The 51,701-nt window shown below is 38.7% G+C and overlaps 1 protein-coding gene and 1 pseudogene across 1 annotated transcript; both read right to left on the bottom strand.

Annotated features, from left to right (window-relative positions):
* Positions 1–11,850: 11,850 nt before the first annotated feature.
* LOC131538765 (macrophage mannose receptor 1-like) lies at positions 11,851–14,126 on the bottom strand. Its single transcript, XM_058772872.1, has 5 exons — positions 14,078–14,126; positions 13,847–13,885; positions 13,398–13,754; positions 12,668–13,021; positions 11,851–12,511 (listed from the first exon to the last, which is right to left on the bottom strand). The coding sequence occupies exons 2-5, from the start codon at positions 13,881–13,883 to the stop codon at positions 12,150–12,152; spliced, it is 1,110 nt and encodes a 369-aa protein (XP_058628855.1). The 5' UTR covers positions 13,884–13,885; positions 14,078–14,126; the 3' UTR covers positions 11,851–12,149.
* Positions 14,127–28,864: 14,738 nt separating this feature from the next.
* LOC131538465 (uncharacterized) lies at positions 28,865–42,336 on the bottom strand (annotated as a pseudogene).
* Positions 42,337–51,701: the final 9,365 nt, after the last annotated feature.

The raw sequence follows: 51,701 nt of genomic DNA, 5'->3' as shown, positions 1-51,701 counted from the left end.
CTATTTCGAGTCATCGGGTTTGAGTCGTTCGTTCTTTTGTCACGTGACCACTTGCCGGATCAGTAAAATACTATAAAGTAAAACTGTATTTTTTGTATGTTGGATCATATTTATCAAAATATGTGTAATAAGCATTTTCCTAGAAATAAAAATGGTCTGTTCATTTCTGTCACTATGTTTGAATAGTACATTGAGTTTAATTTATTGACATGGAATTCATATAGAAACATTTTTAATACAATGGTTACAAATATACATCAAAATAATTATATATCCTAGTACAAATTCTTCAGGACAGTGATGTACGCTGAAAACTTGCGAGTGGAATAATACTCAGGTGGTAGATATTATGTCACATCATCTGTTTTTTTAGTAATTAACCCTCTGGGGTCGACAAACGCATATATGCGTTTTGAGGCAGATTTTCCTGATAAGGCCGAAATGAGCTTGAATTACTCTGTCGTTTTTGATCGTACAGATAAGAGCAATACAGCATTCGAATCTGTAAGTGGTCTACTTTTATTTGTATACACTCATAATGACAACTAAACTTTGTGCTTCTGAAGAATAAAGAAAACAAACAGGGTGCGCTCTCTGTCTTCTCCGTCTCCGCGAACTGTTTTTAGAAACGCGTCACTAAAATGAACTGTAACTCAGCAAATACTTCACACAGAAACATGAGAAATATATCTATAGAAAGTTTGAAGTGTCTACTTTGAAATGAAGCAAGTCTTATTCGTTTCTGGAAGAAGATGCGCTGAGTAAAGGCAGGATTTCCCTCGAAAGAAGAACACGATTTCATCCAACAGAAGAGATGAGTAAGTAATGTTTCTTTTTTACATTAGTTACCGTGTTATTGTGACATAAACTTGAACAGATTTACTAACAATTAGCTGGGTTTTCCCCCAAATGACAACATGATGAATGCTACGCCTCTAAGAATGTTTAGACCATGTTTATTATTAATACTCTGTTCACAAATAGATTTTAATAGCGTGCTAAACAATAATAATTAGTTTCTCAGATATAAAATATAATTTTTTATAGTACAAAGTACATCCTTTTATTGTACAAAGCATGCTTGAGTCTGTGGCTACATAATCATATCATAGGCTACTATAAAATCATACATACTAGACTGTATGACTACAAAATCATAGTTGGGTTTTTTCCCAAACTATAATTCCTGACTACAATGTTTGAAATCGTGTAAAACATTTTGAAAATGAGGGGCAATTCATTGTATTTAAATTTCTTACAGCGCGATGATGTTTTCATGCTCTATATAAAACAATAAAAGTAATATGAGTGTACACTGTAACATGATGAATGCTACGAGTCTAAGTATGTTTAGTACATGTTTATTATTAATAGCCTACTCTGTTCAGAAATAGATTTGAATAACGTGCTAAACAATAATAATTAGTTTCTCAGATATAAGATTTTTCTCTTTTTTATGATAGTGATATATATGATATATATGATATATATGATATATATGATATATATGATATATATGATATATATGATATATATGATATATATGATATATATGATATATATGATATATATGATATATATGATATATATACAGATGTTCCTGATATTAACATGCTCACAAATGTTTTTTTTGTTTGTATTTTATTGAATCAGATACCAGCACCAGATGTATCCTGATGTCTCTTCAAACTGTTTTCCTCTGAGAGCACTGCACCACCATCAGATGTTCAACTACACTGATATTCTATGTCAAAACAAGCTCCTTCTCTACTGATTGTTTTTTTTTCTTCTTGAATCCATGGAAAGAAGTAGAAACACTTAAATAACACACGTAAATATCAGGTATGATTTACTTGTTTCACTTGTTGAACAGAATCTGCTGCAGGAATGACTCAAAGTCTGTTCACATCTCTGTGGTTAGATCAGTGTGCACAATAATGTGTCTTTGACCTTCATTATGTATGTTTTGATTATACTGTGTTGTAAATAAAATACAAATAATTTAAAAAACCCTTTTTTTCAATCTCCTCACATTCTCTCTTACCTGCCTCAAAGTCACAGTCACACTGATGGGCCATTAGGGGCCATTAGGGGAGGGCCCTTTGTCTCTCAGGTGAGACTCACTTAATATTCATGGCCATTGCCACTCCCTCGCATATAGACCCTCGATCACAAAACATGTCTTGAAAATTTTAAATCAATATATTGTTTTCTGTGAATGAGTAAGCAGAATGATTTTCACATAATTTTGAAGTAAATATTCTAGCCTACAAGACTGATTACTCAAAAGTCTTGTTCAGGACTATTTAGTGTGGGTTTTATGGCCTTATTTCAGCTACATTTTTTTTCCCAAAACTTAAAAAAAAAAGCATTATATTTTTTTTCTAAAAAATGCAAACATGTACATCCATCTTGGTCACATATTATTGTAGCACAGTTTGTGCTGAATACAAAAAAAATTACATGTTGGTCAATAGTATGTTTTAAGTAGCTGAAATAAGCACAAATATCAGGGCATGTCAAAACATCTCAAGGGCCCCAAAATGACCTCAGACCCCAGAGGGTTAAAACCAAATGCGGTCATCAGTGATTGCATAATCAAAGGCAGAGACATGTTTGTGTGCATTTTATTTTGTGGTTTCAATGGAACAAACAGACTGCTCAAACAAAAAAGTGTTACTTTCATCCCCAATCTCTCGTAGGAGACGAGAAGCGCTGATTGGGTCACGGTAGATTGCCGTTTAAAACCACCAATCACTGCGTACTTTTCTCGTGACATAAGAGCATTTGAAATTGACGAACTGCGCGAACAGTTGTTGAAGAAATTGGTGTAAAATGTGCGTGGTCGAGATCGTCTTATCTGACGGAGCTAAGTGAGTATGGACTCGGAATCTTTCACATTCAAAACCGCGCCGGAATCAGACACAGAGGAATCAGACACTGGAGCATGTTTTACTCGCTGGTAAGTTACAGTGCATGGACCAAACAACAAACCTGTACCCTGGTCAGCAGAACTCTCCCTTCCACAATAATTACTGGACTGTTTTCAGTTTACTTATTTCTTTTTTTTTTTTATCCTTTACGTATTTAAATAAACAAAAATCAGTTTCAATCGAGGATGGCACGATTCTTTTTTTAATCTTTATACCTTTCACATGCATATTGATATAGGCTAGACATCTTTCAGTGTTTGGGCTGGATCTTACTTTCTTAGAATTATATGACAGGTGCATTGATTTTGGGTGTAATGCTGCTTTTGAATAACAACAAGATTTGTTTTCATCCAGAACCCAAACTGCCTGCTTGAAGATGAACATTGATGAAGCAATAAAATGTCTCCTTTTACAACAAAGGTACTGTAATCCATTTCTACTTTCTTGGTAACCTTAATATTGGTAACACTTTATTTTAGAGTTCAACTCTCACTTTTAACTAGTTGCTGATTAGCTTGCATATTACTATATTATAAGCAGATATTAATGGCTTATTCTGCATGACCTTATTTGACATCCTACCCAATACCTAAATTTAAATGCTACAAAAACTACCTTACCAACTATTAATAAGCAGTAAATTAGGAGTTAATTAAGGCAAAAGTTGTAGTTAATAGAGAATACGTTCCCTATACTGTAGTGCAGTGGTTTTCAAACCTGTCCTGGAGGACCTCCGGCGCTGCACATTTTCTCCCTTATCAGACACACCCGATTTAGTTCTTACAGTCCTACTAACAAGATGATGAGTTGAATCAGCTGTGTTTGATGACGGAGACATACAAAATGTGCAGGGAAGGGGGTCCTCCAGGACAGATTTGAAAACTCCTGCTGTAGTGTTACTGTAATATTGTGTTCTATGCATATGAATACTGTACATTTGCTACTTAAGTGTTCATCTGATTATGTCTTTTGAACTTAAGGTAATAATCGTTCAGCAATTCAAAATGGGTTAATGGGAAATCGTAGCTTCATAAAATTATGATTGAATCACTGATGTCACGTGGGCCGTTTTAACGACGTCCTTGCTATGTTTCTGTGCCTTGACCGTGGTGGTAGTACCGTTGCTGTCTATGGAGGGTCAGAGAGCTCTCGGATTTCATCGGTGGCCATGGGTTAAAATGATTCTTTTGATTTTATTACATTAATCATTTGTTCCTCATTTTATTGTTCTTCATTTATGTAATTATATGTTTTTATATTACATATTGCTTATTATATCATTTCTATTGTTGTTTAATCTTATGATAGTGGGGTTTCATAACATAATAACACTTGTTGGATTTGTACTGATTAAATGAAGTCTGAGCATTGAAACACATGCAACTAAGATACTCAATAAACCACCTCGGCTCATTTTTACCATCACTTTGTTTTCTGCTTTCTGCTCTTAGCTTTCTTGGTCAAATTCTCAGGCTGATAATACAGCTTTGGTTACCAGACTTGCTGTTGATAGATTTTACTGGTTTGGATACCAGACACCAGACAAAATGGATATTTTCTGGTAGGATTTGACATCTGAGGTTGGAAATCTTCTATAGAAGTCTAACAGTAACACGAATATATTATTTTGGTGTTGGCGCTCTGGGAACTCCACTGTGTGAGCCGGTGTCTGAAGTACTAAACATCTGATTGGCTGAACACACTGATGCATTGACATAGTGAAGTGCTTCACCAAGTCCATAAATAGATGGTGAAATATACGCCGACAGTAGGGCTGGACGGTAAGATGGAACATATCGTTGCCACGGTATTAATTGTCTACTGTTAAAGATTTTGCTATATCATTTATTTTGCGGTATGCAAATATATTCATGTAGTAGAGTGCTACTTAAAAAGTTATACACACCTAAGAGTGATAAAGAAACATGCATGAATGAGAAAATAAAGAGTGGGGCGTGATGTCCCAGACAAACCATCATTTTGACTGAGATTTAATGTTTAAAGTTTAATTTATGTTGAATAAAAGTTGACATTTTCATGAAAGTCTACAGTCAAAATGGGTGACGACACTACCATTGAAAAATATTGATTTGTAGTTGAAGACCATGGGTGCTTCTCATGTCCTTAAGTGAGCAAGCTCAAGAGCATTATACGACTTTGCTCAAAGGACAACATAAATTCTGCTCCCCTTTCAAATATGTCAATTAATTTTAAATCTTGAGTTTAAATGAATCGAAAATGTCATATATTTTACTAGTTTTTTTTGAGATTTATAAAGAATATTGTAATTAATCAAGTTCCAAAAACATTAGATAGGAATCGAAGTAATGCTCGAGTGTGGAGGGATATTTCTATTTTTAGATTCATCTTCCTTCAATCTCCTCCATCCTCATTTTTTAATATTCTTTCATTCTTGCATCATAGGATGGAACTACTGTAGGATACAAGGAAAGGAAACAAAGGAGGGAGTTGAGGATGCACATTAGTTTTATTGAGAAGTACCCATGTTTAAGAGAAAAGCACAGATACATCCAATCCAATCTTGTTTGTTGAACTGCCTGACATTCTCTTGCACAATTTCAATCATCTACTGTTCCTTTTTTTATATGTATTGGCTAGTTTTTGTGTATGCTTGAAATTGTACTGTTACTGACCTTAATGAATTACATTAATTTATATTAAAATGTTTGCATAAACCCATTTTGTTTCTACCCATTAAAAAAGTACATCATGATTTTGTCTTTGGTCTTGATTAACAAAATTCCAACAACATTTTGCTGATCTACTGAAGCCCATGAGTATGAATAATAAACTTTATATAGCTTGTGTTTCTGTTACTCTTTGCATTTGTTTCAAGGCTTTCAGTAGGAGGAGTTAAAGAGCAGTTGAGGCAAAAATGGGCATTCAAGGATACTTTTTTGAATATGTGTCTATTTGGTGAGTCACTACTCTCAACCATACCATGTTGGTGGAGCTGCACATAAAACGGCTGCATCTGTTCCTTCGGTACCTCCAGAAACAAATTCATTTAGTACTTTTTTGCTTCTATATGAATGTCTTGTTTTTCCATGGCATGGAATTAAGTGCTTTCAGTTGACTGAATTAAAAGTAAAAAAAGACTGTTAAAAAAAACAAATAAATTGTGACTGAACTTCTCATTGATTTAATGTTAATTACATTTCAGTTCTCCTTTCAATGTTGTCAAAAGAAGTATTGTAGAATCAACATTGTAGTGTTGTAACATGGCTGACGAGACGTGAGACGTGCGGATCCATTTGCAAGCTTTTATTAGGCAGAGACGTGGTCGTACAGGCAGGGTCGAAACAATGGCAAACAGGTATGGCAGAGACAAGACAAAGAGTAATCCTAGGGCAAGCAAAGGTCGACGATCGGCGAACAGTATCCAGTGGGCAAGGCAGAGAGATAATCCAGGGAACACGGGCTATAATCCAACAGGGGTGCAAACAGTGTCCAAACGGCAAGGAAAGGGTTAATCCAGGGAACACAGGCTAGAACATACACGGGAAAACACAATCCAAAACAGACAGGGGAAAAACTAGGAAAACTAACTGGGGCTCTGTAAGTTGCTACGGCTAGGGGAGCAGTAAACACAAACAATACTCGGCGACGAGGGAGAGAAAGTCCATGGCTTAAGTAGGGAGTGTGATCAGTGTGTGCGTGGGATCAGGTGTGCATGTGATTGGTGACAGCTGTGATCAGTGTTGGATGATGGGAAATGAAGTCCATGTGTGGTGTGAAAATCCATGTGGTGAGCGGGTGACCTCTAGTGGTGAATGAAAGGAAGTGCAGACCAGATTCGTGACAAATGTAATGTTGATCAAATGATTTTTTTTTAAATGTCAACATTGGAAATGTTGATTAACAGGTACTTAAGCATCTGCTGTATACAAACATCTGATAGACATCTCTATGATATCAGTTTTACATATGTTCTAAATCATAAACAGCTTAAAAACATTTTCAAAACATCTATTTGACATCTTATAGGAAACATCCTACAGATGTATTGCATATGAGCAAACACTACAAAATCTTGCTGACATCAAATAGACGTCTCTGTGATGTATGTGTGCTATTAGAGTTTAGGTCCTTTCTCTTCACAACAAATCCTGTAAAGTTAATAGAATTTAGGTTAGGCTATATTTACATTTACATTTATTCATTTAGCAGACGCTTTTATCCAAAGTGGCTTACAAATGAGGACAATAGAAGCAAACAAAATCAACAAAAGGGCAATGATATACAAGTGCTATAACTAGTCTTAGTTAGCTTATTGCAGTACACATAGCAAGGTTTCTTTTTTTTAATTATATAATAAATAAAAAGAAAACGGAATAGAAAAAGAATAGAGCAAGCTGGTGTTAGAGGCCTTTTTTGCTTTTGTTAATTGTATAATAAATGAAAAGAAAACAAATAGATATAATACAAAAAGATTAGAAAATCTAGTGTTAGTATTTTTTTAAAGAATAGAATTAGAAAAGAGAGAGCTAGAGTTAGAGGGTCAAATAAAGATGGAAGAGGTGTGTTTTTAGCCGATTCTAGAAGATGGCTAAGGACTCAGCTGCTGGGATTGAGTTGTGCAAGTCATTCCACCAGGAGGGAACAGTTCATTTAAAAGTCTGTGAAAGTGATTTTGTGCCTCTTTGGCATAGCACAATAAAGCGACGTTCACTTGCAGAAGTGTAAAGAAGTGTAACTTTCTATATGTTTTTTTTTATTGTTGTTTTTTATTACACTTTTTCTAGTATATGAGTGTATAGAAGTGACAGGAAGCTAAGTGGGAGAGAGAGGGGGGTCAGGATTGGGAAAGGTCCTCGAGCCGAGATTCAAACTCGGGACACCCATAGCACAATGGCACGATATGTCGGCACACTGCCAACAAAGCTATCAGCGCAGACATAATGAACAGGCTGCGAGGTAGCAAAAATATGTTGTGTGTGTGAGTCGCCGGCGCAATCACTGCATTCCCTGATAGCACATGTACATCTAGGAGAAGTCTATTTGACGTCTGCATTTACATCTGCAAGACGTATTTTTTTAGAGTGTCTTCTCATCTGCAATACGTCTATTGGACGTCTCCTTTTAGATGTCAAATAGATGTCTATTAGATGTCTTTAAGATGTTTATGATTTATAATGCATGTAAAACTGACATCTGAAAGACGTCTGTTAGATGTTTTGTAGACAGCAGATGCTTTCCAGATCAAGAGATCTTTAACAGACATCTTGCAGACGTACATGTGCTATCTGGGGTTTTTTCCCAATGCTGGTTGGTCATACAGATAGAAGAAAGACATCTTTCAAAACTGTAAAGCTTTTGCAAAATAATTAGGCATAGGCCATGCTACTTGAATTTGTGATTGGTTGACTGCAAAATTAAAATATTAAACAGAATGATAAAATAACATTAACTGGTTAATGGCCATTTCAAATAAGCGTTTCTGTTCAGAACTATTACATTTGATTTTGATTCTGTTTCTGGTTATGTTCCTCGCAAAATTTCTTTCGTTTCTAGTTTCTTGAAATGGTTCACTGCAAAAAATGCTTTTCTTACTTAGATTTTTTTGTCTTGTTTTCAGCCAAAAAATCAACAATGATTTTCTAGACAAGTAAAAATGGTCTTGTTTTCAGAAAAAAATTGGCAAAATTAAGTGAGCTTTTGCTTGAAACAAGCAAAATAATCTGCCGATGGGGTAAGAAAAATAATCTTGTTTTCTGTTTGAAATAAGAATATAGTAGCAGCGCGAACCAACCCCGTGACGTCACACATGGTGGTACTGCAAGATGGCGGCACCCTTGCTCCAAAAACTATAACAAAACATCCTTTTTTCTTTAAATGGTTTGTAATATATTTTTTAATTAATGTGGAAATCCCTTTACTAAATAATGAAAACTTGACTGACTGTTTCACTTCCACTTTAAGCCTTAAATGTTAAATGGTGCAATAAGCTAGAATGTCTTTATTTAAATAGAAAAAAAAAAAATCTTATTGAGCTGCACAATCAAAAAGAAAAAAAATTACATAACTGATCAAAACACTGAACAGGCATAAGAAACAGAACATCAACGAATTGTAGTGGTTCAGCTAAAGGTCAACAGTTTTGTGTTCCCACAGCTTGGTTAGTTTTTGTTTATTGCAATCCCCAATAGGTCCCTGGTAAAGAAATTTCTGGATCACTGCATCTGTAAGAAGTTAGCAAAAGTTAGGTTTTTATAATATAATTAAAATAAATTTATTAGTAGATTAGATTTACTAGTCCCAGAATTATGTTTAAACTTAAACATATCATATTAAAAATCTAATTGTCTGAACCCTGTAGGTACAGTGGGTATGGAAAGTATTTAGACCCCCTTAAATTTTTCACTCTTTGTTATATTGCAGCCATTTGCTAAAATCATTTAAGTTCTTTTTTTTTCCTCATTAATGTACACACAGCACCCCATATTGACAGAAAAACACAGAATTGTTGACATTTTTGCAGATTTATTAAAAAAGAAAACCTGAAATATCACATGGTCCTAAGTATTCAGACCCTTTGCTCAGTATTCAGTAGAAGCACCCTTTTGATCTAATACAGCCATGAGTCTTTTTGGGAAAGATGCAACAAGTTTTTCACACCTGGATTTGGGGATCCTCTGCCATTCCTCCTTGCAGATCCTCTCCAGTTCTGTCAGGTTGGATGGTAAACGTTGGTGGACAGCCATTTTTAGGTCTCTCCAGAGATGCTCAATTGGGTTTAAGTCAGGGCTCTGGCTGGGCCATTCAAGAACAGTCACGGAGTTGTTGTGAAGCCACTCCTTCGTTATTTTAGCTGTGTGCTTAGGGTCATTGCCTTGTTGGAAGGTAAACCTTCGGCCCAGTCTGAGGTCCTGAGCACTCTGGAGAAGGTTTTCGTCCAGGATATCCCTGTACTTGGCCGCATTCATCTTTCCCTCGATTGCAACCAGTCGCCCTGTCCCTGCAGCTGAAAAACACCCCCACAGCATGATGCTGCCACCACCATGCTTCACTGTTGGGACTGTATTGGACAGGTGATGAGCAGTGCCTGGTTTTCTCCACAAATACCGCTTAGAATTAAGGCCAAAAAGTTCTATCTTGGTCTCATCAGACCAGAGAATCTTATTTCTCACCATCTTGGAGTCCTCCATGCGAGCTTTCATGTGTCTTGCACTGAGGAGAGGCTTCCGTCGGGCCACTCTGCCATAAAGCCCCGACTGGTGGAGGGCTGCAGTGATGGTTGACTTTCTACAACTTTCTCCCATCTCCCGACTGCATCTTTGGAGCTCAGCCACAGTGATCTTTGGGTTCTTCTTTACCTCTCTCACCAAGGCTCTTCTCCCCCGATAGCTCAGTTTGGCCGGACGGCCAGCTCTAGGAAGGGTTCTGGTCATCCCAAACGTCTTCCACTTAAGGATTATGGAGGCCACTGTGCTCTTAGGAACCTTAAGTGCAGCAGAATTTTTTTTGTAACCTTGGCCAGATCTGTGCCTTGCCACAATTCTGTCTCTGAGCTCTTCAGGCAGTTCCTTTGACCTCATGATTCTCATTTGCTCTGACATGCACTGTGAGCTGTAAGGTCTTATATAGACAGGTGTGTGGCTTTCCTAATCAAGTCCAATCAGTATAATCAAACACAGCTGGACTCAAATGAAGGTGTAGAACCATCTCAAGGATGATCAGAAGAAATGGACAGCACCTGAGTTAAATATATGAGTGTCACAGCAAAGGTTCTGAATACTTAGGACCATTTCAGTTTTTCTTTTTTAATAAATCTGCAAATATGTCAACAATTCTGTGTTTTTCTGTCAATATGGGGTGCTGTGTTTACATTAATGAGGGAAAAAAATGAACTTAAATGATTTTAGCAAATGGCTGCAATATAACAAAGAGTGAAAAATTTAAGGGGGTCTGAATACTTTCCGTACCCACTGTATTTCAGGAACTGCTCATCATTCAAAAGCAACTTTTTAACTTTGGTAGTGTTAGGTGTGACAATAAATTAAACTTGAAAATTCTGTCATTAATTACTCACCCTCATGTCGTTCCAAACCTGTAAGACCTTCGTTCATCTTCGGAATGCAGATTAAGATATTTTTGATGCATTCTGAGAGCTCTCTGACGCTCCATAGACAACAAGGATCCTACCACGATCAAGGCACAGAAACATAGCAAGGAGATCGTTAAAATAATCCATGTGACATCAGTGGTTCAACCGTAATTTTATGAAGCTACGAGAATACTTTTTATGCTCTAAGAAAACAAAAATAATGACTTTATTCAACAATTCGTCTCCTCTGTCTCACCCTATAGCATAATTTTGGAGACTATCACATAAGTAAATAACGTATGATGTTCTGTGTCAGCACCACCATATGTGGATACACTGTTTATGTAAACAACGTATCTGTGTACATACCTTGTTTACGTATGTGATACTCTCCAAAATGGCACCTGACATAGTGACACCTTGTCATATCTGCCTGTTATATGTTGTGTTTTACATAATATACAAATGGGTAGGTTTAGGGTGGGGTGGGGTTGTGTTACATGCTCAAACATGTGTAAATTGTGTAATTAAAAAAATAAATGTAAATATTATATTTCTGCAGTGGCAGAAAGAAAAATGTGGCACGAAAGTTACTCCCTGTTGAAATGCATTAGATTGAAAATTGTGCTGAGTGACATGAAAAAAAGGGAAATTCGTGTTAAGCTCAAACACCCACAGGAGGCACTACAAAAAAAACATGCAATATCATGTTATGTAAGCAAAAACATCCTAACTATCAAACTAATAAATCAAGAATCAAATTTAACTTTTACACATTTGTTACATATAATTCACAGTTCGGTGTGATGTTGAGGGGAAATCAGGAAATAGGAGACAATACTGGCTGTAGATGAGTTTATTTGAGTTGATGTACTGCTGTTTCATGTGTTTGTGTTCAAAAGATTTGATTAGTGTAAAACATACAGAGTCGTAACCACGCTAGATATACAAAGAGGTTCATAAAAGACACAAATCATAATACAGGAATAAAACAGACTTCTGGCCACTTTTAAAACCTAAATAAGGAGATTCACTCAGGACTTACTAAACATAACAAAGGTAAAAGTAACACATGATAGTACAGACATTCATCAGAATTACACAGTGGAGATGGAATTTAGCGTAAAAAACATTAGTGTTCCTCACTCTCAATTTCTGCTGCAGATGAAGTTGAGTTTGTGAGATTCAGGAAGGCTGATCCAGCGCTGATCTCCTCCAGACTGAACTGCTCCTTTTCTCTTCTCGAGGCTGCAGTTTTCCGGAGTCGTTCCGTTCCCTGGAACCCAGTTCTGATAGCACATTATATCTCCACTCACCCAGAGCCACATGTTCATGCTGCAGTAGTTGTGTAAACCCAACCACACCGCCGCAGTAGACGCCCGTTTAACCACGTTCATCACACGACGCTGAATCTCTTCTGAATGAACCGAGACCAGATCCACATGATTCTGTCTGCAGTATCTCAGAGCTTCATACCACGTCAGATTCTCTCTGATCACAATCAGTTTATCTGGAAACCAAACAAACCACAAGCTGAAGCTAGAGAGAGACTGATCACAAACAACATACAGAACAAATGCTGTGCATGGATCTGTCATGTCAGACATGAACTTTAGGAGATCTGTAGGTGATGGATGGATTGTGTGTTTTGTGAGGATCTACTCACCTTCATGACACACAAAAGTTAATTGAGAGGTGCAAGGGAGGTCATGCCATCGCCCTTGAGCATCCGGATAAATCCCTGTACAGTTTTGATTGCCTCCATAATTATTAGGTTGACCAATGTTCCAGTCTCTGAACGAGGAGTTATTCTGATCTGACCACTGCCATGAGTCTCTGAATCTGAACAGACCGATCCAGACTTCTGATCCAGATAACTGTCTATCACTAATGAACTGCTGAACCTGTTGACTCTCATTCTGGATCCTCACACTGGCCAGATCAGAGTGATTCTGTCTGCAGTAACTCTGAGCGTCTCTCCAATTCATCGTCTGATTGACAAAGACGAGTCCTGCGTTCGCTTTAAGAAAAACAAATGAGAAAAAGATTCATGAATCAGTTATTCATTATTCTTACGCTGCTTTGTGGTTTGGATGTGAACTGGAGCAGCAGTGGAAACATCATTTTACAACTTGATATATTGAATAAATCACAATGTTCAAGATATTTAAAATTATACCATGATACACAGAAACTCAATGTCAACTCTGTTCTGTGAGGTTTATTATAAAAGAGCTTCACTATTGAATCACTACATTACGAGGGTTTATGTTGTAATGGACTATCATTCCTACATGGATCAGACTCAAATTAATCTATATATGAAAAACAAAGCCCTTGTAGGTTTGTATTGAGATATTTAAGACTGAAAATAACACTGAAAATATCAAACTCACTGTTGTTGCAGATGAAATGTCGGCTATTACTACATGGATAATCATGCCATTTTCCATTTAACATCATAGCACAATAATCAGTGCCATCTGGTTGTCCAGGTGCCCAGTTCAGATAGAGCACAGGTTCACCTGAAGACCACAGCCATTCATCACGACCAGTCTTCTTCAGCCCAATCCAGACATACTGAACACTTCCATCATTCACACTCTTGTTCAGCTCGTTCATGTCGTTCATGTTGTCAACGGTGGCCAGATCTGTGTAATTCTCTCTGCAGTATCTCTGAGCTTCAGTCCAGTTCTTCCTCTCGTTTATAAAGTGATACTGATGCTGAACACATTCAGATACAGAGCAGAGAGCTGTGAAAGAGAGGGTTTGATTTAATGATTTTCATAACAGGATCAAACCTGATGAAACTAGAAACCATAAATAAAACCCCAAACACACTCACCAATGAGAAGAAGAATGAAAAATAGAGTTTGGTCCATTTCTGAGGAAATAAAATACAGAAACTCAGATTTCAAATATTCACGGATTAATTTATTCACAGACTTTCATTTTGATTTCAGCAATAATTAAAATTCCATCTTAACAGGAACATAAACGCACATACAATGATTAAGACAATATTAACATGCCAAAGTCTAATTATAGTTAAAGATTGAACACGAGTTGTTCTTACTTCAGAGATCGTGTGTTTCTGTCCCGAGTCTGATGTTTCTGTCTGCAGCTTCAAACTGTGTGATTATTATATCTGCTCTCATCCCTCATTCAGCATTACATCATTTGTTTATTACTCTGAACAAAAGCCCTTTTCGTTTTTCTTCCTCATTCATGTATTTTTCTGTTGTAATTCTCTGGAAGTGTGTTAATTTGAATGTGGTAGAGACCTAAGGGTATGTTTGTTTCTGTATGCACACAATATAATGACACATGCAAATAAAAGACAAAGGCAACACCACATTCAACCCTTTATTTATAGAAATCATAGACACAGAGAATGTGTATGAATATTTCACCATGTACACAGCTGATGTTGCTTCCTCTTCATATGATGCCAACTCAAAACTTAAAAGTTAAAATCCTGGTGTTATGGTGTTGTAGAGTAAAGTGTTAATGTTATGGTGCTGAATTAACACGGATGGTGTAAAAGGGATACTCTGACTGGTGAAACTACTGAGAGTCTGACCTCATTAAGACTGGAAAGTGCGATTTTACATCCGGGACATTTACGTGGTGCAACCAGCTAAAACTGTTCTCGAAGACGGCATTTTCTTTGACTCGCCATGCGGAGCAGCGAGGCCAGTGTTTCTTTACTTAACCAGCTAAAACAGTTATCTCATAATTAAAATATTACTGTCACCCAGTCCTAGAAAGTGCCCAGTGTAATGTACTGAGGCAGGGGTTTTCAAACTTTGTGGAGCCAGAGATACCTGACAGGGGAGAAAATTTTCCAAGGACCCCTTTTTAATTATAAGTTAGTGTGGGAGGGATAATAGTGCAACTTGTAGAACTGAAAATATATGGCATATTATTTTATGATGTCACAGACCCCAGTTTGAAAACCCCTGTACTAAGTTATTATAAACAGTAAAGTGATTCTCTGCACAGATGTTTTAAAGGGGTCATATGATGTTTTTTTAAAGATTATTATTTTGTGTATTTGGTGTAACAGAATATGTTGACATGCTTCAATGTTCAAAAAACACATTATTTTTCAAATACTGTACATTATTGTAGGTCCTCTATGCCCCGCCTCTCTCAAACTTGTCATTTTCTACAAAGTCCCTCCTTCCAACAAGCGCATTCTGCTCTGATTGGCCAACTGGCACATTGCATTGTGATTGGCCAAACACCGCAAGCACTCGTCGGAAATGTAACGCCTCTTTCCATAATTGCGAGCTTTCAAAATAATGTAAAGACAGTTAACCTTTTCACACGTGAGTTTAAATATTCTAGCTGAGCCCCCGGCGTGAGTTTTTTCAGGCGACCGTTATTTTAGAATGTATAACCTTATTGTTTCCATGGCGACGCATCATGCTTGTCATGTGACACACCACAGCCACAATGGCGCATATATCACACATGGATTGCTTTTATTTAGTTTTTTTTTTTTTTCGTTTTTTATTATTAATATTCACAAACATACTCGCTATATTATGAAATATCTGATATTCTGATTCTGAAATATGTGCAAGTAAATGTATTTGGTTGTTTAAACACTTCTATAATGATCGTGTTAGTTGATCTATACCGGGTGATGGGTGCCGCCATGTTTGTTCGCGCTGAATCCGAGCTGTGGGATTTAAAACACGTAAATTCATCCTCTTCTCCCGAAACACGTTAAAGTAAGTCTCCAGTAAACTGGGAGAAGAGCAGAGTAAACTTTAAAGTTATCTACACAATCTGTATATGAAATCAATAAAACATGTCGTCGTATTATATGTGTAAGGATCATTATTGCTGCTTCCATAGACATCAGCGCATATTTTACAAACTATAAATGTATGGTTTTGCTAGTACTTATGTGTATTTAAATGTCTGAAACCTAAAATAAGCGTTATATGGTTGAAAACACTGAATAAGTGATAATATGACAAGCGCTCCTTCGTCTGATATGGCTCTGTGCCAGAAAGCAGATTTGAATTCAGCAGTTGATAACGTGACGCACCGGTGTGATCGTACGCGTTAATGTCCTTAGTTTTACCATCAGTTCAAGCCCGAGAGGGGAACAGAGTCGTGTGACAGACACAGTGATGAAGCTCATATGTATTTGCACACAAGCTGCGGTTAAGACAGCTGACTCCACTGTGATGTGACCCCCTCTCTCTCTCTCTCACACACACAAACGACGCATTTGAACAGTCAAATACTTAAACTAATAACAAAACATACTTACAGTCGCTGATTCAGAAGCGCCAGATTGTCATAGCAAAGTCAGAGTTACCTCCTCTCCTAGGTTCACAAAACTGTCGTCCATAAAATGCGTTGCTGTTCTGTTGTAAGTAATCTTAATTATTCTTAATTGCATCTACTTTCAGAAGGCCAAATAAAGTGCTTTTGCTTTCGCCTAGAAACACAGTATTTATTTATGGATTCTCATCAGCAACATTTTTGTGTTAATGTGTTACTACAAGAGAGGAAACATCTGTGTTGTGTTGTTTTATTTTGTTTTTTTATTCAATTTCATCTTTATAAAAAAATTTAATAAACATTAATGTAGTTATCATTTGATCATTTAATCATGTATTCATTTTGGTCACACTTTATTTTAACCCCTTCAGACCTGATTTCTTTCTGCTGAGCAAAAAAAAAAATTCCCAGTTGATTTTTACTCCCTTCCAGCATAGAAATAAAGGGGGAAAAAAACATTTTTGATAACTCATGTTTTTATTGGTATTTTTTCATGTCCATTACAATGGACGCCATGACGTAAAATGCCATGAAATCTTAGATTAAAAAAGGCCATGTTTTTAACATAGGAGGTTGGCTGATTGAATGGGTTGGATGATTGTTTGCAATGTAACCCCAAGAAATCAGTTTTGCATTCAGTTATCACGGAACTTCCAAACGCATTGTTAACTTTTAACATTGTAAGCTAATAAGAGATCACACAATTACTAACAAATGGAAAATAACAAAAATACATCTGCTGGATATTCCCATATATTCTCTCATTTGCGATGAGCAGCCTTGAAGCAGTTTCTGTGTGGCACAAAGCAAAGGTGGATGTTGCATTTGTCACAGAATACATGTGTTTTCCCTGTGCAGTATGGCCTCTTGCATCTAGTGGCCTCTGTCTTCTCATCATAATTCGGCATGTGGTCAACCATATCATACTGCACTTCAGGTAGAGGCCTTGCATCCTGAACTCGTGGTCTGTGGGCATGCGGTTGTGGTTCTGGAGACATACTGGGTCTTCCACGTTTTGCTGCCACTGGTTTATGGACACTCACCAGACACTGGGCCACATTCATCTTGAAATGAAGGAGATCCAGGGTGTCTTTTGTCTGGAGATTGGCTCTCTTGGCATCCAGCCTGTACTCTAACCAACTGTTGACCACAGCTAGATCAAAAGCATGTGTAATTATTCTCAGGGTCCACTTTCTTGACCGAATTTCTGTGCGGTACAGACTAACACGTTGATTGAGCAGGTCAACACCTCCGGACAGGACACCTTCAAAAATCTTCCCTGCTTTTTATCCCACCGCTGCACTTCATCCATTGTGCCGACACCAACAAAGTTGGAGGCCATGACGACTGATCTGCTGTCAAACCATTTGACCAGTGCGACCTTACCATCACGGCTTACAGCTTCATCGCAGCTTCCTCGCGGCATTTTTGCCATCATTTTGTCAGACTGTAGAGGAGGGTTGGCAAAGCGACAGACCCTTGCTGTTCCAGCGGCATGAATTTTCTTCTCAGCCAACAGCTCCAGAAGATTGTACGTCGTGAAATAATTGTCAAAATACAACTTGTGGCTGGCCTCTGTAATGCGCTGGCTGAGATGGTACACCACTCCAGCTCCAAGTCCTTAACCTGCTTTGACACTTCCATTGTAGCTCCTTGGTTCAGCAGTAAATCATAGGCCATGCCACTTTTCCCACACAGGAAGTATATTTTCACCCCCCAAGGGTGTGGCTTGCCTTTTACGCACTGCTTGACAGAGAGAGATCACAAAATGGCACCATTTGTTCATCAACACAAAGGTTTTCCTCTATTGGAAGCTCCAAGCATCTTCTGCGCATGGCATCATAGAGAGGACGTACCTTATAAAACACATCATTGTTCTCTGCCGGCCTCTCCAAATTGTTGACCAAATACAAATGTGACCGAAGCTGGAAGAATCTGTCACGGCACATGGTGTTTCGAAAAATACCAATGTCCATCCCGGCTTCCCAGTACATGGAGACTCTTGGCATTTTCATCACGCCCATAGCAAGGTGAAGACCAATGAGGGTTCTGATTTCCCCTGAGCTGGTGGGTTTGAAACCTAGTGTGCCACTTTGCATGGCATAGATGTTGGTGCTGTCAGACATCAGATCGAAGAGCGCATGTGGTACATACTGTTAGAAGTATTCGTATGGGCTCATGGGATGTCTGTCATAAATCAGATGATTCTGAAAGGAAGTATCGATGATTGTGGTGAATGGCCTATGGTGCCACTTAATCTCATGCTTCCTGGTTATTGTCATCTGCTCCGGATCATCTTCCTCTCTGTTCACTGTAATCTCCTCCTGATCCTCTGTCACTACACTTTTTTCTACCTCAACCTCAGCTGCCACCTCAAGTTCTTCAAGCATGCATGCATCTCCACTGTCCCTTTTCTCTGTCCCTCGTTCTATCCAATAACAAAACAATCACATTTATAACTCTTTTTCCATGTTCTCACTTGTGACCTCATATGCATTTTCTGCAATTTACATATTATATAAAGGCACACAACTTTGTACTATACTCTCAACATCTACTGTACACTTACTCGCGTTTTCATCTGCCTAATTTCCTGAATCCAAGCAGTCAAGATTGGATAACTCTCCATTTACAAGGTGTTCAAGGAAGTCTATGACTTTATACTCTAAAGGAAGATTGTGTGAAAAACAGGTTATATACATAAAATAAATCAATTGTGAAGTCATAGCTTAGCTATGAAATGCTTATAGGTATTTTGTTTCTTTGCATGAACTAACTGAGTGCTGGCTAATATCTCTTGACTCTTGATGTCCATTGGGATGGACATTAAACTTTGAAAAAAATCCTATAACTTAATGAAATTAAATATTTTCAAAATAACTTGAAATATTAACACTTGAAATTGTTAAAATTATGCTGAGACAAAATGTATTAGGCTAGCATGAACATAAATTAACATTTTTTATGGAAAATAGGCACTTACTCCTCCCTCTCTCGAGCTTCAGAGCCATGCTTGTCTTGTCTGATGTCTGAAGCTCTCTCAGATCAAGTCGAAAGTAATTTCTCCATTGTGATTGGATAATCAGGAACCAATCAGTAATAAGCATTATCCAAACAATGAAATCAGAGATTTTTTTATTGGTTTAGACCCAGAAATATGTAATGTCCATTCCAGTGGACGCCAGGTCTGATTAAGGTCCAATTCTGGCTATTAACAAACCATTAACGATGACTTTTGCCTCAATAAACTCCTAATTTGCTGCTTATTAATAGTTAGTAAGATAGTTGTTACGTTTATGTATTGGGTATTAGTGAGAATTGGTCTCTAAACTAAAGTGTTACCTTCATTTTATTACATTAATCATTTGTTCCTCATTTTATTATTCTTCATTTAGGTAATTTTATGTTTTTATATTACATATTGCTGTTTAATCTTATGATAGTTGGGTTTCATAACATAATAACACTTGTTGGATTTGTACTGATTAAATTAAGTCTGAGCATTGAAACACATGCAACTAAGATATTCAATAAACCAACTCTGCTAATTTTTTTCATCACTTTGTTTTCTGCTTTCTGCTCTTTGCTTTCTTGGTCAAATTCTCAGGCTGATAATACAGCTTTGGTTACCAGACTTGCTGTTGATAGATTTTACTGGTTTGGATACCAGACAAAATGGATATTTTCTGGTAGGATTTGACATCTGAGGTTGGAAATCTTCTATAGAAGTCTAACAGTAACACGAATATATTATTTTGGAGTTGGCGCTCTGGGAACTCCACTGTGTGAGCCGGTGTCTGAAGTACATGTCTAAACATGCCAATCTGATTGGCTGAACATACTGATGTATTGACAGTGTATTACTTCACCAAGTCCATAAATAGATGGTGAAGTATGGCTGGGCGGTAAGATGGAATATATCGTTGCCACGGTATTAAGTGTCTATTGTTAAAGATTTTGCTATATCATTTATTTTGCGGTATGCATGGGCAGGACAGGAAACGAGGCTATAAACAAAATAAACTAAACATAGACTTAGAAAACACGAAGGGCTCCGCAATGTCACTACCACTAGGAGAGCGATAAACGCTAGAAAATACTGGAACTAAACAAACACAGAATGGCTTGGTAAAGCAGCTATCACTAGGAGAGTGATGTAGCAAATTAGCTTAAAAAAAGGGAATTTTTTATAATTAATTATAACTGGTTATAATTAATAATAAATATTTAGATTAGATCTTAGAATTAACTGTAGCAGAATCGATATTATTTGATCTGTCCGTCCACCGAGCAGACAATATAATTATTTATCAATTCTAGGAAGATTATTTTCCTGGCCAAGGAACAATAGCCTTCCTACTTATACAGTGCTAGCAGTAGTTTAGCATGTAGCAAGGAGCACTCATTCAGCGACTTTGAAATGTGAGCGGAACACAGAGACAATCAATTGTGAATATATGGGATTTAATAAACGAAACTATAACTAACATACAACTAACTTAAGCAAAACACATACAGAATGAAGGAAAGTAAGGAAGAGAGAGAGAAAAGACTGGCAGTATGTCACATCAATTAACCACAACCTAAATGAGAATCATCAAAGAATCACAATTGACCTTATGCACGGTTACTTCCTGGTTGTAGATAAGCCAGCTCAGTCATTTCCGGTCAAGTGTCCTGTGCCGTAAGAGGAGCGTCCTTTACTCGGTTTCTCTACATAATCCATTCACAATTAGGAGAAAAGTTTTGTTTGTCTAAGATGACCAAACGTCCACGTATTCCGTTTCAGGAATGACAAAATGCGAATGTTAAACTTACGCGAGGGAATCCGTTAAATCATGCCGCGATCATTGCTATGATTGAGAGCGGCAACGGAATGAATCACCTGACGAGCCGATGTCAAAATAAAGCTGTGCAGTGATTCAGACTAACAAAGCTACAGGTCTGTGTTGGATAAAACTTAAACGATGTAGTTATTTAAATTAAATCTAAACATTTCAAAATACTGAATGCATTATTTATTTGTTATACCAACTCATTTAATTTGTATTTGACTATATAGGTATTTAAATAATTCAGCATTATAGTCTGTGACTTGGTGACTTCCTGCAGTTGCTATACTTTATACTTCAGCGTAGCATTTGGACCAATCAGACACAATCTTTCATTTGATTTAACAAATTAAATTAGTTATTAGATTAACAAATAATCACAGACCCCTCACCCAATACACATCCTTGGGTGCCCCTATGTCTGTGGACGCCTCCAGGCCCCCCTGGTGCCATGGCAACCCATCAGATAACACTAGTTTTACTGCTCAAAGGAATGCAAATGGTCGAGCAACACTCACTTCATATTCCCTTTAGGAAAAAGACATTATGCCATAAAATGGACTCTTCTCTAATTAATTCATAGAAAAACCTTTCTTTGAATGAGCACACATATCATTAGGACATTGTGTATATTATTACTGTTTTTGTATATGTTTTTGTGTATTGTATACCGTTTTATGCATGCTTATAATAGATCACTAGTTAATATCATTTTAACGGTAACATGTCTGGTCTCTATCAATTCGTCTTCGGATGATCTAAGTGAGAGTGAATATTACATGTTGATACCTATGCAACATATTAATGTCCTAAGAATCTTTAATGGTTTGTATAACAACTATTAATCCAACCCCTTTGCAAATTAACATGCTCTCAGACAAAGAGTCATAAACCCCCCCAGTATTTCCAAACTCCCGCTTGGAAATTCAGCCTTTCTCATTGGTCAAGCCCATCTTTTATTATTAGTTAATAAAAGTTGTGTGCACAAATTACATGAGTTTCTGGTTCTGCCTTGCAAATTAATGTCCCTTTACGATTCTGACCCTCGCTACATACTCTAATGCATTAATACTTAAGAAAGTATTTTCTGTGGCCATGAAAATATCCTTTCTTAGAGTTGATTTGAACTTGTACTGAATGGTCGCTGGACAACCATATCAGTTGATGGCAATTTAATTCTGCTACAGTTATCACTGTCAGCCGATACAAATAATTGTAATTAATTGTAATTATTTATATACAATTCCCTTTTAAGCTAATTTGCTACATCAGTGCGATAAAGTACTAAATTTGTTATAATATTTATTTTATAATAAATCAAAAGACGTGAAAAACTACGTTGAAATGGCAGCTGCAGCCAATGAGTGATCCTATACTGCCATCTCTTGGTTATAACGGTAATTTCATTTTCATCTTAAAAAGTCTATTTTTTGCCGAGACACGTTTTTAGCATATTTCTTCATGTCGTCTTCATGAATGAAAACTGAACCTTTAATAATGGGAATTTTACCACACAGAGTTGAGAAATAATAAATGCCTTAAAATTTTATAAGATTTTAAAAATGTGTTCATGGCTTTGAAGGTAAGATATTGATTATCGAGAATACCATTAAGACGTTGTTTAAGAGATTAGCCTAACTGCCTAAACAGTTACGATAGTGTTTGTTTGTCAGCATTTAAATGCACAGTTATACTTACGTGGGTACTTTCCTGGGATTACCAGACTCTGCATATAAAATTATATGTTTTTTAATAACATGAAACTGTATGTTAATTCCGCAATCATTATTTACAGTGTTGCATTTATTTAGTTTCTCAGTTTCTAATAAGAATGAGGCAGGAGATATTTTTGTGAGTCTCTACCTATATATAGCACATATAAAATGAGCTTCACCGGAAGATTACGAGCTGGCTTATCTTTATCCGGAAGTTCTAAATAGCGCTCCGTGCATATGGTCAATTCACCTTAAAAGGGGTTCAAACTCATCTAAATAGTTGTAAATGGTTACTTGCATTGGTATTGTTGCAGAATAAGAGTCCTGATGTGGTAGACACAAGGTTCTTGATGATTTCTTATGTGAGTGAGCTGTAATCATTTGTAAGGTTTTATCCTTCATTTTATAAATTTTAGCTTTAGGGAACCAAATCGTAGAAATTCGGTTTTGATCTGATTAATTGATATTAATCAAAATGTTATAATTTATACCTTATTAACAACTCGTCCCGCGAGTATTAATACAGTATAATTCAGCAATGCTTCTTATTGTTGATAAGAATACAGAATTGATTGGGAAATTTGCCTGAGCAACAGGTAACACGATCTATGGCAAATAATTTAAGATTTGAAAATCAAGGCACCAGACTATTCATTAAAAAATTAATCGAGCGTTTATTTACTATTCTAGGGTACAATACAAAACGAAACACATACACACACATACACACATTATGGCAAGATCAAAGCAGTTTGAAGGAGGTTAACTATTCTCTTTTCTTGAGAAATAAGGACGACCTTGGGGACGTCACAAACGGAAGACTCAGTTATTGTTATCTTTTAACGATTCATTCAATTCAACCAGCTTCAGCGAATAAGAGATTTGTTTGTTTACTTATCGTGAGTTGAAATTGAAGGCGGTACTTCTTGAGGGTTTACTGGAGGGAAACCCAGGACTTTTCCTGCTGACGTTTTGTTGTCGCGTGACGTCACTCGGGATTCCTCCTTTGGATTTGATGGCTTCCTGGCAGCGCGCGAATAGCGAGTTTGAAGTTCTTACAAATTCAAGTAGCAAACACTACATGCTACTTGAATTTGTGATTGGTTGACTGCAAAATTAAAATATTAAACAGAATGATAAAATAACATTAACTGGTTAATGGCCATTTCAAATAAACGTTTCAGTTCAGAACTATTAAATTTGATTTTGATTCTGTTTCTGGTTATGTTCCTCGCAAAATTTCTTTCGTTTCTAGTTTCTTGAACTGGTTCACTGCAAAAAATGCTTTTCTTACTTAGATTTTTTGTCTTGTTTTCAGCCCAAATATCAAAAAATTGTCAACAATTTTTAACAAGTAAAAATTGTCTTGTTTTCAAAAAACATGTCAAAATTAAGTGAGTTTTTGCTTGAAACAAGCAAAATAATCTGCCAATGGGGTAAGCAAAATAATCTTGTTTATATAATATATAGTAGCAGTGCGAACCAACCCCGTAACGTCACACGTGGTGGTACTGCAAGATGGTGGCGCCCTTACTCCAAAAGCTATAACAAAACATCCTTTTTTCTTTAAAATGGTTTACTAAACAATGAAAACTTTAGTAAAACTTTACTAAATGTTTCACTTAATGAATGTAAACAACGTATGCTGTCCTGTGTCAGCACCACCATATGCGGATACACTGTTTACGTTGTTTATGGCTTTGATCTGAATGTAAACAACTTATCTGCGTACATACCTTGTTTACGTATGTGATACTCTCCAAAATGGCACTATAGGGTGACACGGAGGAGACGAATTGTTGAATAAATCATTATTTTTGTTTTCTTAGAGCATAAAAAGTATTCTCGTAGCTTCGACAGAGAGCCTGAGCCTGCCGTGACACGAGAGCCAGTGCATAGACGCGCGACTGAGCTGATCATCGCCCTGGAGCTTGAGCCTCTAGAGAAGTCTGACCAGGTGTGTGAGCTGGCAACATCGCCCGTCCCCCAAGGGAGTACTGGTGGAGATTGAGGGCTTTGAGGGAAGCCCCTCCCACACTCCCAATACTGAGGGTGAGCTGCAGCTGGTCCCTGGATATTACTATGAGTAACTCATGGACATTTTTCAAATGGACTTAACCTGTTAACCCGCACCAGGACGCCGGCACACTGAACGCTCTCTGTTTGCACATGTCATTGTTTACGAATAGATTAAATGAAACGTGACATTTAGTTTTGACAAACTATATAACATTCTGAAGGTCTAAGCCTAAAGCATCGACGACAGATCGCTGTTTTTCGATGGATAGCTTGTAAGGAATGTATTTGCTAAATTTGTGTAAGCAGTACACATCAAAACATCAAACATCCATAATAAAAATGCAGTACATACCAGCTTCATCGTAATATTGAGTCACAAATGCATCCACTGCTGTAAATCCCGGTTTAGTTAGAGGTAAGGGTCCACGGAACAACATCCCATCGGGCACTTTTAGTCCAACGAAACAAAAACGTTGTAATATAGATGGATATTCCTTTGTTTACATTTCACTTCTTCAGGAGAGTTATTGTTTGTCCCTTAACCCTCTGGGGTCGACAAACGCATATATGTGTTTTGAGGCAGATTTTTACACCACTGTTGTATCGTCAGCAAACTTAATAATATAATTGTCCTGATGGTGTGCGACACAGTCATGGGTAAGTAATGTGAACAGTAGTGAACTGAGGACACATCCCTGAGGTGCTCCGGTGTTCAGAATGAAAGAATGAGATGTGTTCTCATGTATCCTCACTGCTTGGGTTCTATTTGTCAAAAAATCCAGGACCCAGTTACACATTGTGGCATTGAGTCCAAGTGCATGAAGTTTACTGATGAGGGTCTGTGGCAAGATTGTATTAAAAGCAGAACTGAAGTCCACAGAAAGCATCCTGACATATCTGTTCTTGTCTTCCAAATGCGAAAGAGCCAAATGGATGACATGCGATATGGCATCTGCAGTAGAACGATTTTGTCTGTAAGCAAACTGTAAAGGGTCTAGTGTAGGTGGAATAATTGTCTTGATGTAAGCCATCACCAACCGTTCGAAACACTTCATGATAATTGACATGAGTGCGACAGGTCGATTGTCGTCAAGGCAAGTAACTTTTTGGTACAGGAATGATGATGGAAGTTCTGAGGCATCCTGGAACTACAGATTGGGCCAACGATATATTAACCCTCTGGGGTCGACAAACGCATATATGCGTTTTGAGGCAGATTTTCCTGATAAGGCCGAAATGAGCTTGAATTACTCTGCCATTTTTGATCGTACAGATAAGAGCAATACACCATTCGAATCTGTAAGGGGTCTACTTTTATTTGTATACACTCATAATAACAACTAAACATTGTGCTTTTGAAGAATAAAGAAAATATACAGGATGCGTTCTCCGTCTCCGCGAACTGCTTTTTGAAACACGTCACTAAAATGTAACTCAGCAAATACTTCACACAGAGACATGAGAAATATATCTATAGAAAGCTTGACATGTCTGCTGTTAAATGAAGCCAGTCATACTGAAACCAAGGACATGTCCAGTTTTTCCGTCTGGTCTCATTATCTCTAATTAGGTCACGCCCACGCGCTGCTCGCGCTTTTGTTATTACAAATCTCCACGCGAGCCACGCGGCATGCAAACGCCCACACCACCGTAAACAAAGCAGCAACGCGTTCATCTCGGATACTTTTCAGTTTTGGAAGAACACGCTGAGAGGAAAAAAAGTTATATTTACCTCAGAAACGTGCTGAAAAGAAAAAGAGTTGTATTTACCCCCAGAAGACGCGCTGAGAGGAAAAAGCTTTGTTTACCTCACAAACCGAACGCGAGCGCCACTGGAGCTGGTGGAGGAGGAGATACTTTATATCGAGTAAGTAATGTTTCTTATTGGCATTCGATAATGTGTTGTTGTGACAAAGTTGAAGGCATTTACTAGGTGAACTTTTCCCAAACTATAACTCCAGAATAAAATGTGTAAAATCGAGTGCAACATTTTGAAATATGATTGCATTTAAATGTTGCACGACGTGAGGATAGTTATATGTTCTATAAACGATATAAAAGTAATGTCTAAGAAAGTTTAGACCAATCTTTACTGTGAATTAGCCTACTCTGTTTGCAAATACCTGCTCAAACATGTTTATAATAAGCTTAACAATAATTTAGTTTCTCAGTTATAAAATGTTGTTTTTGTATTGTATGATAATACATGCAAAGCATGTGTGCAGCTGTTATAAAATCACGTGGGCAATATTGGTGATTGCTAATGTAATAATATAGTTGCTCCTGATAAGACTATCAACATGCTCACTAATTTATTTATTAATTTTAGTGGGGGGGGGGGGGGTTGCTTTATTTTGAATGGTAACAATATGTAGGCCTATATATTATAATAAATATAATGTACTGTTTTTGCTGTACTTTGTATCAAATAAATGAGCTGAAGACACTTCTTAAAAAAAAAAAAACACATTACAAATCTTACCGTTTAAATAATTTGACTGGTAGTGTATGTATTGTCACCATGCTTGCTTTGTCTTTGTCCGTTCATTGTGTTGCTCACGTCTGTTTTATGTTTTCTCATGCAGTTTCTGCTGTCCCCTGTTTTCCTGGGTTCCAGTTTCCTGCCACTTTTTGGATATTTTGGATATTGCACCCACGATGTCCGGACTCTTCTGTTGTTTATTTGTTTGTTTGTTCCTAATAAACTGTTTAACTGCACTCGCAAGTGAATCTCAAGTTATTTTATGTGATAGTTATATGTATACACATTTCTTTTTTCCTCACATTCTTTCTTGTAACTCTTCTCTCTCAGTCACACACCTGACTCAATGGCTCATTATGGAGCTCATTATGCGGGCCTTTGTCTTCTCAGGTGTGAGTCACAGCATTATCCAGGATAGTTCACGTCCTCTCGCATAGAGCCTTTCCACTCAAAAAGTGACTTAGAAAATTTAAATCAATATATTGTTTTCTCTGAATGAGTGAGATATTCAGATAATTTTGAAGCAAATATTATAGGCTACAAGATCCAGTTCTCAAAAGTCTTGTGAACAAATGTTCTGTATGTGTTTTATGGCCTTGTTTCAGTTACTTTAAAATTTTAGTTTTTATCTAACCACGCATAAACGTTGTTTTCTCAAAAACACAATCACGTACGTACATGCTGCTCACATATTATTGTAGCCCAGTTTGTGCTGAATACAGTGTTTTTAGACTTTTAATGTTTACAAGCAACTGAAAAAAGCACAAATGTCAGGGCATATCAAAACTTCTCCGGGGCCCAAAAACACCCTCAGACCCCAGAGGGTTAAGGTTGGTGGGGTGCTGGACGTCGCTTGGAGTGGAACATTGCGCCGGTATTTTGGAAAGAGAAAGCAGCTTCTATGGAAGCAGGTACTGCTGCGGTATCTGTAAAGAGAATGCGGCTTCTGAGGAAGCGGGTTCTGCTGCAGAAAAGGAAAAATAGAGATGAGTGGGAAGTAGAGATACGCGCTCCAGCTGGAGCAGGCACTGCTGCGGCAGTGGGAAGTAGAGATACAGGATCCAGCAGGAGCAGGCACTGCTGCGGCAGTGGGCAGTAGAGATACAGGCTCCAGCAGGAGCAGGCACTGCTGCGGCAGTGGGAAGTAGAGATGAGTGGAAAGTAGGGATACAGGGTCCTGCGGGAGTGAGCACTTCTGTGGAATCTGAAAAGAGAATGAGGCTTCTGCGGAAGCAGGCACTGCTGCGGCAGTGGGAAGTTGAGATACATGCTCCTGTGGGAGCAGGCACTGCTGCGGCAGTGGGAAGTAGAGATACATGCTCCTGTGGGAGCAGGCACTGCTGCGGCAGTGGGAAGTAGAGATACATGCTCCTGCGGGAGCGGGCACTGCTGCGGCAGTGGAAAGTAGAGATACAGGCTCCTGCGGGAGTGGGTACTGCTGCGGCAGTGGGGAAAAATAAGGCTCCTGCTGAGATGGTTGATGTGAAGATGAGCCGCTGCGGGTGGATTTGGTGGTGTTAAAAAGGATGGCTATGGTGAGTCTGAAGTTCAAGTGAACGAGGCGCTAAAGGGGTTGGCTGATGAGGGTTCGTTGAGCTTCTCTGATGTGGAAGCGGTCTGAACGAATGTAAGCCTCTGACGTCCAGCGGCCGAGTGCCTGGATCTGAGGCTGGGAGAGGCCTTTTTGGGTGGCTGTGGTTGCTGCGCCTATACGGAAGGAGTGGCTGGAGTAATGATCTGCTGGGATACCGGATAGCAGTAGAATGGACTTGAGGTGTTTTTGGAAACAGAAACGTGTGGCGGGACGATCAGAGTCGTCCACGAAAAGCGGGTCAGATGGGAGTTTGGCCTGCGGGCTCCTGTAATGCAGGTAGGCTAAGAGGGTTTGGTAAGGATGGATTGGTGACTGGAGATTGAAGATGTAAATGACGTGGCCTCTTCTTGCTTGGTCTGTCTTGTTTGCTCAATGAAATAAGAGATTGCTTGGTGTCTAGCACTGATAGGTCTGAAAAGGTTGGGTGGATTTTTGAAGTTGGATGTGATGGTGAGTTCCGAGCATCTGAGGAAACCGAAGAAGGCCAATATGAGCATGGTGTCGAGCGTGCGGGCGGTGTGCATAGAATGGTAGCCTCTGCGGAGGGTGGAAATGCATTTGGTTAAGATCTCTAGAGTTATTGGCTGTCTAGCGTCTGGGCGGTTGGGTTGGGCTCTTTGGATGCCTTTAATGAGCATGAATGTCTGAGAGCTTGCTATTTCTGAGGAGGGTGAGCTGAACATGAGCTTGTGGAAAAATTGGACTCCGCTAAGGTAGCCTTTGATGGAGCTAGCCTGGAGGTTTTTGTTGGCGTTAAGATGGGAGATGAACGAGGTGATGGTGAGCAGGGAAAAATCAGGAAAAGGCAGGTTGAAGGAATTGTGAAAAATTTTAAAACTGTTCCAAGCAGCGAAGTAGGATTGAATGGTCCTAGGGGAGACGGCCTGGAGGATAGAACTGAGGGAGGCATCTAGGAGGTTTCTTAGTGGGTGGTTTACGGGAATATCAGCTCTGAATAGGGAGGTACTGGTGTTGGGAGTGGGTCGGCATCCGGCGCCAAAAGCCTGAATTTCTGGAAAGCAAACCGAGAGAGAGAGTCAGCTGTTTGACTTTTGATGTTTTGCATTTAGAATGAATTGGACGCATGCTGAAATCCAAATGAGACGTCTTAAAAGGGGCATTAATGCAGGGTAATGAGACCGGCCTTTATTTATGCAATGCACGACCGCTTCATTATCGCAATGCACTAAGATGCTGGTGGTGGACCATTCTTTCCCCCACAGAGCCGCTGCGGCGACAAGAGGATATACAGGTGCTGGTCATATAATTAGAATATCATAAATTTTTTTATTTATTTCACTAATTCCATTCAAAAAGTGAAACTTGTATATTATATTCATTTATTACACACAGACTGATATATTTCAAATGTTTATTTCTTTTAACCCTTTAAGACCTGCCATAGAACAATTCCGCCAGAGTATATCTTAGTATTTTTACATGCTGTGCTGTCATTCTTTTGAGTATTTTTAAATGCCATATATCAATACAATCCTTACACCTCCAATTTGAAGGCTGTGTATGTAAGAAATCCATAATTACTAGATAAATAGCTCAAAAGTGCAATAAACCAACAAAAATATGAAAATCTTTTTTTTTTTTCAACATATTTTACTAAATTCAGAAATATCACAAATGTCAAACCTCAAACTTGCCAATGTAAAAAACTTGCATAAAACACTTTGAAACTACATACAATTGATTTGGACTGATTACATAAATTCGTTTGTGAGATACACTCATTTTTATAAACGTGCATTGTGAAGTCAAACTGATAATATATTGCTTTTGAGAGCAACTACAAAAGACAATGTAAAATAATCAGTTACACTACTCTAAAATCTGTAATTTATCATAACTAAAAATGCAGAAAGGCTGTGATAAAACTTGTGACAATTCCTGACTAGAATAATGCAGAGGGGTATGTGGCATGCTTCACAGATGAATGGAGTGCATTTGAAGTTGTGGGGTAAAAAAATATAACATTTTGCTTTTGAGAGCAATGTTGATTGAAAAATAAATACATAAAGAACATCTCAGTTATTCTTGTGTAAAAACAAAACAAAACAAATACATAAAACAAAAATAAACCCCACTAGAAACAGATTCTGGAGCAGATGAGCAGTCGGAGAGTTCCTCGTCGTCGCACGCGAGTAACGTTAGAAGCTCCAAAACCTCCGCGTGCATGTACTTATGTTTTCATGCAGTCGTAACATTATGCACGCGAGTGTGTGATTGTGCTTGCATTTGTAACGGTGCATTTGTGTGCATGTGTGAAAAAGAAAAAAAGCAACAGATTGCAATGATAAATAAATAAGAGTGATGAATAGAACGCAGCCGCCGCAGCAGTAGTATATACGTACAGCACATGAAAGTCAAATGTCGCGGCTTGTGACGTCACCACATGGGACACACCTTGGGGTCATAGTGCACAGAACGTGATTACGTCATAGTAGACGTAGGAAAAGGTTTGTAGCAACCTCAGATCTATAGAACATGTGTGCAAAGACGTGCAATGTTTTTTTTTAGTGTATTTTGTTGTATACGCATTTTATGCAATTTGTGCAGACTTGTTAGAGGGTGAAAACAACGCAACAGGAGCATGTTGTAGACTTGATCTGACTGTGTAACGTCTCTGATTTTGAATGCAAAAAGAATTATTGCGCTACCCAGAGACACGCAAACCGGAGCACGGGCGCTCCCGTCAGTTTTAAAGGGTTAATTTTGATGATTATAACTGACAACTAAGGAAAATCCCAAATTCAGTATCTCAGAAAATTTGGATATTATGAAAAGGTTCAATATTGAAGACACCTGGTGCCACACTCTAATCAGCTAATTAACTCAAAACACCTACAAAGGCCTTTAAATGGTCTCTCAGTCTAGTTCTGTAGGCTACACAATCATGGGGAAGACTGCTGACTTGACAGTTGTCCAAAAGTCGACCATTGACACGTTGCACAAGGAGGGCAAGACACAAAAGGTCATTGCAAAAGAGGCTGGCTGTTCACAGAGCTGTGTCCAAGCACATTAATAGAGAGGCGAAGGGAAGGAAAAGATGTGCTAGAAAAAAGTGTACAAGCAATAGGGATAACCGCACCCTGGAGAGGATTGTGAAACAAAAGCCATTCAAAAATGTGGGGGAGATTCACAAAGAGTGGATTGCAGCTGGAGTCAGTGCTTCAAGAACCACTACGCACAGACTTATGCAAGATATGGGTTTCAGCTGTCGCATTCCTTGTGTCAAGCCACTCTTGAACAACAGACAGCGTCAGAAGCGTCTCGCTTCTGGACTGGACTGCTGCTGAGTGGTCCAAAGTTACTTTATGTTCTCTGATGAAAGTAAATTTTGCATTTCCTTTGGAAATCAGGGTCCCAGAGTCTGGAGGAAGAGAGGAGAGGCACACAATCCACGTTGCTTGAGGTCCAATGTAAAGTTTCCACAGTCAGTGATGGTTTGGGGTGCCATGTCATCTGCTGGTGTTGGTCCCACTGTATTTTCTGAGGTCCAAGGTCAACGCAGCCGTATACCAGGAAGTTTTAAAGCACTTCATGCTTCCTGCTGCTGACCAACTTTATGGAGATGCAGATTTCATTTTCCAACAGAACTTGGCACCTGCACACAGTGCCAAAGCAACCAGTATCTGGTTTAAGGACCATGGTATCCCTGTTCTTAATTGGCCATCAAACTCGCCTGACCTTAACCCCATAGAAAATCTATGGGGTATTGTGAAGAGGAAGATGCAAAATGCCAGACCCAACAATGCAGAAGAGCTGAAGGCCACTATCAGAGCAACCTGGGCTCTCATAACACCTGAGCAGTGCCACAGACTGATCGACTCCATGCCATGCCACGCCACATTGCTGCAGTAATTCAGGCAAAAGGAGCCCCAACTAAGTATTGAGTGCTGTACATGTTCATACTTTTCATGTTCATACTTTTCAGTTGGCCAAGATTTCTAAAAATCCTTTCTTTGTATTGGTCTTAAGTAATATTCTGAGATACTGAATTTGGGATTTTCCTTAGTTGTCAGTTATAATCATCAAAATTAAAAGAAATAAACATTTGAAATATATCAGTCTGTGTGTAATGAATGAATATAATATACAAGTTTCACTTTTTTTAAATGGAATTAGTGAAATAAATCAACTTTTTGATGATATTCTAATTATATGACCAGCACCTGTAATTCGAACAGTGCTGAGGATGAGAGAGACTGTGGCAAATCTGACAGCTGGGGAGGCCACATAGATACAAACCAGCGGCCTTGGAAAAATCCCATTAAACCGCAGGAGGGGGCGGCGTCCGTAAATAATCGGATGTCGTCGGGGCGGGAAACCATGCTGTTATAGAAGGATAAGCCGTTCCATTGTTTGAGGAAGTTTATCCATAACCTGAGCTTGTTGCAACACGAGCTAGATAAGGATAATTGATCCTTAAGCGCATGCACAGAGGACGCGAGGGAAAGGAGGTGAGAGATGAAAGGGCTGCCCTGCGGGATGATGCGCATTGCGAAGTTTAGGTGACCAAGGATAGACAACAGTTCGCGTTTGGAACAGTTCGGGTTGTCTAAGAGGGCGGAAGCGAGCAGGATCGTTCTATCGATTTTTTCTTCAAGCAAAGAAGCCTGGAATTTGAGAGAGTCTAATTGGATGCCTAAAAATTCGATGGATGTGGTTGGGCCCGTGGTTTTCTCCTGGGCGAGCGGAATCAAGAGTATGGAAAAGACTTCCTGGACTGTTGAGAGATGTGCGGCTGGGATGGAGCCGGGAGGCGAGATGAACAAAAAATCGTCCAAATATGGATGAGGTAAGGGATTGCATAATTATTGGAGAGGATCCAGCAGATGGCCTCTGATAGCATGTTGAAAATTTTTGGCCGAAGGTTAGGCGGACGGAAAAGTAAAATTGTTCGTGCCAGTGTATGCCGAATAACTGCCAAAAATCTGGATGGATGGGCATTACCTTGAAGGCAGAGGTGATGTCGACTTTGGCCAGCCACGCGCCACAACCCGCATCTTTAACCCTCTGGGGTCTAAGGGTGTTTTGGGGGCCTGGAGAAGTTTTGACATGCCCTTACATTTGTGCTTTTTTCAGTTACTTATAAACATATAAATGGCTAAAGTCTTATATCACTGTAAACAGCACAAACTGGGCTACAATAATATGTTAGCAGCATTTATGTACATGATTTTGTTTTTGAGATAGAAACGTTTATGCGTGGTTAGTGAAAAACTAAAATTTTGAAGTCACTGAAATAAGGCCATAAAACACATACAGAACATTTGTTCACAAGACTTTTGCGAACTGGATCTTGTAGCCTAGAATTTTTGCTTCAAAATGATCTGAAAATAATCTAACTCACTCATTCACAGAAAACAATATATTGATTTAAATTTTCTAAGTCACTTTTTGAGTGGAAAGGCTCTATGCGAGAGGACGTGAACTATCCTGGATAATGCTGTGACTCACACCTGAGAAGACAAAGGCCCGCATAATGAGCTCCATAATGAGCCATTGAGTCAGGTATGTGACCGAGAGAGAAGAGTTACAAGAAAGAATCTGAGGAAAAAAGAAATGTGTATACATATAACTATCACATAAAATAACTTGAGATTCACTTGTGAGTGCAGTTAAACAGTTTATTAGGAACAAACAAACAAATAAACAACAGAAGAGTCAAGACATCGTGGGTGCAATATCCAAAATATCCAAAACAGTGGCAGGAAACGGGAACCCAGGAAAACAGGAGACAGCAGAAACTGCATGAGAAAACACAAAACAGACGTGAGCAACACAATGAACGGACAAAGACAAAGCAAACATGGTGACAATACATACACTACCAGTCAAATTATTTAAACAGTAAGATTTGTGTAGAACAGTAACAGTAAGAAGTGTCTTCAGCTCACCAAGCCTGCATTCATTTGATCCAAAGTACAGCAAAAACAGTACATTATATTTATTATAATATAAAGGCCTACATATTTTTTCTATTCAAAATAAATAAAGCATAGAACATATAACTATCCTCACGTCGTGCAACATTTAAATGCAATGTTGCCTATCATATTTCAAAATGTTGCACTCGATTTTACACATTTTATTCTGGAGTTATAGTTTGGGAAAAGTTCACCAGTAAATGCGTTCAACTTTGTCACAACAACACATTATCGAATGCCAATAAGAAACATTACTTACTCGGTATAAAGTATCTCCTCCTCCGCGGCTCCAGCTGCGCTCGCGTTCTGTTTGTGAGGTAAACAAAAGCTTTTTCCTCTCAGCGCGTTTCTGAGGTAAATACAAGGCTTTTTCCTCACAGAGTGTTCTTCCAAAACTGAAAAGTATCTGAGATGAACGCGTTGCTGCTTTGTTTACGGTGGTGTGGGCGTTTACATGCTAGTGACGTGTTTCAAAAAGCAGTTCGCGGAGACAGAGAAGACGGAGAGCACACCCTGTTTGTTTTCTTTATTCTTCAAAAGCACAAAGTTTAGTTTTTATTATGAGCAGGGCTGGAAATGGGGGGGGACGCGGGGGGACGGAGTCCGGGGAGTGAATTTCGAGGGGGGACGGCCTTTCATTTCAGATTTTTATTTTTTTATCCAATCAATAGCCTACGAAAGTGATCCGATTTCCGCAAATAAACAGTACAATATGTTGGCTGTATAATAAAAACGTCTACGATAGCTGCGTAATGTTGACTTTTGTGATTGGCCAAAATACCTGCAGACTGCAGCCAATGGAAATGCTTCTCTATTGGTGCGCGCTACGCCTCACAAAACAGAATGAAACCAGAGCGCTTCAGGTAAATTATCTGGGATAATGAACTTTGATTTTTTGCCGAAAATCTGAACAGAAACAGTTACTTTAACAAATGCGATAACAGAAACATTGATACGGATTAAGCTGTGTCAACATACCTGAAATGATAAAGGCTTTAATATAAAGTCTGTGAAAAATAATGACGTATGCCAGAAGAGCTCGCATTACCGTTAATGTGACACATATAGAACTAAAACCACATCATAGCATAAATATATGCTAAATATACACACGATACATAAAGAATACACACAAATGGTGACACAATGCCGTCAGAACTGTAAATGGACCCAGGGCTCTACATTAACGCTTGTCCGGAACAAGTGGATTTTTTTTTGAAGGGGCAGGTGAAAAAGCCCGTGCTGGCAAGTAGCCTGATTAAAACATCAACAAAGAATAACTAGGAAAGCACCGACATTTAGGGTAGAATGATTCGGATTTTCTTAAATTCAATAAACAGTGACTGATAATAGATTGACAGTAACAAGGTCAAGTTGAGGCTCGCGCAAGCTATGTGTGTGTGTGTGTGTGTGAGTGTGAGAGAGACTTTTATTAGAGAAATCAGGACAAATGAGCACAACAGCACACACTAAGAAACACATATGAACAAACAAAGCCTACTGAGGTAGAAAGTCAAAATGTTGCGTTTTATATAATATGTAACACCACACGACCAAGAGTGTTGTTTTTTCCCCGAATATCAAGATGATTACAAATGTATTGGTTTTAAATAAACAAGTAGTGAACAAGTAGACTAGTTAAGTAGTGACTTACATATTATAGATACAACATTGACTGACAAAAATAGAACCAGAGATCTCAGCAGAACAGCAACCCAGAGCTGTGTTTTCACTGAATGATTCAGCGTTTTTGAATGAATCGTTTGAATGAATCACTTACTGCCACCTACTGGCGGTTTAGTTTCATATGTAGCCTAAAAGTATAAATTCATTCATTCATTTACCAACACTGGAAACCAATTTAAGTGGGCAAATATCACAAATGCTTATTTAAGTAATAATAAGTAATAGAAGCAAAATGAACACATTTACACCACACACACACACACACGTTCGTTTTTTGTGAAAAGTGGGGACATCCCAAAGGCGTAATGGTTTTTATACTGTACAAACTGTATGTGCTATTGCTGTACACCTAAACCTACCCCTTACAGGAAACTTTCTGCTATTTCAGATTTTCAATACACTCCATTCTGTGTGATTTATAAGCGTTTTGAAGAGTGGGGACATGGAGTAATGTCCTGAAAAGTCACCTTCTCCTTGTAATACCTGTCATACCCTTGTCATTATACAAATCTATGTCCTCATTTGTCACAAAACGCGCACACACACACACACACACACGCACACACACACACACAAAACAAAAAACAAACTATGTTTCTTCCTAGACAAGTAATTTTTACTTGAACAAGTGAATGACAGAAACAAGGTTTAATGTCGAGCCCTGGGATCCATTTCACAGACTGATGCATTTTAATGGTCATCATGAACATCATAAATCCTACAAAGTTTTTTTATAATTTCATTACAAAGGTAAAACATTTATAACACTTTAATTTGAATTACCTTTGAATCAAATCAGAAAAAAAAAAAGAAGTTAATGCTGCTTTGAGAGTGTTTCTAATACAGCGGCTGTAGTAGTGAGGTTAATTGCTCTAATCTCTCCACTGACTGCTGTTATTAGTCTTTCTCTATTGTTATTATTATTATTATTATTATTATTACACTTTTTGAAAGTCATGAAAACACTATCATGTAGTTTTGCTTTATGGGCCAATTGGAATGCAAAAATATACATTTGTTCAAAGTCCCTAAAGTCTTTTATTTGATGGAGTCTCCCATTCACCACTGTATAAGTTTACTCAACCATGACAACTTCTGCTGCTGAGAAATACATTTTATATTGCGACCATTATTTTATAATGTATCATGAAAATTGTGACGTAACACTTCACAGTCACAATGGCACTGTATGACTGCTGTATCGGTTTCATTTCAGATTTTTCCTCTAATTCAAAATAATCATTAACTTGTTGACCAAGTTTTAAAATATCTGATATCCATGTTGTTAAATATTTGTAAATATATGTATTTTGTTCTGCAAATGCAACAGCATATGCAAAAAAATAGAAGTAAAAATTCAAATACAACCTGTCACAAACTGACTGTCTGCCACCCTTACTTTTTGTTGATAGTAAGAAAACAACAGCGAAAGATAGAGAAGGAGAGAAGTTTGAAGAAGAAAGAGTCAGTTTGGCAGGATGAAAAAGACATTATTAAATTACTTTGGACCACCTGTCAAAAAAGCTAGGACTGAGATGGCAGACGGTCATGATATAGAAAATAAGGATAAGAATGAGGAGGAAAATGAGCAGATTAAAGAAAATCCTGAACAGTCTAGAGAAAGTAAAGATCAGGGAGCTTCCAGTAGTGCAGGATGCATTCTCCCAAGCTGCTGGACAGAGGAACAATTCAGTTTTTTCTGTAAAGGGCATCCATGGCTAAAGAGCAGAAATGGCAAGCTTGGATGTGACACGTGTGGTAGTGTAGGAAGACTTGGACTACACCATCATATGCAGGGATCAAGGTTGGCCAAAGAATGGTTGGACTTTAAAATATGCTGTAGTGGAGATACAAGGGAGGCTCAACTGGCATCACTGCGGAGGAAAATCTGGCAACATAAAGAAAGCCATGGACATAAGACTGCGGATGAAATAATAAGAAAAGCAAAGGAGGGTAACTTAGAGTCCAGTGTTCTAAGGCAGAATACGCATTTGGAAGAGAACACAAACAAAATTTTCAGAACAGCATATATGATTTCCAAAAACCAGCAGCCCTTTAGCTTAATGCAGGATTTAGTTGATCTCCAGGAAGCCAATGGTATTACACTGGGAAGTGTGCTTCAGTCCAGAAAAAGCTGTGGGGACATATGTGAGTTTATCGGAGAAGAAATGAGAAAAAGTCTGGTGACACACATAATTGAAAATTATTCAAAAATTGGAGTGCTTATTGATGAGTCAACTACAGCAAGCCATTTGACTGTGTTAATTGTCTGTCTTAGATGTGCGATTGGCACAAGCCCACCCACAACAATAATATTTGAATTACTTCCACTAACGGAAACAACTGCAAAGGGCATTACAAGTTCACTTTTACAGTGTTTGCACCAGCACTTTCCTGAGGAGTTTCTCAAACGCAACTGGATCTCTTTCACTTCAGATGGTGCATCGAATATGATAGGTCGTATATCTGGAGTTTCTACCCAGCTGAAGCAACTTTACCCAGATCTTATTGTGTGGCACTGCTGTAACCACAGATTAGAACTTGCAGTTGGCGATACCATCAAGGAGAATGGAGAAGTCAACCACTTCCAAGCATTTATGGATAAGTTGTATTCCCTCTATCATGCATCTCCCAAAAATGAGCGAGAGCTACATCAAAATGCAGAAGAACTTTCTAACTGCGTTAGTATCAAAACACTGTTCGTCGCTGGTGGAGTTTATGTTTGTGAAGTGTCGACCGTTCTATCTGCCGCGGGAGTTCACGGCCACTGTTATTGTCGCAGTTTACATCCCCCTGTGTGCAAACGCTAAGGACGCGCTTCGCGAACTGTAGAGCGCCATCAGCGAACAACAAACAAATAACCCCGATGGCTTTTTCATCATAGCCGGTGACTTCAACCACGCAAGCTTAAAGACAGTTTTGCCAAAGTTCTACCAACATGTGAACTTTGCAACAAGGGGAAATAACACACTGGACTTTGTCTACACAACAGAAAAGAACGCTTACAAAGCCGATCCCAAAAATGGTCATATGCTCAAAAAATAAATAATCACTTCACAGACAGCAGTGACACACGGAGTCTGTGGAAAGCCATTCAGACCATCACAGACTACAAGCCCCCGCCACAGGCCTGTGATGATGACACATCCCTCCCAGATACACTCAACCACTTTTATTCACGGTTTGAAATGCAGAACGACACACCTGCACAAAAACTGCCCACACCTCCCAACGACCAGGCGCTCTGTCTGTCTCCAGCCGACGTAAGGAAGACCCTATCTAGGATCAACCCACGCAAGGCTGCGGGTCCCGACAACATACCTGGCCGTGTCCTGAAAGACTGTACTGTACAGCTGACAGATGTCCTAACAGATATTTTCAACACCTCGCTGAGCCAGGCAGTCGTCCCCACATGTCTCAAATCCACAACAATCATACCGGTACCAAAGAAATCACCTGTGTCCTGTCTAAATGACTACCGTCCCATAGCACTGACTCCAATCATAATGAAGTGCTTTGAGGGGTTAGTCATGCACAACATCAAAACCAGCCTCCCCAACACACTCGACCCGCTCCAGTTTGCATACCGTCCAAACCGCTCTACAGACGATGCAATCTCCTCCACCCTCCACCTGGCTCTTACCCACCTAGAAAACAAAGACTCTTATGTTAGAATGCTGTTCATTGACTTCAGCTCAGCATTCAACACAATAATCCCACAACAGCTCATAAATAAACTAAACCTGCTGGGCCTTAACAACTCCCTCTGTAATTGGATTCTGGACTTCCTAACCGGAAGACCTCAGTCAGTCCATGTCGCCCACAACACCTCGAGCACTACCACACTGAGCACAGGTGCCCCACAAGGCTGTGTGCTCAGCCCGCTGCTCTTCACGCTGCTGACCCACGACTGCACTGCCAAGTCCAGCTCCAACCACATCATCAAGTTTGCTGACGACACAACAGTGGTAGGTCTCATCAGCAACAATGATGAAGTGGCACAGCTGGCTGAATGGTGTGGCACTAACAACCTGTCCCTCAATGTGAGTAAGACAAAGGAGGTTGTGATGGACTTCAGAAGGAACTCCGGTGATCACCCCCCACTGACCATCGACAGCTCGCCTGTGGAGAGAGTCAGCAGCACTAAATTCCTGGGGGTGCACATCACAGAGGATCTCACCTGGACCACCAACACCATGTCACTCTCCAAGAAGGCACAACAGCGCTTACACTTCTGTATGCCTGTATCTATGTAGCACCGTGGTCCTGTGAGGCACGACATTTCATTCCACTGTATGCCCCCGCATGTAGCGGAATGACAATAAAGCTCAACTTGACTTGACTTGATTATATTTGAATTTTGAAGTAAGAAGTGTTGGATTATTTAGATCATGATTTTTCTCTTTTTTTCTAAGTAAAAAAAAAAAATAATAATCCGTTTTTTTATTTTTGTCTATTTAAATTCTGTTTACAAACTCAAAACACAATATTAATGGTCAAAAACTGAAAAAAATGACACCTTGCACTTGAAAATAGCACATTGTTAGAATTTTAGTCAAATAAACAAAATTTGTGAAAATGACCTATTTTACCCTTAGGTTTTAAAGGGTTAATCAGGGTTATGGCTTGGTCAATGTTGTGGTAGTGGAGAGAAAATTCTTCGAGTGGAATGAGGCTGTTAATGCTCGGGAAGGGGGAGTTGTGCGGGGATGAGAGATCAATTGACGATTGGACTGACGCGAAAACAAGGGAAGGGGGGAACATTGAAGGGGCCGATCATAAAGTTTGACTCGACTTCTTTTTTAATTAAGAGATCGACTGTGTCGGGTTCGGCAAGGGCGGACTGGAGGTTGGCACAAATGATGCTTTGATGACCAGACAGTAAAAAAATCGGTAAAGTTGGTGTCAGGGTGATGAGACAATTCAACAGACAAACGGTAAATATGCACGGGAGTTGATAAGTAGGGTTTATCATTTTTAATGGTAGATTTAAACACCGGGCATGTGATCCGTGCATGTGCGCTGCCACAAAAGCTGCAGATGTGCATATAGTGGCAGCGCTGCCTTGTGCACCTGCCACCGCTGAAGTTGGAGCAGGCCTGGTTGTTGGAGAAGGAAGAGGGGTGGTGTCGGTGGTCTGGAAGGGAGGATGGTGGGTCGGCTGTAGTGTTTAGGTGACGTGGGACATAGATGGTTGATTTGCGCTGAGGCGGTTCGGAGCAAGGAGGGATGAGCGGGGTGATGAGGGGGCATGCTGTGGTGGAAGGGGCGACGCAGCGGCAGACTGAGCATGTGACGTTGCGGCAGCCTAAGAAAACTATTGTGGAGTTCAGTATCCATAGCCCCTCAATAAGGACACTGGTTCCACTGGGCCACCCAGATGGCACCTTTTGCTGAAAACAGCTTGTGATAGGTGTAGAAGTGAGTGCCTCCGTATGATAACGCGAGCTCAGCGACTACTGCGAGATAGTCGCTGAGCTCACGTCTCCTGAGTGGAAAAGCTGTGCAAATTACTTCGGAGTAATGGGTGAAGGCGATGGTGAATTCAGAAAATGATAAAATGCGTGACGGATTATGTGCTGTATTTTTAAGTGTGATGGAGAAAATCACTGCAATCAGTTTGGCGGTCTGAAGAAGGTGGTGAAAATGGTGACAGGAGAGAAAAAAGGTCTATGTCCGCACCTGCTAGGATCTGTGACCTGATACTGCCAATAACTGGGGGTGGTTCCAGGGCAGGGGCGTTCGGTGGGACGGGCATCGGTATGGCAGATGCCAGCGTGAACGAAGGGTGAGCCTGAGGATGAGGAAGAGGAGAAGGAATAGCGACGGCTCCTGGAGTGAAGGCGGAAGGAAGAAAAGGAGGGAGAGGGGGCTCGGAAGAAGTCTAACGGAGGCAGCCTCACGCTAGGGTTTGATGGCAGGGCCGTAGGCCATGGACCGGGGAGAGGATAGAAGGAAGGAGAAGGGAAAGACCGTGTGCGGGCCGGTGCGGCGCCGGGAGCAGCTGTGGGCTGAAGCTCAGCGGAGAAACAGGCTAGGGCTAGCAGCGACAGAGTCCAGGGCATGGCCCAGGCTTGCCGAGGGCCTGCTACGGCGGCTTGAAGACCGGAGGCCCTTCCTCGTGGGCGTGGTATTTGGATCGGGCCGTGAGTATGGGCTGCTGCGGGCCGGACTCGGTTTGACGCCAGTTTTTGATAGAGGAGCGAGTTGGTGATGGTTTTCCTGGCTGGAGAGATGAATAGAGGCTGCAGAGCTCTGCCTTGTGTATAATATTATATATATATATATATATATATATATATATATATATATATATATATATATATAATTACACATACACTGAACAAAATTATAAACGCATAACACTTTTGTTTTTGCCCCATTTTCATGAGCTGAACTCAAAGATCAAAGACCTTTTCTATGTACATAAAAGGCCTATTTCGCTCAAATATTGCTCACAAATCTGTCCAAATCTGTGTCAGTGAGCACTTCTCCTTTGCCGAGATACTCCATCCACCTCACAGGTGTGGCATATCAAGATGCTGATTAGACAGCATGATTATTGCACAGGTGTGCCTTAGGCTGGCCACAATAAAAGGCCACTCTAAAATGTGCAGTTTTATTGTATTGGGGGGGTCTGAAAACCAGTCAGTATCTGGTGTGACCACCATTTGTCTTACGCAGTGCAACACATCTCCTTCACATAGAGTTGATCAGGTTGTTGATTGTGGCCTGTGGAAAGTTGGTCCACTCCTCTTCAATGGCTTTGCAAAGTTGCTGAATATTGGCAGGAACTGGAACACGCTGTCGTATATGCCGATCCAGAGCATCCCAAACATGCTCAATGGGTGACATGTCCAGTGAGTATGCTGGCCATGCAAGAACTGGGATGTTTTCAGCTTCCAGGAATTGTGTACAGATCAATGCAACAGGGGGCTGTGCATTATCATGCTGCAACATGAGGTGATGGTCGTGGATGAATGGCACAACAATGGGCCTCAGGATCTTGTCACGGTATCTCTGTGCATTCAAAACGCCATCAAGAAAATGCACCTGTGTTCGTTGTCCATAACATACGCCTGCCCATACCATAACCCCACCGCCACCATGGGCCACTCGATCCACAACACTGACATCAGCAAACCGCTCACCCACACGACGCCATACACGCTGTCTGCCATCTGCCCTTTACAGTGAAAACCGGGATTCATCCGTGAAGAGAACACCTCTCCAAAGTGCCAGATGCCATCGAATGTGAGCATTTGCCCACTCAAGTCGGTTACGATGACGAACTGCAGTCAGGTCGAGACCCCGATGAGGACGACGAGCATGCAGATGAGCTTCCCTGAGACGGTTTCTGACAGTTTGTGCAGAAATTCTTTGGTTATGGAAACCGATTGTTGCAGCAGCTGTCCGGGTGGCTGGTCTCAGATGATCTTGGAGGTGAAGATGCTGGATGTGGAGGTCCTGGGCTGGTATGGTTACACGTGGTCTGCGGTTGTGAGGCCGGTTGGATGTACTGCCAAATTCTCTGAAACGCCTTTGGAGACGGCTTATGGTAGAGAAATAAACATTAAATTCACGGGCAACAGCTCTGGTGGACATTCCTGCAGTCAGCTTGCCAACTGCACGCTCCCTCAAAACTTCTGTGGCATTGTGCTGTGAGATAAACTGCACATTTTAGAGTGGCCTTTTATTGTGGCCAGCCTAAGGCACACCTGTGCAATAATAATGCTGTCTAAGCAGCATCTTGATATGCCACACCTGTGAGGTGGATGGAGCACCTTGGCAAAGGAGAAGTGCTAACTCTAACTAACACAGATTTAGACAGATTTGTGAACAATATTTGAGAGAAATAGGCCTTTTGTGTACATAGTCTTTGAGTTCAGCTCATGAAAAATGGGGGCAAAAACAAAAGTGTTGCATTTATAATTTTGTTCAGTGTATATTTGTGATGGGATTGTGTTTTTTTTTTTTTTGTGCTGGGCAAAGATTAACACATATATTGGCGTATTTTGCACGAAGGCATCTCACAAAACTGATTTCGGACAGGCTTCTGAGGCAGTGTAACGGTTTAATGATCTACAACAAAATAGAACGCGTTTTGCTGATAACTAAATGGATATTTAATTACTATAATACTGATATCTCGCTAGAAATAACATCAAAAGTGCAAAAGTTAATCAGAAATATACATTTACACACAAACTAACTAGCAAACGCAACTTTCAGACGCCATCTTTATTTTTTAACTCGACCGTCACGGAATGGAACGCACAGGATTGTGGGATATCAAAGGCAGCGAAGGATACATCTATGCTGCCTTCATGAATCGATCAGATGAAGGTATCTTATGAGACAGGAAGTGAAGCTAACTTTGGATTCGGACGTACCTTGATGCCTTCCTACCTTGGAATGTGTCCTCCGAAGGCAGCATTTTTCAGTTTTCGGATACAGCCATTATGTAATCATGGATTCGATTAATCGTTGCCCAGCATTATTATTATTTTAATTTTATTTTTTTTTACTCAAAATGGCCACTGCTCCTCATGTAGTTCGGAGAGTAGACAACATATGGCAGCAATAAAATAAGTACATTGTATATACTTCTAGATGAAATAGATACTTATAGTTGAAATAAATGAAATATATAATCATTTTCGGTAACACTTTATTTTAGGGTCTCTTAACTAGTTGCTAATTAGCATGCATATTAATAGAATATTAGCCATTTATTAGTAATAATCAAGCACATAATATGCCTCAAAAATATGAATAAAAGCGTATCATACTAACCAACCATTTTCTGCACCACTATTAAAGAGACCTGAATTATGTAATTTCTGGTAAATGATGCCACATGTGTGTGGAGTCTAATTTATTATGGGTGTAGTATGGTTAGTGTGACTGGGTTGAGTTCAGACTGAGGGACATAACTTCAAAGTCTGTTTTTTTTTTTTATTAAATATCTTGCTTTTTTTTTAGAAAAATATTGTTCACAAGAAAGGAACACAAATGCAAAAATCATATACACAATGCACATTTTGTTAATAATTTAGTACAAACTCAGTGAAGTGCATCAGGGACATGACAAAATGCTTGGTTTAATAGAGATACAAGACATTTTATGCTAAAAAAATATTAAAATGCTAAAATTATTTTTATTCATTATAATGGACATACCAAAGTATTGTAAAAAGCTTATAAATATTCATTTTGGTGAATTACAATTTAAAAAACTTGAAAATTGATTGAAATATTACCGAATGTAACAAATATGTAAAATTTAAATTCGATTGTTGATTCATTACGTTAATAGTAAGGATAAGTTTTTGCTTACAGAACATGATAGTTTTATGTTTTTATTTTAGCGCCTCCTGTGGGTGTTTATGGGTATATCAAGAGGAATGATTCTGTTGGGAGAATATTCTGATGTCTACGAGAGTATAATATAGGTCAGTTCGTCAAATTGTATACAGGCATATGTATATTGCAATATATACTTATTTAAATGCCTGTACTTTTCATTGAAGATATTCCAGAGCAACACTATGAATTAAAAATAAACGATTTCACTCAATTAGCCAATGGATTCTGAAATGTACATCTAATTAATTGTTTTACAATAACCCCATGAATTATAAAATGGATTCTAATCACTGATATTCTGATGAAATAAACTAAAGAACAAAAAAATCCACCTTTAAGTTCATTTCCTACTATAAATTAGAACCAAAAAAGAGCTTCATCAGTCTGATGTAGAGCGTCTAAGTTCGAAACGTCACCTGTGGAGAGAACATAAATAAATATTTTTCTATTTCAGCAGCTATGGTGTGCCCACTTAGATTTTTTGGTTCATATTCTTGTGTGGTGGAGCACCCACACTGAGCTTTTTGCTTTTTGAATGTGGCTCTTGGACTGTTTTCTGCTATAAATTAGACAAATTGTATATTATATATATATATATATATATATATATATATATATATATATATATATATATATATATATATAAGATAATACTCAAGAAAATATTTGTAACAAGTAACTGGGATCCGTTTTAAAAGATCTCTGGAGTCCCTGCTCTCACTCCCAAGACTTTACAACAACACACACTTTTAAAGTGCAAGGAAACAAAAAGGCAACCACCTTCCTACCATATTTCAATTCAACAATGGTCAGGAAGAAATAGAAGCCAAACTTATCAGAAATAAATGTTAATAAAATACATTAAAGTTCACTTAGCATAATGAAGGATCCTCAGATGCAAACTGTGTGTGTTTTGCTTCAAGAGTACAACCATACATTTGTGTTATGTTGCACTTACTTTCTTTTGTTGTTCATTTCATTTTCATTCATTTATAATCATTTAATTGTTTTATTATTCCATTTAATAATATAATCATTTATAATAAGTTTAACCATTAATTTCATTCATTCATGTATGGATTAGTCATTTATATAATTGTTTGTACATTACTTTCCATCGTTGTTAAGATTTATGACTGTGTGGTTTCAAGGGATATTTGTCTTCATGAATAAGACATCAGAGGGAATGTTTATGGTAATTCAAGGTTTATGGGATGTTGCTGTGAAGCAGTTTGTTATGACACTAACACTTGTTGGATTTGTGTTTGTCAGACGAAGTCTGAGCATTGAAACATATGCAACTAAGACTAATCAATAAGCTCTGCTCTTTTTTTATCATCATTACTTTGTCTCCTGCTTTTGTGTCACAATCTCCAGCTGGAGTGTCAAAGGTCAGATACTTTATGTGACATCAGTTTACGTTTTGTTACCGTTAATGCTGAAATCACGTTAGTAAACTTTGTTCGTTTTCAAACTTTACCCTGTCGGGTTTTGTTTACTATAGTTTATCGTAGGTTGATTGTTTGCACGCCGAAATTATGAATGAACATGGCTGTAATTTACGGTTCTGTGTATTTTTTGTCATCATTAACACGTCATCTGTTGATTACAAGCTAAATTATGAATGGGCGTAACCATTATTCGCATTTTTGTAATGATATTACATGTATTCCACAGTTCAAAAATGTTTTCTGACCATGGTTTTACTATAGTAACCATAATTTAGCCATGGTATTTTAGCAGTAGAGTCACAAAAATAAATTTACCATTGTTGTTACTGTATTGTCCGTTATATTTACAGTACAGCCATGAAATTGTAAATGAATATCAGTCTGCCAAGAACAGCAGGAGTACTACAGTATTGTAGTGTGTGCGTGTGTGTGTGTGTGTACCTGTTTTTCTATTCAGGTGGGGACTTCAACCTGAATACACACAGACTCATGGGGACACGTGTCACGGATAAACAAGCTAATAAATCACACAGAATTAAGTTTTTTGAAAATCTACAAATGCCTGTAGTCTCCTGTAAGGGGTAGGTTTAGGTGTAGGGTTGGTGTAGGACAGTAGAATATACGGTCTGTACAGTAGAAAAAGCATTACGCCTATGGAGAGTCCCCACAAGGATAGCAAACCAGACGTGTGAGTGTGTGTGCAGAATTACCGCTTTTTGTAATATTTCTATTGTGATGTTCTTGTAGAGACCACTGTTTCTACACTGCTGTCATCTTCTCCTGGTACCCATGCAGATCCTCAGTCAGATACAGGTAAATATTGGACACATCAGCTACATCATACACACAGGGTTTCTGCAGGTTTTTAAGTCTTAAAATGTCTTAATTTACCCTTACACAAATTAATGCCTTAAGAAAGTTTTAAATCAGAGCAGAAAGTCTTAAATTCATAAAATGTTGGATGCAAAGCAAAAAGTGAATGAATCTCTTCCTCTGTATTTTGTCTTGTTTTCCAATACAAATATCAAACATCTTTCAATCAAGATATGTTTATTTCAGATGCAAATATTCATGAAGTCTTGAAAAATGTAATGAAATTAAAAGAGTTTATTCTTAAAACAATAACAAATATGTCTGTGAGCTATCAAAACTTCCCTTTAAATTAAGGTTACTTTTTTGCCAAATGGCAGATATTAGTTCTTGTTTTAATCACAAAATCACTTCAAACAAGACTTTGTATTTTATGTTATTTTGTTTCTCCAGTAAATGTATTTTATTTAAGAATCTTTAGGCATTTGCACTGAAAAACAAGACAAAAATACTGAGGAAGAACATCACTTTTTTGCTGCATGATCTGAAGCTGCAGTAAAAGATATTTCCATATTCTAGCGCCTAGAGCAGAGTATTTCAGTGCGTTTTTGTAAAATGAATTTTATTTATTGGGATTAGTTTCCATTGTTATGCTGATGATACTCAACTATATATTTTAGCAAGACCAGATGAAACTTCTAAATTATCTAAGCTGAGAGAATGTGTTAAAAATGTAAAAGATTGGATGACCAATAATTTCCTCCTATTAAATTGGGTTAAGAGAGAGATATTACTTATTGGACCCCAAAACAGTACACAGAATCTCTTAGATTACAATTTGCATCTAGATGGATGTACTGATACTTCTACAATCAAAAATGTGGGTGTTAGACAGCAAGTTTTTTGTTACAAAAACAGCATTCTTCCATCTTAGAAACATTGCCAAGCTACGGAACATGCTAACTGTTTCTGATGCAGAAAAGCTAGTTCATGCATTCATGATCTCTAGACTGGACTATTGTAATGCACTGCTAAGTGGTTGTCCTGTATCTTCAATAAAAAGTCCAAAATGCAGCAGCAAGAGTCCTTACCAGGTCAAGAAAACATGATCATATTACCCCAATTTTACGGTCTCTGCACTGGCTACCTATTAAGTTCCATATCAGTTACAAAATATTACAACTTACTTTTAAGGCCCTTATTGGTTTAGGCACTGCATACATAACTAGTCTGATAATAACGCTACAATCCATCACGCTCTCTGTTTATATCTAGATTAAAGACAGGTTATAAACATTAATAACTTGTGAAAGTGCACCTTCATTGAAAGTGAACAACTGTGAACCATTTATTAATGAGTTATAAACATTAGTAAGTTGTGAAAGTACACCTTCATTGAAAGTGAACAACTGTGAACCATCTATTAATGAGTTATAAACGTTAATAACCTGTGAAAGCGCATCTTAATGTAAAGTGAACTGTGAACCATTTATTAATGAGCTATAAAATTTTTGTAACATCTAAAAGTGAACCTTAATACAAATACATTTTTTTTCATGTTAGCTAATTGTGGATTAACTCATGTTAAGAGATGGATCCTTACTGTAAAATCTTATCAAACGTATATGAATTTACATACCTCCAATTTCATCAAGCGTTTTTCCTCGTAGCTCATGCAGCTTTCCCTTTTCAAGGGCAAGAAACAGCTTGGAAATTTTTGCACTCTGTATGGTGGCCTCAGAAAGACGGTAAAACTGTCTGTGCACTTATATCGTGACTCAAAAAGTCAGCCAGCTGATCCATTTCGTTGTTCTTTAAATTCAACATTTGAGAAGTTGTTGCCATTTCTTTCCGCAGCTAAGTAGATCGTAAAAAATCAGTTTTTTTTGGCACCACATTCATCTGCAAACTTCCTGAGACAATGATGTCCTCTGTAGTAGGTGATGCAGTGAGGAACAGCAAGTAAATACTCATTCTTGTTTGGTACACCACACTCCTCTCTCTTCATAAGCATCAGATTTAGGGACTTTGTCATTTCAGGAGTTAGCAGCACTACCACTTTTCTTCCCTTTTTCCTTTGAGCTCAACCCGCTCAAAATACATGCACAATTTCTGTTCATACTCAGACAAATTCATTTCTTTTTGTGTGAATGAACAATCTCGTTCCAGGAAATTTTTCAGTTTTATTTTTGAAACTTCTCCAACACGTCTTCTATTGAAAAGCACTATCTTGGTCAGTGTTGTTCTTGCAACACTGGAATAGGTCTGTGGTGTTGCTGCTTCCTCCAGTGCTGCAGTTGCTGACTTTGCTTTTTCATCAAGATGCTTGTTAAGCTTCATGATGTCTTCGGTGAGTGGTAGTGTTACGGGGCTGACGAGACATGAGACATGCGGATCCATATGCAGACTTTTATTGAGCAGAGACGTGGTCATAACAGGCAGGGTCGAACAGTGGCAAACAGGTATAACATGGGCGAGACAAAGAGTAAACAAAGACAAGCGTGGGTCGATGATCGGCGAACAGTATCCAAAGGGGCGAGACAGGAGAGGTAATCAGAGGTAACAATCCGACAAAGGCAAGGCAAGGCAAGGCACTTACTTTCAACAGTGAGTGGCCAAATTTTAATGCAAGACTTGGAGTCTTGTAGCTGTTCTGATTCTTATCAAACCCTGCAGTCTCTTTTACAGCCTCAATCACATTCAGGAAATTTGATGGTTTAACCGCATCCTCTAAAGTTAGGACTGGAGACCTCTTGTTCATGGTCTGTAGAAATCTGCCAAGCTGGCGGATTTTTTGCCGAATGTAGTCATGTTTTGAGGGGTCATGTCTGTGTTTACTGTAAAGGGACTCCACAAATCTTAACAGACAAAAGTCATTATGAAAGACACTTGCAATTTCATCATCGTGCATACGGCTTAACATCTTAAGCACCCCTTCTTCAACAGCGCTTGAATATGTTGATTTGACCAGTGCTGCTAAGCCAAGTACTCTCTTCCTGCCTTGGTGGTCATGGTCTGTCGGTTTGGAAGGGCACCTTCTCATGTGTCTCCACAGCTCTGCTCTCAAAAACATGCCCTTACAATGGAGACAATATTCATATTTTTTATAGTCACCCTTGGCTGTTCTTTTGACTTTAGGCAAACCAGCTCCGTCTTTTAGCACCTCACAGTTATTCATGAAGTTTCCTTTGTTTCGAAGTTTCTCTAGCCACTCCTTTCTACTTTTTGAGCCTGCAGGGAAACTCAGAGCTTTGACAATGTCTACATTTTCCTTAACATGAACTTTAAAATGCCTAGCTATTTTAAAATGAGCTTTTTTGCAAAAAAGCAAAAATGTAACCCCTTCTTTGCTATAGATGTTGAGTCTGTTGTGTTTGCGGATGTTTCATTTCCAGTTATTCCACTGATGTGACTTATATCCATCATTGATGATTCTTTATCTGCCAGAAATGTAGATTTTGCCAAGCTGCTTGGTGGTTCATCGGTTTCTGAA

This window comes from Onychostoma macrolepis, chromosome 04, assembly GCF_012432095.1.
Source record: "Onychostoma macrolepis isolate SWU-2019 chromosome 04, ASM1243209v1, whole genome shotgun sequence".
Taxonomy (NCBI): Eukaryota; Metazoa; Chordata; class Actinopteri; order Cypriniformes; family Cyprinidae; genus Onychostoma; species Onychostoma macrolepis.
This window is presented reverse-complemented; position numbering and strand designations above follow the sequence as displayed.

Excerpts from the sequence above, each read along its gene's own strand:
- LOC131538765 (XM_058772872.1), bottom strand. The coding sequence starts at position 13,883 with ATGGACCAAACTCTATTTTTCATTCTTCTTCTCATTG. Across the intron at positions 13,022-13,397 it reads ACATTTCATCTGCAACAACA|CGAACGCAGGACTCGTCTTT; the intron begins GTGAGTTTGATA and ends TTTTTCTTAAAG. Across the intron at positions 12,512-12,667 it reads AACTTTTGTGTGTCATGAAG|ATAAACTGATTGTGATCAGA; the intron begins GTGAGTAGATCC and ends TTTGGTTTCCAG.